This window comes from Lontra canadensis, unplaced genomic scaffold, assembly GCF_010015895.1.
Source record: "Lontra canadensis isolate GAN:19392208 unplaced genomic scaffold, GSC_riverotter_1.0 scaffold25, whole genome shotgun sequence".
NCBI classification, from domain to species: domain Eukaryota; kingdom Metazoa; phylum Chordata; class Mammalia; order Carnivora; family Mustelidae; genus Lontra; species Lontra canadensis.
Genome location: NW_022631019.1, coordinates 5,086,838 through 5,158,526, shown reverse-complemented (window position 1 = coordinate 5,158,526; position 71,689 = coordinate 5,086,838). Strand labels below are relative to the sequence as shown.

The window sequence follows — 71,689 nt, the reverse complement described above, 5'->3', positions numbered from 1 at the left end:
TGATTCTCGGATCGATGTATTTGTTTCCCTCGAGTATATGGAGACCTTGCAGAGGGATTTCGGGGTTTGCACAGTTTAAGGGATATTTAACTTTATGAGAAACTTACAAACTGTTTTCCAGGGAGGTTGTGCTGCTGTGCGTTCCCCCACGGGCTTGCTCCTTCACCGACGCTTGGGATCATTGGTCTTTCTGATCGCAGCCGCTGTACTGGGGTGGGTGTATGGTGGCCCCTCACTGTGATTTTAATTTGCATTTCTCTGATGAGAATGATGTGAAATATTTCTTCATGTCCTTATTAGAGACTTGTATACCTTCTCTTTTGGAGTATGTGTTCATTCCTTTCATGGGGTTTTGGCTTACTGAGTTATGGTTCTTTCTATGTACATATATTTTATATCTATGGAGAAGTCTTTCATCAGGCATATGTGCTGTGACTTTTCTCCCAGCAGTGGCTGGTCTTTCCATTTTCTTACCGGTATCTCTTAGCAGATGTTTCTAATTCTGGTGCAGTCGAATTGATCCATTTCTTGCTCATGTGGTTGATGTCTCAGCTAAGAAATGTCTGCCTGCCTCAAGGTTGGGAAGGGGCTCGTGATTTTTTTTTTTTTTCAAGTAATTCCACAGTTTTAACTTTTATTTCAGGTCCATACGGGATTCTGAGCAAGGACCTGACATGATCCGACTTGTGGGTCAGAGGCACCGCTGTGCTGTGTGGACGCTGGTGGGGTTGAGTTTAGACCCGAGGACCCCCACAGGGAGGCCATGTGACAGTCCAGGCTGGGGCCAGGCCAGCAGACTGCAAAGAAGAGAAGTCAGTCACAGGAAATATTCATCGGTGAGGTTTTCAGGTGTGTGTTTCATTCCTCCTTGATGAACAATATTGAAATTCAAGACTTGCTCTGAACCTGAAGGTTTGCTGTGCATTTTAACTTAGCTTCACTAAAGTAAAGAACTGGTTTTAAGTGTTAATCTGCACATTGTCATTCTTCAGGCATGGCAGTCCCCGATACAACAGGACAATTCATCTATCGCTCTTGATTAAGAAAAGGGAAACCAACACATTCCATGTCACGCCCTGTATCCCTCCTGCTAGGACTCATACACCCATTCCTTGCCTTGGCCACTTCAACTCATGCGTGACCCTTTCTTTGACTTATGATTTATTGCTGTCAGTCCTTTTGCCAGATTCATAAATGTAACTATTCTGTCTTTTTATATCTACTTTGTACATTAGGGATTGACAGCAAATTTATTGTCTGTGAGTTGTTACCTTAAAAAAATTACATCAATGCAAAGTGATTGCCTTTTAGCCTCCATAGCCAATAAATTTAATTTTTTGGAGGGGGTGAATGAGTCATAGGATCATATATATAACCACTGATCACAGAATAAGGAGCAAGCTGGAAGTTCTGAGCAACAGAAGCCAAGAAGGGAGACTCCTGTCTCTTGCCCAGCATGTATAAGCTGATCTCCTGGTGTTTGCTTTTCATGGGATGTTTACATCCTCTCCTCGCTCTGCCTGTCCCTGACTCCAGGGAAGAGACCCTGCGGCTCTCAGGTAAAATGAATTTGCTTCCCTTCTGTTAGTCTTGGAAGAGTCTTCAAGGGTCTTAAATGCAAAGTTAGAGATAAGAATGGGAATTCTTGTTTGCAGAAGTCTTGAAGTCCTAGCTATGGATAGAATCCTAGCCGACCCTTACAATCCATTTTAGGGTTTTGTTTTTTTTTTCCACTCTAAAATGGAAGAGAGAAAAAGGGTAGCTTTGCTTATTTCATGTTATTTCTGTAACCCAAACTTTTGTTTTGGTCAACTTTTTTTTTTTTTTCCAGTTTAAAAAATTGTATGACATTTTAAACATCAGTTCCTTTTGGTTTCTATTTTAAATGAACTGGTTGGATGTAGAATTTGGTTGTTCCAATTATAGATTAAAACTATTTTATACCATTTTCAGTTAAAAGTAATCATCTGATATGTGTTACATGAAACACAAATGTTCATTAAGGAATAAAAAAGGGAGTTTGGAGCTTGGGATGACATTGGTTTCCAAGTCAAGTATCTTGTCCTTTTTGATTTATATCTCATTCAGTTTAAGTCTAAGTTGAATTGAAAAAAAGAATCGGTCAGTACTTATTTGGCTATTTCCTCTTAATTTAGTTTAAGGAATAAAACAACTGATGCGTAAACATTTTAACTGGATTTTATCTTGTCTTTAATTTGGGGTACTTTTAGACTTTTTTTTTTAAAGGAAAAAACTCTTCTATGCCATTGATTTTATCACTCCTAGTCTCTAAAGTTTCTCCCGAGAGGCTTTTTGATGATGGCCAAGCACTGTTGGCTACTCACACGTGCCCCGTCCACGGTGGCAACCCCTGACCTCCCGTTGTGTTAGCGGCCAAAAACAGGCATTAACTTTATTGAATCTCTGCTACTTAAAAAGAACAGTGAGAGGCAAGCACAAGATGAAACCAAGACCGGCTCTATCACTGTCCTTTTAAAATATATACATATTAAGATTTTTTTAAAGCTCTGATGAGTGCAGCATCTTACTCAAACCCTAAACAGGTGACAGCTTCCCTTCAAGTTCTTGTCTCAGTTTTTCTAATTTAGTTGTTCCTACATAAATGAGCCTCAAGACACATGGCCGAATTTTACAGGTTTTTCATTAATATTCTTCAGAAATATTGCGAATGTGCTTGGATGCCTTTGTAATGCCTTCCAGCTGAGGTCGTAGCACCGCATCTGTAAGCTGAAAGCGAGCTGGCATTCTGGGGCTCCCAGAGCCTCTGATCTCAGCACGGCGGCAGCCGGCCAAGAGAGCTATCCTGGCGCCAGGTGTCCCCGCAGCATACCTTCCGCTTCCTCCCACGTCCCACACCTCGCGTGCATGACCCGTACGCATCCCAGGCACACTTGCCATACATCTTATATTCAGCTGACCAAGTCTCACATTAAAAATGTTACTACCAAAGTCTTTAAAGAGGATTTTAAAGGCTGACTCTTTTCTAATGATGATGGTCTTCAAGTCTTGAAGGCCAGAGAGACAAGGAGTACTGACATCTTATTTGGTTATCAGAAGAACATGGACAGTCTTGGCTCCCAGAAAACCAACCCTTCCCCCTTCCTCTGTATGCATTCACACAGATCTTCCACAAGTAAAAGGTAATGGGCAGCAGAAGAGAAATCCGAGCAAAAGAGAACCGCTTTTCCAGGGGAAACATTTTTCTATGGGCCCTGCGGCTCAGCCTCTGCTCTCCTATTTGGGGCGGCTGAGCAGCTGGGCAAGGGCGTAGAGTCGGAACTAGATGCCCTTCTCTTGATTTTCTGTGCTGCCGGCTCGCAAATCGCAAATCGGACCGTAGCCTCCCCACCTCTCTGTTGAGATACCAATGACAATTCACGAACACAGCACTGGAGTCTTCCCCAGTATTCCCTCCCTGCCCCAGAGCCCCCCTGAACACAACAGGGAACAGGTAATTGAAGGGTGAACAGCGTTACTAACCTCTATTTTATTCTACGTAGCACCTGATGGAGACATGAGATCAGCCTTGGATGAACTGGAAAGAGTGTCCCTCCTGCAAATGCTGCTGGAGATGTCAGGGGCAGAGAGGGGTGATGGTCTCAGGAAGGCAGGTAAAATAATTCTTGCACGGATCGGTGGTCTGATTTTATTGCGACTGAATTACTCTCTTCTCCTCCACTAGATGATGTAAAAACCTGTTTTGGAAGAGAAAGATGACCTATAAAACAGGCTAATAAATTGCCCGACACTCTCCCCTTCTGGTGTCAAGACTGCTCTGCAATCTTGTGTTTTCTCTTTCTCACCAACTCCTTGCAAGTATCGTGCTCTCCTTGCCATCCCAGCTTATATATATATATTTTTTTTTTCCTGTACTGATTTATATGGAGGGGAAGGAGGGTGTTATCCCAGTTTCCAGTAAGTGCAATTTGAAATCCTACTTTCTTCCCTCTTGCTAAAATCTTAAGCAAACTACTTAATCACCTGGTACCTCAGTTTCTTATCAGTAGGCGGGATTTGGACAAATACCACCTCAGAGGGCTGTTGTGAAGGCAATGAGACAGGCCAGGTAAACGGCTCCCCACAGTCTCACACAGCCACCAATAAACTGTCCGCTTTTACTGTTTTCTCTGACTGTACTCTATGCACAGACACAAATTCCCAGGATATTCTGGAAATGAAAGGAAGCCTTTTTTTTTCCTCCCTAGAGAAAGGGGTGGAGGCGGGGCAGAGGGAGAAGGACGATCTTCAGCAGGCTCCACGCTGAGCGCAGCAGAGCCTGACCCCACCATCAGGACCTGAGCCCAAATCAAGAGTCTGACACTTAACGGACTGAACCACCCTGGCACCCCCAAATGGAACCTTTTACTAGAAAGAAGTTCATTCATTTAAAATGTTTCCAATAAACTACTGAGCTGCTAACTTCCTGGGGAGAATGCAGCACCCTTTGTGGACTCCCGTCGGCAAGAAAGAACAGGGGCCCTGCCCAGTGGCCTTCAAGGAAACATCACTGTGGCGTGAAAACAGGAAGATCAGAAATTAGATGTGACTTAGTAATATTCTAAGAAAAACAAGCATAAACCGGAAATCACAGATCTGATGATGAATGGTTTCCAAATACTGTTTTCCAGGTCTCGGTACCGAAGCTGCTAATGCTAGAGGAAGTGTGAAAAAGGTAAGTGACTCTATTTATGACGGTTAGGTGAAGCATTTTATACCTTGACTTTAGAGGATCCTGAATTCTTGAACTGCGTCGTGTCCTGGGTGGAAATCATCCCTTCAAGTAACTGACCAATCGGTGTTATTTCAAAGCATTACTTTTCCTAAATTCTGATCCATATTAAATGTGACCACAAGCATTTGCCCAGAGCCTGTTTTGGGTAAAAATTACTGTAATAAGTTTAAAGGAATGAACAGCAGATAAGGTCCCTACTCTCCAGTCTGTCACCCCTGTGCGAGCTCTTTCATCATCCCCACACGTGGCCCAGGGCCAACAGCCCTGGTGTCACTGGGAAGCTGGTGAGAAATGCAGAATCTCATATGGAGTCAAAATCCCCGCCCCAGCAGGAACCCCGGGGTGACTCGTATGCGCATTCCAGCCGCTGGGTGCAGGGTCTAAGTGGAAGAGCGCTGTGCTCACTTACGCGGGTGGGCATGGGCGACAGAGGGCGGGGCCTGGGCTGTACTCTGGGTGTGGGGGAAAGAGTGGGATAGGGAACTGGTGAATGATAATAGTAGGTGGTTAGAAATGGCATAAATTCCCGGAGGGCCTCAGATGCTGAAAGGCAAGTCTGCTCTTGACCATCATCACCAACACCCCCAAACTCTACATGCTTCCCGAAGGGTTTGTGGGTACACCAGTCCCAGTAGCCAAGCGACCGTGCCCACTGTTCTAGCCTCGCCCACCTCGGTGATTCTGTGTTACGTCAGCACACCGAAACCTCCAGGAAATCCCGAGGTAAACTTGTTTAACTTTAATCAAGAACTTCCCAAACATTTTGGCCAGAGACATCTTTTTTGGTGTAGTACCCACTAGCATCCTTATAAAAATATACCGGACACACTGTATCCCAGAGACAGCAGACACGGCCTGCGGTCCCAACGGGGCGAAACCACCCAGCAGGGGTTGGTGTGGTGTCTGCAGGTGACGAAGTAAAAGTCATCATTCACGGGTTTATATTCTTCTGAGTAGAAGGATTACGGCTAAAGATTCTAAAATCATGAAGGTGATTAGTAGGATCTGCTCATGCCATTCTGCAGTAGCAACAAAACTCCGGGCCCACACTTCAAGAGAAGTTTATTTCAGGGGAAATACAAGATCTGTTTCACAAAGAAGATAATAAATGGACAGAACATGTTACTGACAGAGTATTTCAATAGAGATGGGTCAGTGAGGGCTTGGGGAACTTCATGGCCATCAGCGAGCTGGACCCCCTTCCAGAACCACCACACTCCAGGTTCCTAGTGCAATTACACACCACATGACAGAGCAGACACTTTCAGAGGTCCTAAGTCTTAACTATGGTTCCTCTTTCTTGTAGGGGTCTTAATTCACTGATAACCTGTTTTTTTGTTTGTTTGTGGGTTTAGTTTCAAGCCTTCTCTGGACAAGATCCTAACATTTTCCTGAGTCGTCTTTTGGCCAGATACAGGAAACAAGATAAGAAGCGTGGGTCTCCTGAATGCTTCTGGAAATACTGTGTCTGAGGTGAAATAAACATCTACTAGTCAACTAAAAAATAATCACCTTAGAAAGTTAAAAACAAAAATGCCTGATTTGAAAATTGTATAGGAAAAAAACTAACCCTGTTCATTATTATTTGGAAAATAAATCCTCTATGTTTTGCAAATATCATGAATGGTCATTTTACTTACAAATGTGTCCTGAAAATTTACTACTTTTCTTTCCATCAATTTATCCTTGAATTCTCTGAAAATTTAAAAAGTAAAGCTAGTAAGTGAACAGAAGCAAAAGTAAAATTTAGTTGAGTTACACTACAAATTGTTTAAACATTATCTTACCTCCATGTCCTCTCAACCTTAAAAATAACAACTAATGTTATTACTTAAAAAAAGTCAGTGGGGCGCCTGGGTGGCTCAGTCAGTTAAGTGGCTGCCTTCAGCTCAGTTCATGATCCCAGGGTCCCTGGATCAAGCTCTAGGTCCCCCAGGGCTCCCTGCTCACTGGGGAGTCTGCTTCTCCCTCTGCCCCTGCCCCACACCCTCCCCTTGCAGGAGCACGTGTGTGTGTGTGTGTGTGTGTGCGCGCGCGCACGCGCGCGCCCGCTCTCTCTCTGAAATAAATAAAATCTCAAAAAAAAACAAAAAAAAAAAAAGGAAAAGGTTCCACTTCCTGGATTTAAGACCTCAAGGACAAATCTGTAGGAAAGATGTCTCAAGCTCGAAGAACGGATGCGTCACCTCGGGGACCATGTGGACATTAAGTGGCCGTGGTAACACTGGTATCTCGCGCTGTAGAAACGAAGCTATGCTCCTTCTCCGACGCACAACGCTGGCACCACAAAACTGTTTCATATTTACGACACCAGAAAGAGCCTCAGAGGAATTCCAGGGCGGGGAAACCGGGAACCCTGGGCTGTGTTTCAGGGGTGGGGGCGACGACTCCCGCGGATGGGGCTCCGGGGTGGGATTGGAACGTTCGCACCCCTGCCCCCGCCGTGCAGGGCGAGTCGTCCACCAGGGGAGGGCTCCGTCCACCCCGCGGGCTGGGCTGCGAAATGAGGGTTCGAGGGAGGCTTCTCTTTCTCTCAGGGGCGGCGGCGAACATTAAAATTCACGGAAAGCGCCCCGAGCAGCTCCTGTTAGAGCCCCGCGCCCGGGATAAGCACTCGGCGGTCTCTTCTCCCCGGGATTACTGTTCTGCTGCAGGAAGGTGCCACGGACCTGAAGCCTCTAACATCTAGTCTGGGCTTCGGGATCTCCACCCGTGTTTTAACTCTGAGATTCTGTTGCTGCCACAAAGTGTCACACACACTTGGTGAAGCACAGGTGTGCTCTAGGGAACCGGACAGAACACGTCTGATGCTGAATTCGGAGTCAGGCGTTCCGACAGCGTTGACGAGGTGTACAGATGCTGAGGACCTGACGGGCGGTGTCACAGGGCTGCCGGAGGGCTGGGGGGGGGACCCGCCAGCGCAGCAGGAGCTCAGACACCTGACGGCACACACCGACCGACCTTGCTGCTGAGAAAACCAACATTCATCTGAGCATCTTGCAATGCCTCTTAGTAAACATTTCATGATGATAAAAAGTACATATTCAGGGCAAAGGTTTATTGACACAGCGCAAAAGTATGTCAGGTTCTACATGTACACAGTTTGTTTTTACTTGAAAAAGATACCTGATTGAAGTATTAATAACCATTAAAAACAAGTAAATTCATACAATTAATTATAAATTCTGCTGAAACAAAATTTCAATTTAGATTAAATTGACCTTGAGAATTATAATAAAGTTTTACTTAATTGCAAAACAACTCCGTTCACACAGCATTCTGTTTTTCATAAATCCTGACCTCCTACCCAAGAAAATGCAGCCTTTTGGGTAATATTTGTGTAAACATCAAAGCCTATAATACACATTTTTATTATCCATTCCTGTAGTTATTAATACAAAAAGTTAATAAACTTGCACGACGAAGTGTAAAAGTGGGTACAGCCCCCTTGGGGGGCAGCAGCGTCACTGCTGAACCTCCACCCCGCTCCAGCAGCACGAGCGTCACGGTCCAATCCCTACATACACCAACTAAGCTACTTGTCAACATAGGAAAGTTACACGCGGTATTACAGCTCTGCCTACAGCAAGCACCAGTTTCCTACCAAGTCCGGCATCAGGTGCACTCCATAAGATGTATGCTAAGGCAAAGAGATCAGCAAAGTGAGATAAAACCAGTACCAGAAAGACTGAAAAAGAGTTGCTTCCACGATTGAGAACATAAGGTACAAAACGTGCTGCACGAAGCTGCGTGACCTCTGACAGCCACGTGTCATTTCTGATTTATGCAGATTAAAATTTTTGTCCCTGCAGAAGGTCACGAAGAGTACACTGATGGACAACATCCGGGCTGGTTAGTTTTTTTTAAAATTTGATTTCTCACCAAGGGCAAAAATACCATACCACCTGACTGCCACGAAGAGGGCTCAGAAATCGCTCAGCCATCAGGACCGAGCAGAGCATGAGAGCTCCCTGTCCTAATGCCGCAACACTTGCATGGAACAGCTCAGCGTTTGAAAATGGCTTGGACGCACAGAACTGCCTTCCAGGAAAACCCATTTCAGAAAGCAAACCTGAGCTACGGGAATTGAGAATCAGGGCCCAGCAGTCATCATGCAATCACAGATAAAAAGGTCAAGTCTCCTAACCATTATCATGATACACTTTTATAAAAAGGTATAAAACTTCAAAGGAGGAAGAGTGTTTTCTTAAAAACAAAACAAGAAAACAAAATAAAACAAACAAAAAAAAGAAAGCTCAGTCTGTTAGATAAAAGATGAAAGGTTACTGCTGCTCCACTACTGGCTTCTGGTCCTCTTTCTGATCTGTGTGGGTCACACGTCATCCAGAGTCTGGGCAGGAACCACGGACTTCTCTGAAGAGCAGGGAGCGAACTTATCAAGTAAACAACCCACTCACTTCCTTGAAGACGCAATTATGGCCACGTAGGAAGCACTGATCTCTGACTGCTTCTGCACGCCTGCGAGGACGGCGGAGCTCCCACAGGCCACTGCTGTCCCCGTGGACAGCTGTTGTCCCCACGCAGCCCTTCATGGCACTTACAGATCTCCGGCAAAGCTGGCCGGACTTCTTGTGTGTAAATTGGTAGGAAAGAAAGAGTTAACTGTTGATTTTGGGCGAGACAACATTAAAACACTGAGGCATAAAAGAACAATAATTATTTTTTACATGACTTCTGAAACTTTTTGCAGTCATTATTTTAAAAAACAAAAACATCAGAAAGGGGAATACCACGGGTTGAGTGAGGAGCGCTCTCTGTTTGAACGTCACACACGCAAAAGCTAACTTCAGCTTCCGAGGAACAAGCTCGTGGTGAGTAGATTGACTGTGAGGGCAGGACTTTGGGAACTTCAGTGGAAGGCGGAGAATTAAAAGGAAACGTGTCTACAAGAACAAAGCTCAAAATCCACCCCCGACAAGCAGGTACTTCCGGTGTACCGATCAGTGGTATTTGCTGCTACTGGTAGATACGGAAGTGACCCGTGCTGTGGGCAAACGAGAACGTTTCACCTCAATTACGGAGGGAAAGGCCAAGCTGCATGAGGACCAGAGGAAACTTCATTTCTGGGAACCATTCTGAAAAGCAAACGGCCTGCAGGTGGGATGTCAAGTCCTCTCACAGGGAAAGTGATTTCTGTAACACCAGAAGGAAATGAAGGTGGCCAAGTTTTGGGGCTATTTCTGGCTCTAATTCGGGTGCCGCCTGAGCACACACCTCTCTAGAGGCCATCCGATCTCCTCAGAGGACGGCAGAACTAGAAAAAACACCTAACTGACAGCTTTAATGCCCCCGGAACGGGGACATAAAAGACTGGATACACAGCGTTTGCTTCAGAAAAACAAAGCCTATTAAAAAATCAAGAAAGGAAAACCGTAACATTCAGTGACAAGTTCATGGTCACTTAGAGTCTTTTTTTTTTTTTTTTTTTGGATGAGGAATGAGGAGACTTTATTTCTCACAACACCTCCCTCCCGTCCCACACGAGAAGTCTGGTTGTCCAGCGGGTCCCCGCGGGGCGCCTCCACGGCCACTCATCCGCTGTTTGCTGCCGGAGCTTGACCACAGGGTTCCACGGTGTCGCCCAGGGAGTCCTGGCTTTCGCAAGTGACGCAGCCCTCCGAGAAAGAACAAGAGTGGGCAGCATGACGTAATGTCATCTGGAAGGATTGAATCCGTAAAATGCCGGCCAGGTAGCTTACGTCTAGTCCCCAGTTTATTCACTGTGTGTCTGAGAGGAGCCCATGTGACAGTTCATTCCTGATTGTTGTGAGAAGGAACAGGACAATTGTTCACACAATTGTTGCTTAAATTACTTTGGGGCTCATTCATTCACTCTCCTATTCAAAAAGCATAAAACTAGTGTTTTAAGAACGAAGACACTTGAAATGAGGAGCAGGCTCAGCTCCTGCTTCTCGGGAAAGCCACATCCAACCAGACGCCGGCTGCGGGATGCGCTCTGTTCTCTAAGGATTGGGGAGGGGGATCCCAGCACCTGTCTACTTCAGCAGCCTTGACACCACACTGTTCTGAACACCCACCTTTCTTCTCTTGCTATAGTTTTTAACTCCTCACATTGTCACCTCCTATATCCACAGCTTGACACTTGAGGGAATAAAGTCCTCATTCCTGGTACAAGTGTCACAACGGTTCCACAGAGCCACCACAGGGGCCACGGGCAAACCAGAGCTCCACTGGCCAGGCCGCTCGCATGCGCTCTCACTGAGAAGATCTCGCTAACAGCCAAAGCCCCCGGGCCTCATGGAAAATCCTGCTAGCTATGAATACTCCCTCGAGTGTGAATGCCCCATCTTGAGTTTTAGCTCCGTTCAAACACACCTGCAGATCTGAAATGCACATCTCTTACTCCTCGCCTCCCGGTCAGCCACACTTCAAAGCAGGGGCCCTGCAGCATTCCAACCAGGAAGCACACTTGCACTCCAAGGACCGGCATTCAAAATCAGGGGGACTGTGCGACCATATATAAATTATTTAATATCTGTACACGATACTTTGCTGCTCATGGGTGAGGTAGAAGCATCTGTGAGGACTGTAATTTTCAGTGGGATGGTGCAATGCATATTAAGTGCCTCAGGCACTGCCTGGCACAGAGAGACATCACACAGGACAGCTGTTGTCACAGTGCTTACTTGGATGTCTATTCCTTGAGGGACAGTCTGGCTCTGAATCCAAGAGTGCACCTTGGCCAGCTCCTCCCTCTGGCTGCGTGAGAACCGGGGCTGCCGCCCCCGCAGGCCCGCCAGCTTCTCCAGGTCCTCTCTCAGTACAGCCTCTGTCACCCTGAGGACAAACGAGCAACCTTAGTCCTGAATAAGGCACAGTGTTCTTCCCTCATCCAAGAAAAGCACTTCTGGGCTTGCAATATATTTTCTAACTCTTGCTAATACATAATGTGCATATTAAAAAATAACCCAATCCACTCTTGGTCAATGGTGAAGCTAGAGCACTTTTTCTTGGTGGAAAGCATCTCACAGCACTCGAGAGGAAACAGATTTCCCTGAGCTCCTCTCTTGCAGAATGCGGAAAAATTCAGAGTCTAGAGAGAGAAGTTCTGGTACTTGTGCGCCCTCTTGGAAGCGCTGTCTGATGGCTTTCTGGTCTCATGATGCACATGTGGGTTCAGTGTGGACCCGAGCGTGTGTGGGGCACTGCTGCTGTGGCCACTGTCCTAGGCCACTCATCATCTGACTTCAAATGAGTGAATGTGAAAATCTGGTTCTCTAAGAGCACGTATAAAAACATAATTTGAAAATCATTTTGTATTAATGAACATACTTAAGAAATCATTAAATAAAACTCATAAAAGTGGGCCTCCTAAAGTGCATTCTTACCTCTCAGGTACCTGGTACGTCATGAGAACGCGCTCAGGAGTTTGCTTTATCATTCTCCACATGGCCTCTTCAGCTAAACCGGGAAATGTTTCCTCTTCCTGTGCGTCCTCAGACTGCTGCCCATTGGAGGTGGTTTCAGGACAACCAGTACTAGAGAAGTCCACACTGCTGTCCCTGCTTCCTGTCACAGATCAGCAACAGCTACAGGTTAGCAGATACCTCTTGGAGGCCGATTTGCCAAACTTCCTCCTCAAAGACTCTGGCCAGCAGCTGACAGTCTGTCCCCACACAGCCCAGCCACGGTCCTGGGTGACCTCACCTCCCAGCTCCTCTGCCTTCCCTAGATCCCCCTGTCACTCCTCCCGTGATGAGTGTGGTCAAGTCCATACCTCGCTCCTTTTCATCATTTGTAGCTGCTCTACATCAGCTCCACCTCCCAATCACTAACCCCCCACTCAGCTTTACTAGCTCGTCTGCTTGTTCGAGTGCACCACGTACAAATCTGAAACCGTGCCTCAGCCCTTCAGCTCAGAGCCCAGTGCCCATCATCCAGTAACGTGCTTTGCAAGATTTCTTCTTCCCTCTGACTTTTCACAACTACCCAAATGTCAATTATAAAGCCAACATGAATTCTATTCTTATGTCAACCCTAGTAGCCAAAGATATGGAGAAAAGTCATATATAATAGGGTATGTTGGTTCATCATCACCAAAAGGATCATCCAGATGCTGGGTAATTCTGCTACGGTCTCTGGCCAGTACGCCAGCCTGCCACAGGCCTCTGCTCCCTCACTCTCTCATCTGTTAGAAACAGGATTCATTATCCTGACACTATTTGTAAGCTTGCTCATATCTACACTCTTTCCTCACTTATTCCTGTTACAGCAGAGAAGCTATCCATCCATCCATCCATCCATAAAGGCCCATCCCTTGATGGCTGCTATGGAGCTTTTCTTTTCTTATCTTGCATCTGATCTTTCTAGATCCTTTTCACCAACTTTGAAATAATAAAACAAACAAAAAAATTCAAAAGTACTAAATTATATGGGTAGACATAAAAGATGTTTTTCCTCATTAAAAAAAAAAAAAAACTCCCTAAAAGATAATTGTTTAAAGCAACAACAGTAACAATTTTATTGTGGAGTTTATAATACATGTAGAAATAATATTTCTTTGTAAGCAAAAAATAGCACAGAACATGAAGGGGAAATGGAAGTACTCTTTTAAGGTTCTTAGACATAAAGTGATGTAATACATATAAGGTCTGAAGGTTAACTATGCTAGATAAAAAATGAACTTGTAAATCCTAGAGTAATGACTAAAAAAGAAAAGATGAGAGGCATAGCTGAGAAGCCAGCAACGGAGAGAAAAAAAAATTATTAAAAATACATAATTATCAAAAAGAAAGAGGGAGGAGGGGGAAAAAAGAGCAGAGGAGAAAAACATAAAATAAGCAGCAAGACGGAAGATTTGATTTACACTTGACCATATAAATAATCACATTAAATGTAAATGGTTTAAGTATTCTAATTAAAAGGCAGGGACCATAATATGAATTAAAAAAATCAACACCCAACCATATGCTGGTTATCAGAAAACAATTTTAAATATACAGATAAGAGAAAAAAAATGGAAAAAATATGCCAGGTAAACACTAACAAAATAAAGCTGGAGTGGATATACAGATATTTAAGTAGATATAAAGCAAAGTATATTCCATTATAAAGAGATCAATTAATCAAAAGGGCCTAACAATCTTGAATGTGTATGTCCCTCATAAAAGCATCAAAATACATGAAGCAAAAACTGAAACATAAGATATAGGCTAATTCAAAACTGTAGTTGGACATTTTAATAGCTCTGTCTAATTAACTGATAAAACAGAAAATCACTTAGAATGCAGAAGACTAGATCAACACTATTAGCTAACTTGATGTGACTTACATTTATAGAAGAGATTTCTTTTGTGAAAAGCACACATGCTTTTCAAGTGCACATGAAACTTTTACCAAAATAGACCAAATACTGGACCGTTAAATAAGTCTCAATGAATTTTTAAAAATATAGACTATGTTTTCTGACTGTAATTAAGTTAGAAACCAATAAAATACCTGGGGCAAGCCCCAAATATTACAAAATTAAAAACATTTTTATAACTCATGGCCAGAAAAAGAAAACATAGAAATTGTAAGATATTTTGGACTGAATGAAAATACATCAAAATTTGAGGAATGTACTCATGTTTAAATGGAAATTAAAAGCATCAATTGTATATATTTAGGAAGGAAAAAAAGAGTACCAAAGCAGTGCTCTAAGGTTAAGAAATCAGAAAAAGAACAAAAAAAACAAAATCCGAGTAAACAGAAGAAAATAATAAGATTAGAGCAGAAATTGGTAAGATACAGAATCAGAAAACAATAGGAAAATAAACCCCAGTAAAACCAAAATCGCTTCTTTGAAAAGTTAATAAAATTGGGAACCACAAGGCCAGAACAATCAGAAGAAAATTAACATTAATAATAAGACAGAAGACATTACTATATATTCTACAGACTTTAAAAGAATAAGGGAATATTATAAACAACTTTATGTCAATAAATTCAACAACTTAGATGAAATGGACAAACTCCTTGAAAGATACAAATCACAAACATCACTCAAAAAGACAGAGATGAACTGAGTAGCCCATATATATAAAAGAAATTAAATTTGTTCCCAAAAACCTTCTCCTAAGAAAACTTCAGGCCCAGACAGCAACACTGGTGACTTCTACCAAATATATAAGGAAGACATAATATCATTTCAATATAAACTCTTCCAGAAAAGAGAAGAGAGGGAACAGTTCTCAACTTATTTTTTAGGTCAGCATCACCCTGATACCAAAACCAGACAAAGATATTACAAGAAAAGAAGACAAAGGGCCAATATTTCCTGTAATAGTGTGATAATCCTTACCAAAATCTTAGAAAGAGAATCCAACAATATATAAAAAGGATAGGGGCGCCTGGGTGGCCCAGTGGGTTGAGCCTCTGCCTTTGGCTTGGGTCATGATCTCAGGGTCCTGGGATCAGCCCCGCATTGGGCTCTCTGCTCAGCAGGGAGCCTGCTTCCCCCCTTCTCTCTCTGCCTGCCTCTCTACCAACTTGTGATCTCCCTCTCTGTCAAATAAATAAATAAATAAATAAATAAAATCTAAAAAAAAAATATATATATATACATATATATATACACATATATATAATATATATCAAATAAATAAATGAAATCTAAAATGTGTGTGTATATATATATTATATCCATATATATAAAGGATAAAATAGCATGACCAAATATAAGGTTTAATATTTGAAAAATAGTATAATTCACTATCTTAACAGAATAAGGGAGAAGAAACATGTAATTACCTCAAAAGATGCAGAAAAATCATCTCAGCAAACTAGCAGTAGAAAAGAATTCCTCAGCTATACTAATAAAAGGCATTTAAGAAAAACCTACATTTAACATCATACTTAATGGTGAAATTCTCCCTGCTTTTCCCCTAAGACTGCTAATAAGATAAAAGTATCAGTCTCACCATTTCTTGTTCAATATTAGGGGTTCTAACAGTCCTAAATAAAGACATACAGATCAGAAAAGAAGAAGTAAGCTGTATTTGCAAACAACAAGACTGCCTGTATAGAAAAGTCCTACAGAATCTACAAAAGATCTACTAAAACTAATGAGTTTAGCAAGATAGCAAAATACAAGCTCAAAATAAAAATTCAATTAGATTTCTATAGGTCAAAAACAAATACTTGGAAATTGAAATTTTACAATGCCCTTACAATAGCATAAAAAAATGAAATCCTTAGGGATAAATTTAGCAAAGTATGTGTAAAACTTGTGCCCTGAAAACTACAAAATGCTGCTGAGAAAAATTAAAAACCTACATAAATAGGAAATACATTATGCTTGTGGATTAGAAGACTCAGTACTATTAGGGTGACAATTCTCTCCAAATTGGTCCACTGATTCAACATGATGTCAATAAATATCCCAGCAGGACTTTCTGTAGAAACTAAGGAACTGATTTTACAATTTATACGGACAAAGGACCTATACTATACAAAATTACTTTGAAAATAAGAATAAAGTTGGAAGAATTACTCAGATTTCAAAACTTATCTGAAAGCTCTATTACTCAAAAGAATATGGTATTATCATAAAGCTGGCCATAAAGATAAACAGAACAGAAAAGAGAGTCTACAAATGGACCCAACCTGTATGGCCAATTTATCTTCAATAAAGGTGCCAAAGTAATTCAACAAGGGAAAAGACTAATCTTTTCAACAAATGGGACAGGAACAACTGGAGCTCCAAATGCAAAGAAAGTATATCAACCCTTACCACATACCACATATAAAAATTGACTAAAAATGGATCACAGACCTAGCTACCAAAGATTATTTAAAAAGGGTGGCTCAGTTGGTTAAGCGTGGGACTCTTGATTTTGGCTCAGGTCACGATCTCAGGGTTGTGGAATCAAGCCTCACATTGGCTCCGTGTTTGGCACAGAGTCTGCTTGTCCCTCTCCCTCTGCTCCTCCCCCGGCTTGTGCTTTTTTAAATAAATAAATAAAATCTTAAAAAAAAAAAAAAAAGATTTTTAAAAAAGACACAACAGGGACCCCTGAATGTTTCAATCAGTTAAGTGTGTAACTTTTGACTTTGGCTCAGGGTTGTGAGATCGAGCCCCACACTTGGGATTCTCTCTCTCTCCCTCTCCTGGTGCCCCAGCCCCCACCCATTTGCAAATGTATGCTCTCCTCTCTCTCTCACTCAAAAAAAAAAAAAAAAGACAACAAGCTCCAAATGGAGTCACTTGTGCTTGACCCATGTCAACAAACCAAGACTTAATACTAACCTAACTGTAGTTTCATGTTCCTGGGAATGTAACTTTTAACTGATCCACAGGGAATTACCTGGTCAGGACTAATGAGATAAACCACCTGATAAACCCCTTCCATTTCCCTTAGAACTGTGACGTTGCCTGAAATGATGCATCCTTTACTAGTAGTAACTTCCTTTTCCTGTCCCCTTTCTGCCAAACAAAAAACAAAACGAAAACAAAAAAACCCCAAACTCAAAAAACAATAAAAATAAACAAACAAAAAAACCCCTTTCCATTTTGTACAGCTCTTCAGAACTCCTTTCTATTGCTAGATGGGATGCTGCTCAATTCATGAAACATTGAACAAAGCCAGTTTGATCTTCACATTAACTCAGTTAAATGTTTTTGTTTAACAAGATAAAACTATAAAACTTCAAAAAGAAATAGGAGACTATCAGTGACTTAGAGACAAAGAAGAGCATTACATAGTGATAAGGGGCTCGATACAACAAGAGGCTATAACACTTGTAAATACCTATGTACTCAACCTAGGAACACCTAAATACACAAAACAAATTTAATAGATATAAAGAGAAAAACTGACAATAGTAAAATAATATAATAATATTGGGAATATAATAATATTATATATTAATATATTATATATTATATTATATATTATAATTATATAATAATATATGTTAATATATTATATATAATATATAATATAATAATATTGGGAAACTTTAACACCCCACTTAAAGGACAAATCAGACAAAAGGAGACAATGGCTCTGAACAATATTAGACCACACAGGACTTAACAGATACATATGAACATTCCATCCAAAGACATCAAAATATACATTTTTTTCAAGTGCATATGGAATATTCTCCAGGCAAGATCACATGTTACGCCACAAAACATATCTCAATAAGTTTAGAAAGACTGAAATCATATCAAACATCTTTTCTGACAATGATATGAAACTTGAAATTAATTATCAGGAAAAAACTGGGAAAAAACACAAATACGTGGAGGGTAAATAACATACTACTAAAAAACCAATTTGTTAAATCAAAGAGGAAATAAAAAAACACATGGAGACAAATGAAAACATAAACACAATGAACCTATGGGAAGCAGCAAAAGCAGTTCTAAGAGGCAATTTTATAGCAATAAGGGCCTACCTCAAGAAACAAGAAAAATCTCAAAACAATATAGCCATAACACCTAAAGGAAACAAAGAGCAAACAAAGTTCGAAGTTAGTAGGGAGAAAAAATACAGATCAAAGTGGAAATACATGAAATGGAGACGAAGAAAACAGAGAAAAGGGACGCCTGTGTGGCTCAGTTGGTTAAGCAGCTGCCTTCAGCTCAGGTCATGATCCCAGCATCCTGGGATCGAGTCCCACATCGGTCTCCTTGCTCAGCGGGGAGCCTGCTTCTCCCTCTGCCTCTGCCTGCCACTCTGCCTGTGCTCACTCATGCTCGCTCGCTCTCTCTCTGACAAATTAAAAAAAAAAATCTAAAATAAAAAAAATTAAAAAAGAAAACAGAGAAAAGATTGATGAAACCATGAGGTGGTTCTTCAAAAAGAAAAAAACAAACTGCTAAAACTTTAGTCAGACTCACGAAGAAAAAAGAAAGAAGAATTAAATAAATAAAATCAGAAATGAAAGAGAAGTAACAACTGACACCACAAAAATAAAAAAGATTAAAAGCCACTACTACAAGAAATCATATGCAATAAGTTAGACAACCTGGAAGAAATGGATAAATTCCTAAAAACATACAAACTTCTAAAACAAAATCTGGAAGAAATAACAATCTGAACAGACTGATTCCTTGTAATGAAAATGAATCAGTAATCAAAACCCTTCCACCAACAAAAGTTCAGAACCAGATGGCTTCACAGGTGAATTCTACCAAACATTAATTTAAAAATTTTTTAAAAGTTCTATTTATTTAAGTAATCTCTATACCCAATGTGGGGTTTGAATTCATGACCCTAAGATCAAGAGTCGCATGTTCCACTGCCTGAGCCAACTAGGTACTCCTAATTCTACCAAACATTTAAAGAAGAGCTGATACCTTTTATTGTCAAACTATTCCAGAGAATCAAAGAGGAAGGAAAGCTTTCAAATTCATTCTATGAGGACAGCATTACCTTGATACCAAGTCCAGACAGAGACACTACAAAACAAGTAACTACAGATCCATACCCCTGATGAACACAGATGCAAAAATCCTCAACAAAATACTAGTAAACTGAATTAACAATATGTTAAAAGGATCATTCACCATGATGAAGTGAGATTTATTCCAGAAATGCAAGGATAGTTCAGTATCTGCAAATCGGTCAACATGATATATACCACACTAATAAAGGATAAAAACCACACGATCCTCTCAATAGAAAAATTTGTAGAAAAAGCATTTGACAAAATTCAGCCTCCATTCATGATAAAAACTCCCAACAAAGTGGGTTTAGAGAGAACATACCTCAACATAATAAAGGCCACAAACCCACAGCTAACATCATGCTCGATGGTGAAAAAACTGAAAGTTCTCAAACCAAGATCAAAAACAAGACAAAGATGCCCCAACTTTTTATTCAAGATCTCATTTATTTATTTGTCAGAGAGAGAGAGAGAGAGAGAGTACATGCACAAGAAGGGAGAGCAGTAAGTAGAGGGAGAAGCAGCCTCCCTGCTGAGCAGGGAGCCTGACGTGGGACTCAATCCCGGGACCCTGGGATCACGACCCAAGCTGAAGGCAGACACTCAACCAACTAAGCCGCCCAGGTGTCCCACCCCAGCTCTTATTCAACATGGTACTGGAAGTCCTAGCTTTAGCAATCAGACAAGAAAAGGAGATCAAAGGCATCCAAATTAGCAAGGAAGAAATAAAACATCATTATTTGCAGATGGCATGATACTATATATAGAAAACCCCCAAAGACTACAAAAAAAAAACCATTAGAAAAAATAAATTCAGTAAAGTTGTGAGACGCAAATTAATACAGGGAAATCTGTCACATTCTGTATACTAATAATGAAGAAGCCAAAAGAAAAATTAAGAAAACAATCCATTGGGGTGCTTGGGTGGCTCAGTCAGCTAAGCCTCTGCCTTCAGCTCAAGTTGTGATCCCAGGGGCCTGGGATCAGTCCTCATGTCAGGCTCCCTGCTCAGGAGGAGTCTGCTTCTCCCTCTGCCTCTGCTCCTGCTCTCTCTCTCCCTCTCAAATAAATGAATAAAATTTTAAAAAACCTCCACAAAAACACTAATTTGAAAATATATATCCACCTCCACGTTCACTGTATCATTATTTACAATAGCCAAGATACGGAAGTAACTTAAATGTCCATCAACAGATGAAAGGATAAAGAAGAGGCAGTGTATATATATACAATGGAATATTACTCAGCCATAAAAAAGAATGAAATCTTGCCATTTGTGACAACATGGATGGAGCCAGAGAGTAGAAAGCTAAACAAAATAAGTCAGAGAGAAACAAATATCATATTATTTCACTCATGTGGAATTTAAGAAACAAAAGAACCAAGGAGGAAAAAAAAGAGACAAACCAAGAAACAAACTCTTAACTACAGAGAACAAACTGATGGTCACCAAAGGGGAGATGAGTGGGGGATGGGGAGACATAGGGAATGGGGGTTAAGGAGTATACTTGCTGTGACAGGCACTGGGTATTATATGGAAGTGTTGAATCACTATTATTGTACATGTGAAACTAACCTAATACTGTACATTATTAATTACAGTATATAGTATGTACACTATATAGTATAGTATAGCATATGACAACAATTATGCTGGAATTAAAAACCTTAAAAAAAGAGATGTGATGAGCACACATGCACACACTCACATGCGCGCACACGTGTGTACGTGCATGTGAACACACATGCACTGGAATGTTACTCAGCCTTCAAAAAAGAATGAGATCCTGTCAGCTGCAACAACATGGATAACCTAGAGGGCATTATACTAAGTGAAGTCAGTCAGACAGAGGAAGACACAACTTGTATCACTTGTATATGGAATCTAAAAAACAAAAGAACCAACTAACCAACTAGAAACAGATCATACATATAAAGAACTAGTGGTTGCCAGAGGGCAGGGGCTTGGGGGAGAAGCAACATAGGTGAGAGGAGTAAGAGGTGAGAACTTCCAGTCGTAAACAAATAAGTCACGGAGATGAAAAGTGTCACACAAGGAACACAGTCAATAATACTGTAATAATGTTGTATGGGGACAGATGGTAACCACCCTTACCAAGGGGAGCACCGCATAACGGACAGAATTGTTGAATCACTATGTCATACACTGGAAACTAACAGAGCATTGCATGCAAACAAGACTTCAGAATAAAAATAAAATAAAGTTAACCATACACTTAACACACAGCCTAGCAATTTCATTCCTAGATATTCACCGAATAGAAATGGAAAACCTATGTCCACGAGAGGACGCAGACTCCAACGGTCCAGCAGCATGATTCATGACAGCCCCAAACCGGAAGCACCTGAATGACCACCACGCGGGAGACGGACTTCCGCACAATCTAATCCTGCTCCGTCCTAAGAAGGGACAAGCAACCGACACGCACCAGTCAGGACGGATCTCGGCAGCACCGTGTTAACTGGGAGACCCTGAATACGAAAGGCTGCAGCTGGACCCTTCGGCTGACATGACATTACAGAAAAACCAAAACTGTCGTGCTAGGAAGCGAACTGGCGGTTGCCAGGAGCTGGAGCATCAGGGCAGAAGCCAAGTCTAACGGGTCACACGAGAACGCCTCCAGGTGATGGAAACGTCCTACATGCTAACTGTGGTGCTCGTGACACTAATGTAGGTATTTGTCAGAATTCTTGTTTTGTATACCCAAATTTGGTGAGTTCTATTGTGTGTAAATGTACCCCAAAAAGTTTAAAAAAAAAGAAAAAATACTTTATTTCCACACCAGTGCCAAAGCCAGACGGCCCATCGCACAGGGATCTCCTGGCCACAGAGCTGGAAGAATTCACCATTTCAAGCCACTACCTGATGCCGCAAAACCCGTTCCAGATGGTGGCTCCTCGTGGAGCAGTGCCATGAACAGCTCACCAGCGGCAAAACCACTGTTCTTCCCACGACTGCCCGAGATGCGCTGCAAGAAGTAAGGACACAGAAAAGATTTTAACCTCTCAAGCATCCTATTACAAAATAATGGCAGATCTTCAACTTCACGTTAAACAAAATAAAGTGCAGACAGAAGGGACAGATCAAACAGGGCAGCCTGTCCCCAGGAATGTGGCTTTGACCTTTCGATGTACTATTCCCTTTCTATGTAATACTAAAGATACTGCTGGTTTTTGAGCGCCAGGCTCCATACAGTTGTATGTTTTTTTGTTTTGTCATTCCAAAAATATATACTGCACGTTTTGTAAGTTCTAAGCACTGTTCTCAAAACTTGGGACTAGAGTCATGAACAAAGCAGAAGTCCAGCTATCCTGAGCTTATGGTGCACGGGAAAAAGGATTATAGAAATATTACTTCGTTAAAGCCTCAGAATAAGGCAGCGAGAATTAATCTCTTCATTTTCCAAGTGAGGAACAAAGAAGGGAGGCTGGCAGACGTGGTTCGGCTAACACACCGAACCAGGGCCAGAGCACCTGCGTCCCTGTCTTGTTGCACAGGCCGGCTTCACTCACGGGCATACACCGCCTGCACATTTCTAAGGACACTAATATCAGGCTTTGAAATTTCAGTGTACTTTCTTGTTTCAGATCATCAGATTGTGACTATTTGTCACAAAAGGATATTATGCCCTGAAAAGAAGACTGAAGAAAAACTGTAAAAATTCACACTTGTCTTGAATCCTATACCCAAATATAGGAATAGCCTATTCCCAAGTTTAACCGGATACATACATCTGAGAATGATTTTTAGGTAAAAGAGATAAAAAGTTAAAGGAAAATGACCATTGTAATTTTTGGTTTTGAAAATGATGTGCATTCGTGTGGGGCTAGAAGTTGCCTACTTTACTGAGAAGTCAGGGGCAGAAAGGAACTCCTCCCGGCTCAGTCCATAGCTGGTGTCCCTCAGCCGCGCCTGCAGGAACACACTTACTCCCATCAGGTCTTGTTAAGTGTGGTTTACTCCGCCCACAACCCCAGTTGTAAGTAAAAAAACACGTTTTATGGGCAATGGGTATGTTAAGTTTAATAACTGGGTATCATTTTTCTTAAACATTTTATTTCTTTATTTTAGAGAGAGACAGAGCATGTGTGTGTGTGAGCAGGGGGAGGGGCAGAGGGAAACTTAAGCTGACTCTGTGCTCAGCACAGAGCCTGACGTGGGGCTCGATCTCATGACCCTGAGAGCATGACCTGAGCTGAAATCATGAGTTGGACGCTTAATCAACTGAGCCACCCAGGCATCCTGGGTATCAAATTTTAAAAGGCAGGGGGTGGAAACCCAGTTCACATAGAAAATGTGAAAGGCAGCACTTTGGGAACAAACCTCACAAAGTGTCCAAGAAACCAGGACACAGCAGATTCTTTAACTCCGGCTTTTGAAACGGAGCCAGGCAGATACAGTACGTATTTCTGGAACACAAAGCTGCATCAACCCCAGCCGTGCAGTCAACTATCCGCTAAGCCTTCAGTGTTGGGTCTCAGGGCAAGAACCTTAATTTTAACAAGGACCCACATTTATGTTCTCGCTCATGTGCTGGAGGTTAGTGTCACTTACATACTTTGCTTCCAGACAAATATCCCTTCTCGTCTGATCTGAAGATTCACAGAATCCGAGCATGTCTGCCTGCAGTAAGTTTAGCTGTAGTGGTGAGCTGCTCCTTGAGTTAACGCAGGGGTGCTCTCCACGCGGCATCTCCCATTTTCCCTCCACCCGCCTCCGGCTGGGGACAGAGGACAGTGGCTCCAGGTGTGGAGTGACTGCAGATAGTGAGGGCGGCGTTCCAGAAGAGCCCGCTGCTCCCAGGAAATCATATGGGCAGAAGGATGGTGACAGCAGGGGACAGCCAGGGGGATCAGGCAAGAAAATGGTCATCACAGTATCTAAAGAAGGAGAAGGGAGAGCAGGAAAAGTCTGCAAGTCATTCCATAAAGTGGCCTTAGGCAGCCGGTTGAGTGTGGTCAGGGACACTGCATGCTCTCTTCCCACAGAAGGCAGGGTTGGGACAAGGTAAGGACCCAGGTCGGGAGCCATCAGGGCAGCCAGGAAGGGAAGGCTGGAGGCCTGCGGAGCGGAGGCGAGGGAAGGGCCCCAGGGCTCCCTGTGCTGGCCGTCTCCTCCCAAGCAGAGACAGAAGGTGTCCGGGGCGTCCCTGCTGTCCCACCGCCCCGACGGCTTCTTCCGCCCGGGCTTCCCCTTCTTGCAGCCAGCTGACCCGGCCTGCTTGGAAGCCGAGTCTCCCGCAACCATAGAGAGGGAAGCATATTATCAAAAACTCAAACCAAAAAAGAAGACAGGAAGGCCACTGACAGGTAATTATAAGTAGATTAGGAAAGAAGAGACACTTGTCAACAGTAACTATGTCTTCTCCCACTACTCCTGAAAACATGAGCAAGATCCCAGATAAAAGCTGTTGTAAAATAGACTTATTTCAGTATCTCTCAATCACTTTCCTTAGAAAATCAGCTTCTCAGATCCAGGATCTAAGAAAGCTCTTCGATAACAAATTGCTAAGATGAATTTATTCCATCAACATCTTCCACTTTCTTAAAACTCCTATTCTTTACTCCACATCTCCCAGTACTTACACAAATTTATAAAATTGATAAATGAATATAGTTTTAAAAATACAACTACCTTGAACATACAAATGTTTAGCTTTGCTTCTGCTTTCGTTCTGAAGACAGGATCTGTACGGCGATGAGAGGATCTTTTCCCGGAATTTATCAACATAATTCTGTTCCTCCTTCTGGGTGTGCACTGACACAACAGCCTTCGTGAGCCCTATGTGCTTAAATTCTTCTGAGGGCAGTGGAGCTGGGGGGGTGTGTGCTGTCCAGGGCTCATAAGCAGGGGCGATATCCTCTACTGGAGTCACTTCTGCTGAGGTAAGACAGAGATGGTTTTTATTTTTTAGTTAACATATAATGTATTATTGGTTTCAGAGGTATAGGTCTGTGAGAATCAATCTTATATAATACCCAGTGCTCATTACATCACATGCCTTCCTGAATGCCCATCCCCCAGTTGCCCCATCCCTCCCTTTCCCTCCCCTGCAGCAACCCTCAGTTTGTTTCCTCTGATTAAGAGTCTCTTAGGGTTCGTCTCCCTCCCAGGTTTCACCTTGTTTTATTTTTTCCTTTCTTCCCCTATGAACCTCTGTTCTGTTTCTTAAATTCCACATATGAGTGAAAGCATGTGATAATTCTTTCTCAGATTGACTTATTTTGCTTAGCCTAATACCCTCTAGTTCCACCCATGTCATTGCAAATGGCAAGATTTCATTTTTGATGGCTGCATGATATTGCATTGTAGATACAGACCACATCTTCTTTATTCATTCGTGGACATCTGGGCTCTTTCCATATTTTGGCTATTGTGGACACTGCTTCTATAAACATTGGGGTGCAGGTCCCCTTTTGAGTCCCTACATCTATGTCTTTGGGGTAAGTACCCTGTAGTGCAATTGTTGAGTCGTAGGGTAGCTCTATTTTCAACTTTTTGAGAAACCGCCATACTGTTTTCCAGAGTGGCTGCGCCAGCTTGCATTCCTACCAACAGTGTGGCAGGGTTCCTCTTCCTCCACAACCTTGCCAACATCTGTCGTTTCCTGACTTGTTAATTTTAGCCATTCCGACTGGTGTGAGGTGGTGTCTCACTGTGGTTTTGATTTGTATTCCCCTAATGCAGAGCATTTCTTCATGTGTCTTTTGGCCATGTGGATGTCTTCTTTAGATAAAGGTCTGTTCCTATCTTCTGCCCATTTCTTGATTGGATTATTTGTTCTTTGGGTGTTGAGTTTGATAAGTTCTTTATATATAGATTTTGGATACCAGCCCTTTATCTGATATATCATTTGCAAATATCTTCTCCCATTCTGTCGGTTGTTTTTGAGTTTTGTCGACTGTTACCTTCACTGTGCAAAAGCTTTTTATCTTGAAGTCCCAATAGTTCATTTTTGCCTTTGTTTCTCTTACCTTTGGAGACCTGTCTAGCAAGAAATTGCTGTGGCCAAGGTCAGAGAGGCTGCTGTCTGTGTTCTCAAGGATTTTGATGGATTCCTGTCTCACACTTAGGTCTTTCATCCATTTTGAGTATTTTTTACGAATGGTGTAAGGAAATGGTCCATTTTCATTCTTCTGCATGTGGCTGTCCAATTTTCCCAACATCATTTGTTGAAGAGACTGTCTTTTTTCTATTGGACATTCTTTCCTGCTTTGTTGAAGATTAGTTGACCATAGAGTTGAGGGTCCATTTCTGGGTTCTCTATTCTGTTCCATTGATCTATGTGTCTGTTTTAGTACCAGTACCATACTGTCTCGATGATTACAGCTTTGTAATACAGCTTGAAGTCTGGAACTGTGATGTCACCAGGTTTGGTTTTTTTCAACATTCCTCTGGCTATTCGGGGTCTTTCTGGTTCTCATAAATTTTAGGATAATTTGTTCCATCTCTGTGAAAGAAGTTGATGGTATTTGAGAGGGATTGCACTGAATGTGTAGATTGCTCCAGGTAGCATAAAGATTTTAACAATAAGGATTCTTCCAATCCACGAGCATAGAACATTTTTCCATTTCTTTGTGTCTTCCTCAATTTCTTTCCTGAGTCTTCTATAGTTTTCTGAGTAGAAATCCTTTGCCTCTTTGGTGAGAGTTATTCCTAGGTTTCTAATGGTTTTGGGTACAATTGTAAATGGGAATGACTCCTTAATTTCTCTTTCTTCTGTCTCATTATTAGGGTATAGAAATGCATCTGATTTCTATGCATTCATTTTATATCCTGCCACTCTGCTAGTTCCTGTATGAGTTCTAGCAATTTGGGGTGGAGTCTTTTGGGTTTTCCACAGAGTACCATGTCATCGAAGAAGAGTGAGAGTTGACTTCTTCCTTGACAATTTGGATGCCTTTTCTTTTCTTTTGTTGTCTGATTGTTGTGACTAGGACTTCTAGTACTAGTGGTGATAGCAGCATCCCTGTGTTGTTCCTGACCTTAGGGGGAAATGAGAGCTTTTCTCCATTGAGAATGATATTCATCGTGGGCTTTTCATATATGGCTTTTATGATATTGAGGTATGCTCCCTCTATCCCTACACTGTGAAAAGTTTTAATCAAGAAAGGATGCTATAGTTTGTCAAACACCTTTTCTGCATCTATTGAGAGGATCATATGGTTCTTGTCCTTTCAGTTATTGATATAGTATATCATATTGACTGATTTGTGGTTGCTGAACTACCCTTGCAGCCCAGGAATAAATCCCACTTGGTCGTGGTGAATTATCCTTTTAATGTATTGTTGGAGCCAACTGGCAGTATCTTGGTGAGAATTTTTACATCCGTGCTCATCAAGGATATTGGTCTGTAATTCTCCTTTTTGATGGGGTTTTTGTCTGGTTTTGGGTTCAAGGTAATGCTGGCCTCATCAAATGAGTTTGGAAGTTTTCCTTCCATTTCTAATTTTTGAAACAGCTTCAGAAGAATAGGTATTAATTCGTTAAATGTTTGATAGAATTCCCCTGAGAAGCCATCTGGCCCTGGGCCCTTGTCTGTTGGGAGATTTTTGATGACTGCTTCAATTTCTTTGCTGGTTATGGGTCTGTTCAGGTTTTCAATTTTTCTTGTTTTAGTTTTGGTAGTTTATACATCTCTAGGAATGCATCCATTTCTTACAGAGTGCCTAATTTGTTGGCATATAGTTGCTCATAATATGTTCTTAAAATTGTTTGTATTTCTTTGATGTTGGTTGTGATCACTCCTCTTTCATTCGTGATCTTATTTATTTGGGTCCTTTCTCTTTTCTTTTTGATAAGCCTGACTGGAGGTTTATCGATCTTATTCTTTCAAAGAATCAGCTCCTACTTTCCTTGACCTGTTCTACTGTTCTCTTGGTTTCTCTTTCACTGATTTCTGCTCTAATCTTTATTATTTCTCTTCTGCTGAGTTTAGGCTTTATTTGCTGTCCTTTCTCCAGCAACTTTAGGTGTAGAGTTAGGTTGTGTATTTGAGGTATTTGAGGTATCTTGTTTCTTAAGAAAGGCTTGTAATGGCATACACTTCCCTCTTAGGACCACCTTTGTTGCATCCGAAAGATTTTGAACAGTTGTGTCTTCATTTTCATTTGTTTCCATGAATTTTTAAAAATTCTTCTTTAATTTCCTGGTTGACACATTCATTCTTTAGTAGGATGCTCTTTAGCCTCCATGTATTTGAGTTCTTTCCAAATTTCCTCTTGTAATTGAGTTCCAGTTTCAGCACTGTGGTCCAAAAATATGCAGGAAATGATCCCAATCTTTTGGTACCAGTTGAAGACCTGATTTGTGACCAAGTGCGTGATCTATTCTGGAATGTTCCATGTGCACTCGAGAAGAACGTATATTCTGTTGCTTTAGGATAGAATGTTCTGAATGTATCTGTGGAGTCCATCTGGTCCAGTGTGGCATTCAAAGCCCTTATTTCCTTGTTGATCTTTGACAGATTTCATTTTAATTGTTACCAATTATTTGCATTTATTTATTTTCACTAAATTTAACTTACTTTCAATAAATTCTTACAACCATTATTACAACAGCAGGCATATAAAAACTTCATCCTAGCAAATAAGTTGGTTTCCTTTTTCTGCTTTTCTTTATACTCTTTGTACACTTGTATATACATTTTACAGTTGTAATACTCAATATGTATATACATATTTATTAAAATCTTACTGTAAATATTTTAGCTTTGTAGATTTTTCCAAAATGTTTTTATCTTTGAATTAATTTTACAAATCTGTAATATATTCATGGGGTTCAAAAATCAACAAGCTTAGAAAAAGCAGTCATTAACTCCTCCCCACTCCTGCCTACTATATGCCTAGTTCTTTATTTTCCCCACAGAAAACCATTTCTTTTATATCTTTATCGGTCCACTTTCTTATGTACCTATAAAGAAGAATATAGATTTTTTACCCCAAAGGCATGTAATATGTACACTATCTATAGCGGTATCTTTTTTCACTTAATGCTATCCCTTCTGCCAGTTCAATGACAGCTATCTTACACTTTTTCTGCATCATAGTCTTCCATTTCTTGTGTATACCACAATTTATTAAAGTAAACACCTGTAGACAGACTTTGAGTTGCTTCTAGATATTACTTCTCCCAAGTACGAGAGACTTCATGGTGGACACAGTAGGCTTCCCCACAACATCCCTTCCACCTCTCCCCTCTGTGCAGAATCCAGGCAGCATGGATGTGCCTGGCCCCACTCCACTTCCAGAAGTGCACTCTGATTCATTTAAATCAACACAGCACAGCCAAGATGGAGTAACAGGGACTGGATTTACCCTCCTGCCTGAACCAACTAAGAAAATGGACAAAACATGTGAACCAGTAAGTTCCAAGACACTGAACATCAGTGCATGAAGGAGAGTGACCCCTGAGGGAGGGAAAAAAAAGTGTTGAGCCCTGGGGCTGCCCCAGCCTACTGCCTTGAGAGTTTCTGAGATACAGGGTGGGGAAACCAGGTGAAGCCTGTGAACCCCCTTAGTTGACGAGACAAAGCCAAGAGTCCGGTTGGTGGCTAGAGTTTGCAGGGAAGAGTACTGGGGAGGAGAATTGCAGACAGCGGGCTCCACATAGCCAGACAGAACCCCCTGGTGTATTCACCAGTGTACTCATGGGAGAAGGAACAATCACCGAAGCTCACACTATATGGAGAATAGCATGGGCTCCCCTCAGCCAGACTGAAAATCTCCTAACTCATGGGGCACTAAGTATAGTACTCCAAAGGACCTTGCCTCGGTAGCAGACAATAATTAGCCACAGACTACACACTGCTCTAACAAATCTGAAAAGCAAAACCTGAAAGGAATGATTTGTTTCTAAGTAACTTAGCTGGGTCCCAGAATAAAGCTCATCCATATTTATGGGAACGGATACTCATCAGCACCCATTCACAATATCTGGCATCCAATCCAAAACTGCCAGCCATGCAAATAAGCAAGGCAAATACAACCCATAAGACAGAGAAAAGTCGTCAACCCCTTGGGACTAGCAGAGATGTCAGAATCAGAGACACGGACATTAGGAGTTACTATACTGCACTCCACACTGCTAGAGAGAAGATCAAACGTGTCAGAGACATGGAAGATGTAACAAAAGAAAAGGCCCGAACAGAACTTCTCAAAGTGAAAACTACAATACCTGAGATGAGAAATACACTGAATGGAAATACAAGTGACAGATACCGCATTAGAAAAGATTCACGAACCTGAAGACCCAGCAGGAGCCTATCCAAAACCAAATTTAGAGGGGGAGAAAAAAGACTGGAAAACTGAACCCAGTGTCAGTGGACTGTGGAACAACCCCAGGCTGCCTATATGCATGTAACTGAAGTCGCAGGAAAAGAGGAGAGAGAAGCAGTACTGGAAAAAATTGGGAGGGAAGACTTTCAATTTGCTGGAAATTGTAAACCTACAAATCCAAGAAGCCCAATGAACCAGAAGGACAGGGTATCTTGGCATATCATACTCAAACCGTGCAAATCAGTGATAAAGAGAACATCTGGATGGCTCAGTGGTTAAGTGTCTGCCTTCAGCTTAGGTCATGATCCCAGGGTCCTGGAACTGAGTCACATGTTGGGCTCCCTGCTCAGCGGGGTGCTTGCTGCTCCCCGTTTGTATGCTTGCTCTCGAGCACTTGCTTTCTCTCTCTCTCTGGCAGGTAAAATCTTAACAAAAAAAGGAGAGAACCTCTTACAAGTAGCCAGAAAGAAGCCGTGCTGCAAGCAAACCACGGATAGCAGATTTCATTGAAAACAGGGCATTGGGAAGCAGCAGAGCAACATCTTTAAAGTACTGAAAGGTGAAATTGCCAACTAGAATTCTATGCTCTGCCAGCAAACCTTTACACCACGAAGGGACAGCAAAGACATTCTCAGACACACGAAAACAGAAAGGCTTCACTACCACTAGACCCATGGGACAAGAGGTAGTCAAGAAACTCAGGCAGAGAGAAGGAGAATGATCCCAGGTGAGTCTACAAAACAGAATGAAACCACTGGAAGAGGTAACTACATGGGTGAACAGTTGCAGAAATAACCACTACCTACACAAGAATGGCAGCAGTGTAGGGTGGGACTTACAACATATGTAGAAGGGAAACATAAGCCAACAAACAAATGCCAGAAGGGGGAAGCAGAAGTACCCTACTGTTGGGTTTTTATACTATACGTGAAGTGATATAATATTTCCAGAAGGTGGGCTGTGAACAATCGAATGTGTACACCAGGAGCCCCAAAGCAACCACTAAAACAAAGCCCACTCTAAATATTAACATACCCAGGTCAAAAGTAAAAAGGTGGAAAAGATGTAACATGCTGGCACTAATTAAAAAAAAAAATGCTAGAGTGAATACATTAATACAAGACAAAGTGTATTTTATTGTTTTATTTTTTAAAAAGATTTTATTTATTCACTGAGGGGAGAAGCAGAGGGAGAGGAAGAAGCAGGTTCCCCATGGAGCAGGGACCCTGATGCAGGGCTCGATCCCAGGACCCTGAGATCATGACCTGAGTCAAAGGTAGATGCTTAAACTATTGAGCCCTGCAGGCACCCAGACAAAGTATATTTTAGAGCAGAGAATGTACAAGGGATAAAGAAGGTCATTTCACAAGAAAAAAAAGGCCAATTCATCAAGAAGACATGACACTTCTAAACATCTGTGCACAAAATAAGAGTGCTTTCAAAATGCACGAAACAAAACCAGCAGTACCACAGACAAATCCACAGTTAAGGTCAGAGATTTCTGTTCTTCTGAAGCAGAACAAGTACTGAGAAAACTAGTAAGGACAGACAGGACCTGAACAACAGTATCAACTGCCCTGACTTAGTTTACACAGAGAACATTCAACCCAACAGCAGCAGAATAAACGTTCTTCCCAGTGTGCACAGAACAGTCATCCAGAGAAACCATATCACAGACCATAAAACAAGTCTTGACAAATAATAGAAAAATTCGGATTCTGCATTTTCTCTGACCACAATGGGATTAAATTAGCAATCAGTAACAGAGCCGTGGAAAACCCCCAAATCTGTGGTGCTGAAGTAATGTATGATAAAAAACAAACACAGAGACACGTGATGATGAGTGATTTCAAAGGAGACAGCTGGGGGTAGTAGACAGTATCAGAACACGATGAAAATGACACAATCCATCAAAATGTATGGGATGCAGATTTTAATTTGTATTAAATTCCAGTAGGGAAAAAAATGTCTGAAATCTGATTATTCCAGTTGAAAAACTGGAAAAAGAAGAGGAAGATAAAAGCAAAGTAAGCAGAAGAAAGGAAATAAAGACCAGAGCAGACGTCAGTGACGTAGCAAACAGGAAAACAATGAACAAAGCCAGTGCAATCGTAAGCCTGTGCTTTGAGAAGTCCAATCAAATCAATCAGACTCCAGCCAGACAGATCAGGGGAAAGAGAAAGACAGAAGGTGCCAACCTCAGAAATGACAGAGGAGCATCATTAGAGATCTAACAGGTGTCAAAAGAAGAATAAGGGAACATCATGAACACTTTTATTCCAATAAACCTAACAACGTAGACAAAATACACCAATTCTTTGAAAGACACGAACTAAGTTCACTCAACAAACAGAAACCCTGAACAGCCCTGTGTCTATGGCAGAAACTCAATCTGCAGTTCAACACTTGGCCAGGAAAACTCTAACCCCACATGGCTTCGCTGATCCCTAGTCATTTTAAATTTGAGACCTATGACAGCCCAACATATTCTATATCTCAGCGAACATATCGTGAGCGCTTGAGAAGAATGAGTATTGTGCAGGTATCGGGTACTGTGTTCTCTCAGGTCAACTAGTCAATGTCGTTGACAGCATCACTCAGATCATCTACTTTACTCATTTTCTGTCCAGATTTTTTAAAATTTTACTTAACCGTCTAGATGTTTTATCAACTGTGCAGAAGGGGTGTTACATTTCTCAACTATGGTTATGGAAAGTCTATTTCTCTCTTTAACTCTATTTTTACCTCCTATCTTGGAAGCTTCGTTATTAGCAAATATGTATAATATATTCGGATCGCCGTGTCTCCCCGGTGAACAGTTTGCCACCACAAAGGGTCTTTGGGAAGACCCTGTCTTAAAGTCTGAATCATACGGGCTCGCCAGCCTTCTTAAGCTTCTCATTTGTGTTGTGCTTCTTTCCCCTTTCATTCTCAACCCATTTGTGGATTTTTATTTAAGCTGTAATTCCCCACAGTATACGGCTGGGTCTTTTCTTTTCTTTTTTTTTAATCTGTTCTGACAATTTCTGCCTTTTAATGGGAGTAGACATAGTCAGGTTTAGAGTGATTATTATTCGTTTGACATACGCCTCTGGTGGTGATGGCTATTCTCTCTTCCTCCTTTTCTGCCCTTCTTTTGGATGATTTGTGTGTTTATCATTTTTTCTTAGGGCGAGCACGCATGTGAGTGGGGCGACAGAGGGGGCAGAGAGAGGAGGGAGAGAGAACCTCAAGCAGGCTCCACACCCAGGGCGGAGCTTGATCCCATGACCCTGAGATCACGACCTGAACTGAAACCAAGAGTTGGATGCTTAATTGACTGAGCTACCTAGGTTTGTGTGTTTCTTAAAATCACACATTATCTCCTGGCTTTATTTCACACTCCAACTTGACCCTACTACAGATTCAAAAATATGTGTTAATGGAATGGTTTCTGGAGGCTACTTATTAATGTCTGATTCCCTACTCTGCCACTCATCTGCTGTGTGACTTTGGGCAAGTTAAGGGACTTAATCTGTTTGTGCCCTAACTGCTCTGTATATGTGATGGAGATCATAACTGGCAGGGAAATGTATATGTGCTCAAAGTCCTCAGACCCCATTTGTAAGTAGAGTCACGGGATAAGCTTCAGGAATATAAGCTTTCCAGAAAGCAGAAGTCATATGGATACTCTACAGATCTCCTGATTCTGTTTCCTGTCCTTGGAATAAAGAGGTGGCGCCACCGATGCTGTGACTGGTTTAGATCAGGAGAAACAATTATCAGTAAATATTCCCTGAAGTGAAAGCTTAGAGACTTCAGTATGAGTTCTTTCAAAATGGTAATATATACCACAGTACAAAAAGTTTAAAGGCATAATCAAAAAAATCTTTCCCCGCTGGATGAGACCCACCTTGTACGGACTATCACTGGCAGCTGTATGTCCACATGGGAGTTGAAAGTATTAAGAAAGGGACACTAAAAAATGTGCATCTTCCCCTTCCTGAGGGACAAGCTCAGCTCCGGTAGAACGATTTTCAGTTTATTAGAAACATAATCTAATCTCCCCACAGCTGTGCCTCTGGCGTCTTCCCACCGACCCCCAGCCCACCCGTCAATACTATACTCTCCATCTTCGAGGGTCAGTGTGAGGATTAAGGGAGTTAATTCCTATGAAGGACGTGGGATAGATGGCAGCACAGAGTAATAGCTCCGCGTGTGCTGAGGATCTGCCACTGAAGACTAGCAAAGGAACTGAAAAACCTGATTTAACACTTTTGTCACCAGTTCTTGTCCACCAAATTGTTATAATGACAAAGTCAAAGGATGGGAGGCAGTAAAAAGGAACAAAAAGAAGACATCAGAGTAATTTGCCAAGTCATTATGTTATTAAAAGAGATTTTAAACACACCCTCCTCATTATCATCAGGCCAATAGGAAAATGTGGATGTCAATCCAGTCACAACCACAGAGTCTGACAAGGACACCTTCTTTCAAGTGCAGCAACAAAGTGACCTAATGCAGCCCCACAGGAAACTTCATTAGTGATGGTTAACACTAACTGAGGACTTACTACTATGTCATCAGGTACTGTTTCTAAGTGCTTCCCACACATCAGCTGATGTGACAACAAATGACAATGACTTAGAAATACAGTCCCAACTATGTAACCAATATAAACATGACGGTATTTCCAAAAGTTCTTTAACTGAGTAAAAGAAAGGAAAACATAATTATAATTTAGAAGTCATTCCTAAATAACTGATGTTAAGGGCTTTTGTTTTCTCACAGTAGTATAATTCCCGCCGAGTGTACTTGAGAGCAGAAGGTGAAGCGGCACCTGTCTCTGGTGGTGGGGCAGGAATGAGCGGGCTGCGGTAGCTGCACTGGTTCAGGCCAGAGCCCAGGCTCAGGGCCGTGGGGGCCAGGGTCCTCGGAGTGCCTCCTGCAGCGTGTGCGGGCCGCCCGGTGGTCGGCATCTCCAGGTTGGCTATGGCTGGGATCTGAGACACCACTGGGGGCACAAGAGAAAGTCACAATGAAAAGAAAAATCCCCACAAGAAATTTACAATGAAGACTCAGTTGGCAGATGTTTGCTACGGACGAGCTAAAACTTCTTGGCCATAAAAGAGCCACAGGAAACAGGCTCATTTATGATTAACGAAATAAGATAAAAATTGAGAAACAGAAAGGGATGGCTTTGTAATCATCCTGTCCATCGAGGAGGGCACTCGTGTTACCGTGCAAGGCTTCAGCATCATTTGCCTTGTGGTTGTGTCTGTCTTCTTCGGAGGATGAAGAGGTTGTATTGGTACAGGATACACACTTTCTTTTCAAAGCTGGAATGTTGTAGCTCTTCAGGTATCTGCAACAACAGAATTAGGTCACGCATGCCTGCCTGTCCCCTAACTCTGCCACTTCCCACATTTCTGCTTTTCTCACAGCACTTCTGTGTGGGTACTTTGTACTCTCGTGTTTAATGAGGTCTTCCCTGACCATCCCAGCCTCATTCACTGGCCTGTCGTATCTCTTTTACTGTGACCTTGTATTGATCTCCAAATCTTGCTTCATTTATTTTTATGATCAAGGTCTTGTCTTCTCAACCATGCCACTGCTCCTTCAAAGAAGGGATCCATCTTCTAATGTATTGCAGCCCTTGAAATGCTCAATTTATTATAAATTATATGTAAGTAGGCTCTCCGTAAATGTCTAGTGACTTAGGAGTGAAAAATCAAGACAATCAGTAATAAAAGGGATGTAAGGTGTGTGCTACAATGGCGGTGTGCACTTTCAGAAAACGGACATGTTCTCACACTCGTGTCTCACACCTGATAACACTGTCAATGCAGTTTATTTGCTGGTACGATGGGTTATGCTGGTCTTTTCTCCAATCTTCATAAGACTCCGTGGGCACACTGTTGTTTTTTAATGTCTGGAAGGTAGATGAGGCCTTCTGCTCATCTGAAACAGAACAAAAGGATGTGTAATTAAAAACATTATATACCTGGGGCGCTCAGGTGGCTCAGTTGTTAAGCGTCTGCCTTCGGCTCAGGTCAAGATCCCAGGGTCCTGGGACTGAGTCTGGAATTGGGTTCCGTGCTCAGCAGGAAGCCTGCGTCTCCCTCTCCCACTCCCCCTGCTCGTGTTCCCTCTCTCACTGTGTCTCTCTCTGTCAAATAAGTAAATAAAATCTCCAAAAAATCTATTACATATCTAAGAACTTACCCAACAAAGCTAGATCAGGTCCTTTAGCATTATACATTCAAGAGAATAATATGGAGCTATTAAAGACGAACTCAGCTTTAAAAAAATGCACCGATACAGAAAGATATCCATATGGAATGATTAAATGAATACTTTTTTTTTTTTTTTACAAAAAAGGAGTGAAACAGATGTGTCAGGCAAAGATTAATAGTAAAACTATCAGGTGGAAGGCTAATGAGGACTTCATGATACTGAGCTGACACTACCTGCCAAGTGACCGATGGTGGCCTTACCGGGGTTGGGATGACCAGACAGAGTGAAGTGCAAGGCAGTGCCCTCCAGACCTGTGTCCAACAGGACTTTCTGCAGTGACAGAAATGCCCTGCATCTGTACTGCCCCGCACCGCGGCCACCAACACCACAGGTGACCATTAAGCACTTGCAATGTGGCTACAGCAACTGAGCAACTAAATTTTAAGATTTATTTATCTGTAACTATTTTGAATTTAGAGTGTGGAAAGTAGCTACCATACTGGACAGAGGGGGTACAGAGAGAAGACACAAGGCCTCAGGTTGGAACCGTGACAAACTTAAATCTTGTGTGGAGAACGACAAGCCAAGAATAGAGGCTGAAAAAGCACATGGAGAAAGGTAAGAGAGAGCCCGCCAACATGGCGTCATGGAAATCAAGACAGGGAAACTGGGTCAAGGAATGAGGAACCACAGTTACATCAAACACTGCTGAGAAGCTGACTTAGCTACCGTTGTTGCTGTTAGTGAAGGTCATCTTAGCTGCCTGGCAGATGCTGCTTCATTTCCAGAGGGGATTACAGAAAAAGGCCTGTTTAACTGTCACTTGTTAACTTTTTTTTTAAGATTTTATTTATTTGACACATACACCCACACAGGCAGAGAAAGAGGGAGAAGCAGGCTCCCCGCTGAGCAGAGAGCCCGATGTGGGGCTAGATCCCAGGACTCTGGGATCATGACCCGAGCTGAAGGCAGTCGCTTAACCAATAGAGCCACCCAGGCGCCCCAAACTTCTATACTTAAAAAGATTATCTTTAAGATAATAAAAATAGGGGTCTTGACTTTATGACCCTGAGATCAAGAGTCACACACTCCACCAACTGAGCCAGCCAGGAGCTCCTATACTTTTAATTTCTACATAATTTTAACCTTGAAGAGGGTTACAGAAAGAGTAGAGTTCCCGTATACCCTCCACCCTGCTTCTACGGATGTAACACCTTACAGAACTATTAACAGAACAAAGAAAACTAGAAATGCACAGGGGAAACTAGCTTCTCTGTGAAATTTTCTGCTCCAGGGTCCAACCCAGGGTCTCACAGTGATTTTAGTTGTCAGTGTGTCTTTCCTGACCTCAACTCTTGTCAAGAGTACAGGACAGGAATTCTGTGGAAATGCCCCTCAACCTGAGTTGCCCTGATGTTCTATCATGATGAACCTGAGGCTATGCCTCTTGGGGAAGATTCCCACAGAGGTGCTGTGCCCTTCTCAGTACCTCACAACAAGGGGATATGACCTTGACATGTTCACTGCTGGTGTGTCAGCCTTGATCACTGGTTAAGGTCTGTCTGCCAGGTTTCTTCCACATAAAGTTACTATTTTACATGTAATACATGATGTAAACAATAAATGTTTCAAAGTCGCACTTTGAGGCCATGCAGGCTTTCTCTTACACTTTCACCTACTGGTGAATGGATTTAATGCCACCAAACTGTACACTTAAAAATGGTTAAAAATCGGTTACACACATCCATTCACTGTTGAATGACATCTAGGTTGTTTCCAATTTGGGATGAGTGCGAACGACTGTGATAAACATACACAGACAAGTTCATGTGTGAATGTGAGTTTTTCTTTTACCTGAGTAAATAAGAATGGAATTGCGGAGTCATACGGTAAGAGTATGTTTAATTTATAAGAAACTGCCAAACTTTTTTTTTTTTTTTAAGATTTTACTTATTTACTTGTCAGAGAAAGAGTGTGTGCACAAGCAGTCAGAGTGGCAGACAGAGGAAGAGAGAGAAGCAGGCTCCCCGCTGAGCAAGGAGCCCGATGCGGGACTTGATCCCAGGACCCTAGGATCATGACCTGAGCCGAAGGCAGACGCTTAACCAACTGAGCCACCCAGGAGTCCCAAAAACTGCCAAACTTTTTAAAGAGGCTGTATAATTCCACACGGCCTTCAGCACTGCCTGGGGGCTCTGGTTCTTCCGCATTCTTGCCAGAACTTGGCATTCCCAGTATTTTTTTTTTACTTTTAGCCATTCTAATGGGTGTGTGAAGGTATCTCATGCGTTTTTTTTTTTTTTAAGATTTTATTATTTGAGAGAGAGCATTAAAGGAGAGAGGTCAGCGGGAGAAGCAGACTCCCCACTGAGCAGGGAGCCCAACTCAGGACTCAGTCTCAGGACTCCAGGATCATGACCTGAGCAGAAGGCAGTTACTCAACCAGCTGAGCCACCCAGGTGCCCCTCTCATGTGGTTTTAACTTCATAACATCTGAAATTGAGTGTTGTTTCCCATGCTCTTTGCCACCTGTATGTACTTCACTGGAAAAGTGTCAGGTATCTTGACCATTTTTTGAATGGATTATGTTCTCATTGTTAAATTTTGACAGTTTTTTTAAGTATTCAGGATATGAATTTTATCCATAACTTGTAAATATTGTCTTTTCATTGTCTTACCAACATCTTTCAAGACATCTTTAATTTTATCTATAACTTGTATATACTGTCTTAGCAATGTCTTTCAAGAAGTTTTTAATTTTTATAAAGTCCACTTCAACAATTTTTTTTATGGATCACACTTTTGATGTCGGATCTAAAACCTTTTTGCCAAACCCAAGATCACAAAGGTTTTCTCCTAGGTTTTCTTCTAAAAGTTTGTAGTTTTAAGTTTTTTTTTTTTTTTTAAAGATTTTATTTATTTATTTGACAGACAGAGATCACAAGTAGGCAGAGAGGCAGGCAGAGAGAGAGAGAGGAGGAAGCAGGCTCCCTGCCGAGCAGAGAGCCCGATGCGGGACTCGATCCCAGGACCCTGAGATCATGACCTGAGCCGAAGGCAGAGGCTTAACCCACTGAGCCACCCAGGCGCCCCTGTAGTTTTAAGTTTTATATTTAGGTCTATGACCAATTTTGAGTTAACTTTTGTAGAACATGTGAGCAGTATGCCGAGGTTCATTTTTTACATATGTGGATGTCTCATTGTGTAGTACCTTTTTTTTTTTTTTTTGGAAAAGCTACCTTTTGTCCATTGATTTGATCTTGCACCTCAAAAACTGACTGTATTTGTGCAGGTCTGTCTTGGAGCTCTCTCATCTGTCCACTGATCTTTTCACCAGCGTCACACTGTCTTAACTACAGTGGCTTCACAGTTAAGTCCTAAAATCAGAGAGAGTGAGTCCTCTAACACTGTTACTCTTTTTCAAAATGGTTTTGGCTGTTTTAGTTTCTTTTTTTCCCCCACAGAAGTCTGGGGATCCATCTAATGATACCTATTCAGAAACAAAATCCTGTTGAGAGTTTACTTAGAATGACATTAAATGTACAGATCAAACTGGGGAGAACTGATAATATTGTATATTCCAAACCATGAACAGGATATATCTTTTCATTTACTTAGTACTTCTAAAAGTTTTTTCATCAGTGTCTTAAAGTTCTCTGCATATGGATTGTTCCACATATTCTGTTGGATTTTTTATATAAGTATTTTATATAGTTTAATTAAAAATTTACATATAAGCTTAATTAAAAAAAAATTCTGTTCCAACTGTTCCTTGTTAGTACATAGAACTTTAACTGGTCTTATATGTTGACCATGTATTTATAACCTTGCTAAAGTCAGTAGAAGCTTTTTTATAGATTCTTTGGAATTTTTCTGTTAGACAATCCTGTCACCTGCAAATAGAGTTTTATTTCTTCCTTTCCAATCTGTTATGTCTTTTATTTCTCTTGCCTATTGCACTGCAGGACTTTCAGTTTGATGTTAAGATGTGGTTAGTGGATACCCTTCACCTATTCTCCAGGTTAGGGTGGAAGCATTCTCTCACCATCAAGCATAATAGATTCCTTTTTTGTTAGGTTAATGAAATCCCTTTTCCACTTCTAATTTTTGAGCATTTATCACGTGTGGGTGTTCGATTTGTCACATGCTTTTTCTCCATCTATTAAAATAACCTGTTGGGTTTGTCTTTTTTATTCTGTTAATATGGTGAATAAATGTGGCTGACTTTCACATATTGAACCAGCCTTGCATTCCTAGAATAACTCATACTTGGTTGTGATATATTTGTCCTTTTTATACGTTACTGGTTTTGATTTGGTGATATATACTGGGGATTTTACAAATATGTTGGCAATGGATCCTGGTCTGTAGTTTTCTTGAATTGTATTTATCTTGTTTCAGTATTAAGGTAATAATGGGCTCATAAAAGGAGTCTGGGAGTTTCCTTTTCAAAACTGCTTTCATTTTCTTCTGTCTTCTATTTTCTGAAAAAGATTATGTAAAAACCGGCATTATTTCTTCCTTGAATGTTTGATAGAATACTCCAGTGAAACCAACTGGGCCTAGAGTTTTCTTTTTGGAAGGTGTTTAACTCCAAATTCCATATCTGTAATAGATATGTCTATTCTAGTGGTTTCTTTTTCACTGAGTTCTGATAGGTTCTTTAAATTATTAATAGACCAAAGTGATAGGAATAGTCTGATAGGTTCTTTAAATTATTAATAGACCAAAGTGATAGGAATAGAGTTGTTTGTAGTCCCTTTAATATCTATGGGGTCCTTCATTCCCAATAGTGGGGATTTCTGTCTTCTTTTCTTATTCAGTATGGCTAAAGTTTTGTTAATTTTATCAGCTCTCGATTTCATTAATTTTCTCTTACTGATTTCTGCTCTCAATTCCATTGATATTTGGTTTTTATTATTTCTTTCCTTCTACTCTCCTTGGATTTAAGTTGCTCTTCTTGCTCTTGTTTCTTAAGGAGGAAGCTTAGATTATTGATTTGAAACCTTTCTTCTTTTTCCCATATAGCCACTTAATGCTACATAAATCTCCCTTTAAGCATTGTTTTAGCTGCATTCCACAAATTTGCTGTTGTTGTTGTTTTTCAATTCATTCATTTCAAAATGTTTTTACTTCCCTTAAGGCCTTGACCTGTGCGTCATTCAGAGGTATGTTCTTTAATTTCCAAACATTTGGCATTTTCTAGATAAACCTTCCTGTTACTGATTTCTAGTTTAATCCATTAGGTCAGAGAATATATTTGGTCTGATTTATATTTTTTAAAAATTGCTAAGGCTTGTATGATGGCCCAGAATAAGGACTATTTTGATAATGGTCCATCTGCCCTTGGAAAAAATAAGCATCACTTTGTCAGTTGAGGTGTTCCATAAAGGTCCATTACTCCAATCTTGTTGACAGCAGTGTTCAGGTCTTCTGCATCTTTACTGATCTTCTGTCCACTTGTTTTATCAATTACAGAGAGAGGTGAATTACAGTCTCTAATACCACTACAGATTTATTTTTCAAAGTCTTTATCAGTGTTTACAACTCATATATTTTGAAGCTCTGATGTTCAGTGCATAAACTTTTAGAACTATTACATGCTCTTAGATAATGAACCCCTCTGTTGTCATGCAATATCCCTGAAACCCTGATAATGTTGCTTGTCCTAAAGTCTACACTACCTAATATTAATACAGCTTTCCAGCTTTCTTTGGATTCCTGTTAGCATGCATATCTTTTCTAAGCTTTTGCTTTTACCCTATGTTTTTATTTGCAAAATGGGTTCTTGCAGATACTATGCAGCTGCCTCTTATTTTTTTTTCATCCAATTGACAATTTCAGTCTCCCAGCTGGTACACTGAGAACATTCACATTTAATGTGATTACTGAAACAGCGGAATTAAAATATGCCACTTTGCTAGCAGTTTTCCATTTATTTCATCTGGGTGTTTATTTTCTGCCTCATTTTGTATTGAATGTTTTAAATTCCACTTTATCTCCTCTGCTGACATTATTTATACTTCTTTAGAAATCAGTTCTAATGACTGTTCTAAAGTTCACAACATATACATTTAAGGAATCTTAATTCAACATTTCACTTCTGGTGTAAGGACTCCACAGCAGCACATTCCCAGTGCCTCTCCTGATCCTTTGCAATATTTTTACATATGTCACAAATGCAGAAAAGTAATTTCTACTTTAGTCAGTTACCTTCTAGGGCAACTAAAAATAAGTAAGAAATAAAATAACTTCATTAATTCCGTTCCCAGTGCTTTACATTCCCCCCTCCCCACTTTTGAGAAATTTTTATCTCCTTCATTTCTGAAAGATACTTTCCACTAGATAGAGAATTCTGAGCTAGCAGTTTTATTTTTCTTCTGAAGACATTTAGTGTTCTAGTATACATGGTGTCTAAAGAAATGTCTTCTGTAATTCTTATCTTTCTCTGTATGTAGTCTGCCTTTGTTGCTCTGGTTGGCTTCTAGATATCCTCTTTGCTTTTGTTTTCAACAGTTTGAATATATTTCCAAGTATGTGGTGGTTTTTTTCTTTTTTCAAGTATGTAGTATTTTTATTTTGTGATTGGTTTTTCTTTCTTATTTTTGTATTCACACTATTTGATGTTCTTCATATCTGTGGGAAATTCTTGACCATTATTTCAAGTATTTCTTTTGGGATTTCAATCACTTTTATGTTAGATCACTTGATTGTGTCTCCAAATTCTGAGAGGCTCTATTCTGTATGTTTCTTTCTGTGTTTCAGTTTGTATAATTTCTTTTTTTTTTTAATCTAACAATTCTTTTTTTTTTTTTTAAGATTTGTATTTATTTATTTGACAGACATAGATCACAAGTAGGAAGAGAGGCAGGCACAGAGAGAGGAGGAAGCAGGCTCCCTGCTGAGCAGAGAGCCCAATGCGGGGCTCAATCCCAGAACCCTGAGATCATGGCCTGAGCCAAAGGCAGAGACTTTAACTCACTGAGCCACCCAGGTGCCCCAAGTCTGTGTAATTTCTATGTAATCTATCTTCAAGTTTACCGATTCTTTTCTTGGTTGTATTGAGTCCCCATCAAAGGTATATGTGCATCTCTAATGTCTCCATTTGATCCTTTCCATCTCTATGCTACGATTACCTATGTGGTTTTGCATGTTGCTTACTGTCCATTAGAGCCTTTAATGTATTATTTGTAGTTATTTTAAATTCTCTGTCAGATCTTTTCCAACAGCTGTGTCATGTCTGACTCTTGTTCTGATGACTGCTTTGTCTTTTGGGAGTTTTTTCCTTTGCCCTTACATATGTTTCATAATTTGTTGAAAACTAACCATCTTGATAAGACAGCAGAGACTGCGCATCCTTTCCTTCTGCTGGGACTATGTTCAAGTTAACCTAATTTGTTGGCCAGGACTGAGATTTGTTGTTGCTATGGTTTCACTCCATATATCACAGCTTTCAAATTCCTCTAGTGACACTTTGTGCTTACACGGTGGCTAGTGTGCTACAGAGCTTTGGGTTTTTGCCAGTAGTTGCTCCACTTGCAGCCTTTGATCTTCCCTTTGCATTCACTGTGCCTCTCGTGAGTTACTGATTCCATCAGCCAATGCACCAGTATCCAAGACCTGATGTCACATCTCCCTAAATGCATGTGTCCCCCTTAGATTTTAGGCCTGTTGGCTGCCCTGGAGCCTCAGCACACGGACAGGTTCAAGAAAGCTCATGAACTTACTGCCATATGGCTTTTTTCCTTGTCCATTTGGAATGATGCGCTTTCCAGCTCTCCTTGACCACAAACCAAAGCATACTCACCCTGAATGAGTTCAGTTCATGGATCAGTGTTTTTCTCTCAGGCACGGACACTCTAGAAGTGGAATAGTCCATTTTCCCCAGGTTCCCCAACTGCTTCTGGCAGCTGGCATCAGGATCTGTAGCTGATGAAGGGGCTTTTTATCTTCATTACTCCTTGCCTTTCCATATTAACTTCTAAAATTTCCCTTCTCATTCTATTTCAAAACCAAACCTGCCCTCATAAGAAAAGTAAAAATATAAATTTAAAAACTTATGTTCTTGTTGGCTCTGACACCCTGTATATAGAACATGTATACAATGATTATTCAGTATTTTCCTCATGATTGGTGCTATTTCTAATATTTAAATTACAACATTTTATCTTTCAGTTATATACTTGTTTCTCTTGAGTAAGAAGTAATAAAAATTTTTTTTACTAGCTCTTTAAACTTGTAGGTCTTAAAATATTAATAAAATCAACATGCGCAAGTAACAATAGCTCCCCCCAAACAGTATCAAATGGCAGATTTTCCCTTTTCCCCAAAAGTCATATGCTATGTGTTAGAGTCAAATAACTAAGTAGGTATTACTCTCCTATATTATTCTCCTAAGTAGGTATTATTCTCTACAACAGCATCATAAATACACAGAATTAATTACAGCTTGAATTTTAGAAAATGGCGAATGGGAATATTGATGTCTGCTTAAAAACATGGCCTTCACACCATGGTACTGATAGCATTTCCAGACTAATGGTAGATGATAAGAAATGGAACAAAGCAGAAGGTGAGAAACAGTTTGTACTCTGACAAGAAATACAGAAGTCGGGACATAAAATCGTGGACCTCACATGAGGTCTTAGGCCCAAGCAGCAGTGAGCAGCACAAAGTGGACCAGACAATAAAACATTTAGAAATTTTAGCCTTCAAATACCCCTAAAGAAGTTCCAGTGCTAGGACATGGGTTAATAATAAACAGCAAAGAAGATACTCAAATTCTTTTGCAGAGAGGGAATTGGATAGTTTCAAGGGACCAAAAAAAAAGGTATTGTTTCTATCTCATGCCCTTATGTCCATGGCAAAAAAGACAAGCAGAATGTTAAACCCCCTATCAAGGAGACAAAAAACCCTCAAAGACTGGACATGGTCTATCCAGAGGGCTGCCTAGGAGCTCCTCATGATATCACCTGTAGCAACAGGTGGACGTTTTTGTTTTGTAAATCATGATAAGACTTAAAAAATATAGCTACTGTTTTAAAAAAAATTTTATTGACCTTAAGAGAATTTCTTAATACCCCTACTGTGTAAAATACCCCCATCTGACAATGATAGAGACCATTAATAACATTCGGGGGACAAACCTATAAAGGCTTCCAAAGACAAATGAAGGGAAAGACAGATAAACTAAAAAATTAATGTAATTTGATCTCTACATTATAGATCTTTCCTCTGCTATATAAGGCCAGCAGGCTGACTTTTCTAAAAAAGTCAATTATCATGAGTGATCCAATTCCTCTGGAATGCTCCTTACTTCATATGTGAGAAAAGTAAACATGCATCCAAAAAAAAGGAGTCCCTTTTAGTCCCAATTTAGATCATAAATATTCATTTGTTGTTAAGGACAGGAAGGATTACTAGAGCACACTGTAAAATTAATCCTTTCGGTTGACAGATGCCTCATGGTCAGGGCGGGGGGGCGGGGGGGCGGGGGGGCGGGGGGCTGGGGGTCTATGAATCTGTATTATCAAAAACATGAGTTCTTCAGTGGAAATACGCAGAAATCACGCTCTATGCCGTTTGGCTTTCAGAGCAGTATTTGCGGCTACCACTAGCATCATTACCACCATCACCCGGCAAGTCAATGTAAAGTCAATGTAAAGGGCCGCAGCACCGGGTGGTGGCTTTGTGCTCGCACAAGCCACGCCCACGCAGAAGCGCGCGGACCCGCGGGCAGAGGTTGGAGGCTGCCCTGCTGACTCACCGCCAAGCCGTCCGGGACGCGTCCCTGTCACCCGCGTATCTGGGGGCTTGGCCGTTGAGTCCACGTAGAACGGCTGTCCCAGAGTCGTAGTTTTGTTTCCACTGACGTACACCTGCTGCGAAGGCAACTTCGAGAAAAAGAATGACAGAATATGTTTCATACATTAAAAATCAAAAGAGAAACAATAAGCACAGTAAAAGATAGAACACGTGTCCCTTCCGGCTCTCCACCGCCATGACGCGAGGCGCGGTAACCGCGTTCACTCGCTTTCCTGCTGTGCCGCGACACTCTCCACACACCCGTTCCCAGCGCGGTAGCTGCGAGAAGGCCCGCGAGGACCCCGAGCAGCCCCTCCAGAAGGTGCTATTTTCTTTCTACGGGCAGTTTGCAAACCAAAAGGGATGAGGACGTCTGTTCCTCAAACACGGTCCCAGCGGGCCAGGAACAGACAGCAGGAAGTCCCCGCGCTAAGGGGCAGACGCGGTCCCATCTCCTTTCACAGCACATGGTAGGAGACGGGCAGGACGCCAGGTGCGCGCACGCACGCACACACGCACACGCACGCACGAAGTCGCTCACGTACCGGTTCCTGGCGCGCGGCCTCGACGCGGGGCCTGCTGGACTCACTGGACGCCGCGAGGCTGACGCAGGGCCCCCGGGAGTCGCTGCCGCCCAGGCTTCCGAAGCCGCTGGAGGCGCCTCCGTGAACCGGCTGAAGGAAGAAGGAGCCGCGCTCGAGTTCTGGCGACGCCGCCGCGGGGCTGAGAGCTGCAGCCGCCCCCTCAGAGCTTACACTGCGGCGGCCTCCCTGATACCCTGCGCCCGGGCGGAGACGGACGCCCCTAACTGGGCTGCTGACAGAGCAGATCCTCGCCTTCCGGCGCTTCTCAGGGCAGGGCCACGTTTTCTAGTCTACGCGGGCGCTTCCAGAACAGCGAGTCCTTAGAAAGCCGCAGAGAACAGACGTGACAAACTACGAAATAAACTCTGTCTGTGCCAAGCTGAGAACGGACGGGAGAAATGCAACAGACCCCAAGCTTTGCTCCGCGAACGTCACTTCCTGAACCCCCGTTTGGAAACGAGCGGGCTCGCGGCTACTGGTTTATTAACAGAACCTCCAGTAGGAATCGTTGTTGGCATTTGTTTTCAACAGGTGGTTTTCTCCGCGCCCGCCTTGTAACAGCCAGACGCGGAGACCTGCCATCCCTGGGTCCCCACCTTTAAAATCGGAATCATTTTTTAAAAAATACTGCAGCCCAGCCCCGCAGCTCCGCGCACCGGTACAGGTCGGGAAACAAGGAGGCGGCTCTGGTTTAGGAACCGCTTCCCTGTCTTCCCTGCCGGCTTGGTTTGCTCTGTTAGAGTGCGATCCTACAAGAATGTGCTGTGCATTTACTCCTCTCAGTAAAAGGAAAACAAGATGAATAAGAAGCTAAAGACAAAACCAGGAAGACAAAAATTCCCAGAACGCAGGGCGTGAAGATTTCTCCCCACCCCCCTCGCGGTGTATTTTTTTGTGAGGTCACTTCGCTAAGATCCACTGTTACAACACGATCATGGAAATTCTGTGTTTGCTTTTTTAAAATCTCACTTTACCTGTAAGAGAAGTTTGTGAATTTGTTCTTGTAGTTTTGTTATGTCTTTGTCATGACTGTTCATCTTCCTTTTTCTGGTAGCAAAAACATCCTCATTCAGGGGATTCCTGCGAAATGCCAAGCAGAAGATGGTGTCAGGCAATTCAAAATTAATTTACAATGAAGTCTAAAGTGATTTTTAAATAGAATGCTCAAATAACAAATCTATACTTGTACAAAGCAACTCTTTGACTTCAAATAGAAAATATAAAGCTAAATCCCATCCGTGGAGGCAAAAAAAAAAAATACTAAGACGTTATGAGGCTTCTTTGGATCGCCTAGAGCACTAATCTTTCGACATCTACGTCAGCATTGTTTTGCAGAAATCTAAACTCAGTGAGGAGTAACCTCTTTAGATACCAAAATATCTGCAACAACTACTGGTCTCAAAATTTAACATTAACTGAGTAACCTATTGTACAAATTTTAAGACCCTAGGTCCGCCAAACAACATTTGATATTTAACATACCTAATCACTTCAGCAACCCAACTCTTGGTGCAACCGTGGCTGTCAAAACCTGCAGTCTTGTTTACACTAGAGCATTTCAAAACCATGACCTGAACACAGCAAGAGGAAGATGTGCCAGCAGAAAACATCACAGAGAAGAAAATGACGTTCATTAAGGACCTATGTGACAGGAACCATGCCACTTTTATACAGCAAGAATAACATTTTCTAAACCCTTACAATGTGCCAGGCACCATTCCAAGTGCTCTAGCAAGTATTACCTCCTTCACTGGAGCTGAAAACTTCTCAAAGTCACCTAGCTGGTAAAGTCTAAACAGGTATTCATCAAGGGACCAGAGTCTAGGCTTTGGAGTACACTTTTGCCACCACAGTGTATCACCTCTCAGTACCTCAGTAGCTCAAGTACTATTAACATGATGCACTGAGTCAGACATGTCATCTCCTGAGTCCTCACAACTCTATGAAGCAAGAATCATCGTGATGCCAGAGAGGTTGGGTCACTTGCTGACACTCATACCTGAAAAGCAGCAGTCAGGGTTTGAATCTACATGCCTGACTCCAAAACCAGTGCCTTCCCTTTTCTATTCTGCCACCCTGCTGTTTCTCACAACTTTTAACACACAACCCAATTCCCTAAGAACTGAGATACTTTCCCAAAGACTGAAATAATTCTTAATTAGCAGTGTGATAAAAGTAGTCAGGTAGAGCTCTGCCTTTGGAGACTATGTCCCTCTCTGTCCAGAGCCCCATGGCAATGTCTTCTTTGGCGTGCAGACCATGGGTGGTGCCCACCAGTAGTTACCAACACAGCATGATGTATGTGGAACATACATGGCAAACTGTGCTTGAATGCACCACCTGACACACTGTACCCAGCACCCCTTTGGCCCGTCTGCTACCCGTTCTCCCCAGCTTCCCATTGGCATGTGAACTCTGTGGGGTCAGTCTCTCTGGCCTGCTGTGTTCACCTCTCTGGTTCCTCCAACTGTGCCAGGCACATACAAGAATGAATCCATCAGTGAAGGCGCAGTCTTGGCCGGGAGTGGGGGGTAAGGTTACATCTGACCCATGATAAATATGGCTATGCACTATGAGCTTGATACATTCCAGAAACATTTGGTTTGTTTGTCAAATGAAATTCTGGAACAGACATAGAACCAACTGCTTTGTGTTGTGAGATCTATTCCTGTCTGTGAAGCTTTCTACAAAACCAGGTTGTACCTTTAGTCAGTAATCACATAACTCAAGATAATAAATGTGCGGGCTGTGGAGATGCAGCCTTGACCCTAAAGTGGCAAATGCCATGCAGTGCTAGGCCACTGGCTATGGAAGGACACTGCTTGAGGAGTCAGGGAGAAAACCTGGTTCTTCTCTCCACTTCCCAACCTCCTCCTCAAATGACCTCTACAAAAGTTACTCTGTCGCCGAGTATATGGATATTATCTGGAGGATGAGAGGTAATAGCACATCACTGCTTTCCCACAGAGAGGTGGCTAGGTTCCCCGCTGAACACCCTCACTGTACCCCCTCATTGTTCCCATTTCAACCTCACACTTGCCAAAACTCCATTCACACATGCCATTTCTAGGTCCGGGCTCTCCCACTGCACTGTGGGCCCCAGGTCAAGGGAGATGATATCTATATGGTCTACCATCTTAGTCTCAGGGTCTAGCACAATGCCCGGGATAGCAGGTGACCCATAAGTACTTGTAAAAACAGTTGTATAAATATAATGGATGATTATAAAAAGAGTGATAAACATTTACTAGACTCTAAATTTTTCCCTCACATCATCCTGGAAATTGAGATGCAAATGTTGATATAATTTTTTTTTAAATTGCAAACACTGTGAGTACTTATCAGTTAATTTCATACATCATGTAATCACACTGAAAGGACAATTGGGACATCTAGGACATGGCTCTGGCATTGACGGGGAGGGCATAAAGACCAATGGCACCCAGGGGACACCTCATGAGAGCAATCATACTTGCTCTAGGGTTTCCTATAGTCCTACTAAGCAACCACCTGATTTTATTTTCCTTTCCCTACAGATTTCCCTACCTGGAAAAAAAAAGTCCTTTGTGGCCAACATGAGTAACACTGACTTGGCAGTCATATTTCTGATCCTAGTTACTACATTAGTTTTCTAGCAGAAGTTGGTCTCTTGAGTTAGGGCAGCAAGGAGCCCTTTTCTCCCATTAGGGTTCTAGACCTGCTCTACTGAGAAGCCAAACCCAAAGCACAAAGACATAGGAGGACCTTGGGACCATTTCTCACCATGGCTAGGTATCTTGTATTATGTATTATTAAGACACGACAAAATAAGTCTTACTGGTACACCTACGTTCTCAGTTTTATGCTTATGTGCACAAAGCTGTATGACAAAACACAAAAGACACGATTTCTCAACCTTAGCATGATTCTAAAGAGTTAAGTACAATTTCCATGCTAAAAAAAAAACAAACCCCAAAAGATACCACAGGGGAACCTATGGCCCAGCTGAGAAATTTACAGGTCAATTTTAATTTTAAGCCAAAAAGTCAAGGGACTGGGACGATTTTAGGCTCCAAGAGTGGTGGGCCAAGTAGCTGTGATCAAAGAGGCTAGAGTCAGCCATGTTGTCAGGAAAAGAAAAACTAAAGCATCTAATTTTTAAAAATAAAGATCTGATAAAATGGACACAAATAAGTGGAATTTGACAGCAGAAGCTGATATAAAATGGTTTACATGGTCACTAAAGAGAACTTTAAAATTCAGAAAAGAAAAAAAAAAAAAACCACACACACACAAAAAACACCTCACTCCATTACCCTACACAGAGTCAAAATTTGTATTTTATTTCCTTTCTTCTTCTTCCTACTTCACAGTGTTTATGTGTCATTTGAACACATTTATATTCATACATTATAAACAATTTTGTATGCTGCCTTTTAAATCTGATATATATTTCTCATGTTACATAATCTTTGGAAAAATTTCCTTTGACCAATAATACAACATGTCAAACAAATAGTCTAGAGCTTAATGACTGACATATAAGCTACTCTAAGTCTGCCATTATGATTGAACATGGTGCAAAATATATCTTTTCTTTATAAAGCTCTTCTATATTTAGGCCTGTTTCCTTAGACTGTTTCCATATGGGAATCATGAGGGCAAAGGGGTAGAAATCTTTCAAGGTCCTTGGCAGACCAAAAAAAAAAAAAAAATCTGTGCCTTATTTAGTTATGTGTCAACGAGTCAAAGGGAGTCATGGGTGGAAGAATACGATTTGGTAAGAACGGTCTTCCAGAACCATGAACACTGACTGACTTACGTTTGAACTTTATGCCGACCAATGATGAAAGACACCTTCCGGCTCCATGGGTTCACAAAGCTGGACCAGCTGGAGTCCAAAATGACGTAATCTCCATTTTGGGTACAAAATCGGATGGGTGAGTGTTCAAAGGGAGGGTGGCCTGCATACTTCAAGACTGTAGAAGATAATACCATGAGATTAGAATTTAATGAATGCATATTTAGGGCAAATATTTTTTCTAGGCATTTATTTGTAAGTTCTTCAGATGTCAATACAGAAAAAAAATAGTTTTAGCAGCTTCAACACAGTGCCCACTTGTTAAAGGTTGAGCTCTAGTGATAAAGAGCTTATGAGAAGCTCTAACACGAAATGAAATGAAAAATTAGAGCAGAGGAGTGGTAACAGAAAAACTTCCTCCTATAAAGAAGCAGGTCCTTACCTTTTTGGTGTATTGCGAGCATGAGAGAACGATCTTCTGGGTGCAGATAAGCTAAGACGGATGTTCCCATCAGATCCTGAGGTAGATAACCCAGCAAAGGCACTGCTCTGGGATAGAGACAGAGCACAGACAGCGTGTTACATGCAGCAAGTAATTTTCAGACTTTATACACTTTCAACAATACTTTTTAACTTAATTCTACCTATGAAAAAGAAAAGGCATGCAGAAGATATCATTCCAGCATTTATAAAAGGGGTCATGGGGAAATGGCTCTACAATCTAAGAGATGCTGGGCACTGGACATGTGTCGAAGTCACCTATGGAACTTTCTAGAAAATGATTCACAGGCTCACCACAGGTTAACTAAATCAGTTTCTGGGGTAAGACCAGGAATCTGTATCTTTAGCAAGTTCCACAGGGGTCTCGGACACCCCTCCCAATTTACAAAGTTTACAAAGGTCACATTGTAATGCAGAAGAATGCTGATGGTGTTAAGTGAATAAAGCAGGGTGCACATTTATCCAGCACGATTAAAACTGTGCGGAAACAGTATCTCCCAGAAGGTGGAAACAGACAGACGCCAGGAACACAAAGACATGTGCAGGATGGAGTTTCACGGGAGGGCAGTGAATGCACAGCTCTCATGGTCACGTAGAAAGAATGGACTCCATGAGTGTTTTCTGTGTGTCCAAATTCACAACCATTTTCTAATGCAATAAATTTAAGCCATTACCAGGGTATCTGCAGCGAAATATTCTTACTCTCTACAGATTCCACGATACAAAGTATTTCATCAATTACTGTTTAGTTTCAGGGTACCTATTATTAAATAAACCTATTTTCAGATGTTAAGATTTTTTAAAAATCAAAATGAAAAGCTATCCTAACTGTGCCAACCGTTTTGACTTTGTTGGTTTCCACTTCCGTGTGCCATGGTGCACTGAGTGCCTGATTTTCCGATTTCACGAATAAGTAAATTCAAAAATAAACGTGGGAAGAAACAGAGGGTACTCACCAGGGGATAACAGTGTTTATTTTTTCCAAATAAAAGTATTAAAAAACAACAATAAGCAATGACTACTATCTGCTATCATGATTCTTTAAGAGCACTTTAATATCAAAAAAAGGTAGAAAAGACATCAGTTCAAAATGACTGATGATGCTTTAAATTAAGTAAACTTAGCTTTACCAAAAAAAAAAAAAAAACACTTCTTATTTCTCCTTTTGTTTCTCCCTTCACTTCAGACTGAGAAACATTTCATCCAAAGGTATTTTAGAAAAGCACTTGTCTGATGGAAATCATGTTGGTACAGGAGCTAGAGGCCAGAGTTAGAGTTTTGGTCTCCTTTGAGGACAATCACGTACCATGTCCAGGTTCACTGTCCTCCTGTGTAACATGGAGCAACAATTCCTGACGTACCTAAAGCAGACTACTGTCAAATCAAATACAACTTGCAAACTGTATAAGTAGAATATGCAAGATCTTTACATTGAAACATAAACTTCAAGCTAACAAATCAAACTTGCAAATGGTTGGACATATGTTTCATAATGTGGACGTATGTAAACATAATGTAAATATTCTCATATTTCTATTTTCAGAAACAAATTTTTTTCAGGCTTAAAGAAGCACTTACCTTTCATCTATTTCAAGAAAGACACATCCTGGGGTGTGTGTTGTGGTAAAAATTCTTTTATCCACTGGGATTCGAGGAGCTACGAAAAACAGAAAGACTCACCTAAAGGCAAATATTTAATTAGTCATGCCCTTAACTGACCACTTACATTAGAGAGGGAACAGTATCTCATATGAAACAGTAGAAATCTCACTCGGGGGCCTGGCCTTCAAGAAACAAGGCTACGGTTATGTTATATAATACTTGTCGTTACTAACTACATTTTGATTAGCTCAAAATGCAATGGCTACTGAAGTCCATTGTAAGTCGAGTTTGTGTGCACGGAATCACTCATCACAATCCAGCAGGCCGAGCTGGCAGAAATGAAAGGTCAGGCCTGGTGGGTCTGGTGGTATTTGGTGGTGCTGTGTGACTAAGTACAATGAATTTGGTGTCAGTATTTTAAATTTGGGTCAGAAAACTCATACGGTCAGTATTAATGCATGAATTTGGAAATATAGTCTACCATCAGAGAACAGAACTACAGCTTCCACTCAAGGCCTTTCAGAATACTTAAAAAATACAAATTCATTTTTGTGACCTCATAAGAAACTGTGCAAGTTTTCATGCTTTTTTTTTTTTTAAAGATTTATTTATTTACTTGAGAGAGAGAGTGGCTGTGTGTGAGTGTGGGGGAGAAGCAGAGGGAGGGAATCTCAAACAGACTCCCCACTGGGCATGGAGTCCGTCTCCATGCCGGGACTGGTAAGATTGTGACCTGAACTGAAAACAAGGGTCAGGCATGTAACTGACTGAGCCACCTAGGTGCCCCCAAGTTCCATGCTCTCGTTTCACACAGGGCAGAAGCCAGAGGCCACCAGTCACCAGTACAGAATGGATCAGACCAGGTATCAGTGGCCAAGTCTGTGCTTAGATCTTAGGCCACACTGACCTTGAAGGAGACAACTATGGAGAAGTCAGGGTCAGGAAACGGAGACACCAGGGCAGATCAGCTCTAAATGCCCAAGAGTTCAGGGCCAACATGAAGCCTCGAGCACTCTTTTCTGGTGCTGCAGCTGCAGTCAACAGGCTTCCACATGCTCCTACCTGCACGGCTGTCAGGTTACGTTTGATCCAGAAACAGACCCTCCTGCCTTACCTTCATAACCAGAGTGAATCTTCTCCACCAGGGTGAGACAGCAGGGCTCAGATTCCAGCTGGGCAGAGCTACGTACATGCAGCAGATAAGGGATAATCCGGACTGGGCAGTAATGTTTCTCTTGCTCTGTGTCCTGGCCTCCCCTGAAAAGCACAGAGACGGTGAGTGACCTCTCCTGATGCATTCAGGGAGCCCAGCATGAAACAAGGCCTTGAGAGATGCCTTCTTGGTGATTTCTGAAAGAGACCTACCCAAATCTAAAATGTTTAAATGTGTTTATTTTAAAAAGAAATGTTAGTTTACATTTTCAATGCCCAAGGATAATTATACTCATTCTTTATCCAATGAAAAAGAGGAGTTATGGAGAACCAGCTTAGTGGGTTAAAAGTGGAACCAGCCATTCCATGACTTTTCTTCTGACCCAAATCATGTGACCTCCTGGTCTTACCTCACGTGCCTCAACCAAGTACCACATGACAGCAATCAGGTTTCCCTGTGATCATGCCCCCCAAAGCCAGCTCTCCACCACCCCTACCTACACTCTCTCAAGGGGCTGACTTCGTCCCATAGTTTCACGACTACCTGGATGGGCACAGGGCCCTGTGCGGGGGGGAAGCAGGCATCAGGAAAGCAGGGCTAGAACGTGCTGGCCGAGCCCTGGCCCAGCTGGGCAGGGGCGGCTCGACTCCCGGCCTTTCACCCGGTTTTATAGCTCCAGCTGCCCAGAGGATATTTCTCCTTGGATACACTGTGGTCCCCTTAGTAGCGACGTGCCCACAACCGAATCCATCCCCCCCACCCCCCGTTTCTATGGGTCACACCTCGCCTCTCCCACCACTGGCCGAAGTCACATCAGGTGGTCTTCAGCTGCTAGAAGCTCCACCTCCGTGTGCCCTGTACTCCCCCCACCCCCACCTCGCTTCCTTGCCTCTCCACAGACCCTGGTGCCTCTGCTCCCAATCGTGTCCCTGCTTCCGTTTGAGAAAAGAGCAGCCTGACCCTGACCCTGACCCACCAGCTGTCCTGTGTCTCCCACCTGTTCCTGGGCCTGCATCTCCCAGGCTCATCCCATCCTGGCTTCTGCACGCTCTGTGTGCGCTGACGAACCGAGTACCTGTCTCCAGCCCGGACTTCTCCCTGAACGCCACACCCACCTACCGATGCTCCTCCGTCAACACCACAGAGTTCAAGTTCCACCAGACAAGGCCAATCAACTTGTCTAAAACCAGGCGCCGGACTCTTCCCCTCCTCGCTCCAGGAAGCGGCTCTTTCCTTTCACACCCAAAACTGGTCCATTAATGAACTCCAACAGCTCTCCCGAACAAAGATATCTGGAATCCCCAAGGTATGTCTGTGTCTTCCTGCTGCCACTGCCCAGTGACAGCCCTTCTCTCCCCGGCCCTCCCTCCTGCCCCTCATCCCTGCCCCTTCTCCAGAGCAGCGCCCGACGAGGCCCTCTTAGGCCAGGTCGCATCCCTCTAAAAAATGCAACTGGCCTGTCTCTGTCCACTGAGGATTCCCAGAAACTGTGTGAAGCCTGGTTGGTCTCCAGACGGTAATGCCATCTCCCACCTCAAGGAAGGAGGGATCGTGGGAGAAATGACGGACTCCACATGTGCGGTAGGACACATCTAGGTGGCACCTGGGCCACTGTGCCTGGAGCAAAGGCAGCTGTCAGCGCCCCTGGGGGTACCCTCACATGGCACTGGAGCGAACCTGAAAGGGTTCATGCTGGCCACAAGCGAGACCATTTGAGCATCACAGAGATGAACGAGCATCTTCTGTTTTTGCTCACATTCTGAAATGCTGATGGAGGAAATGATCCACGGTCTGAGAACTGCTTCAGCGTCAGGGGGAGGGTGGGCTGAGGAGCTGGCGGTGGCAGATACGACAGAAGACTGGCTGTGGATTAAAGTCAGTGAAGCTGAATGGTGAGTCTGTACCAGTGCACTGTACTGTCTCCCCTACTTCCATGTTATTTTGCAAATTCCAAAAGTAAAGTTTTCAAAAAAATGATTAACCTGAACAAAACATGCCCTTCGGAAGTCAAAGCTCCCTATGGTCCGGTCCCTGTTTCTTCATCTCCTTCCACTCTTCTCCAGCCATATTAGTTTCCTTGTTACTCCCCCCACAGGCCAAGCATGCTCTGCCCCAGGGCCTTCGCACTTGTCTGGAATACTCTTCCCTCAGGTAGAGGTATGGCTTGCTCCCTCACTACCTTCAGGCTCTGGCTCCAATCAGGCTTCTTATTAGAGAACATTCCTTAACCACCCTGAACACACTAGTAATCTCTCTCCTGCCCAGAATTCCCACTCCTTCCCTCTCCTTCACTATTTCACATGGAACTTACCGCCAGCGGACACACACACAGGTACCTGTTTGTTAACTGTCTCCCTTCCACACACAGAATGGAAGGTCCACAAGGGCAAGAACTTTGCACCTGTGATCTTGCCTGGCTCAGAGAAGGCAAAGAAATATATTTACTAGCAAATAAACACAAACAGCACTTAGTCTGTGGTGAGCACTGTTCTAAGGTCTTCGTTAACAGTTCCTCTGTGAAGGACTGAACGGGCCAACACAGCCCTCCCTCCTGCGGCCCTCTCCCCGGCGTAGCCTTCCCCAAGCACTGGAACGCTGTGAGCTCAACGGCTCCAACCCTGCGGAGTGCTGACTGGTCCATTACAAGGACTGTTCTCTTTAGTTTTCCACATCTGGACCCTTTAGTAACTTCAGTACTCACGCTGGCAATCGTGATGTCACTGAACCACACTTCCTTATTGCAAAAGTAACATGAACACAGCACAGCAAATTCAGAAGAAAAAAAAAATCACTAACAAATCCTATCAGAAACCAACTACGATTAAAATTTGGGTCAGTTTTCTTCCAGTTCATTACATCTGGACCTTTTAAATCCTTCCCTTAGACACAGGTATTTTACTTTCTTTAGTTATTTAAAATTTAGGAAGTTAGGGGCGTCCGGCTGGCTCAGTCGGTAGAGTGTGTGTCTCTTGATCTCACCAGGTCACAAGTTCAAGCCCCATTGCTTAAAAAAAATTTTTTTTTAATCAAGTAAAATTTCAAAAATTAATTTTAAGTGTGACCAAGAGTGAAAAAGCAAACAAAAACCAACAGATCCCCAAACAATGGGCATTTGAAAGTGTACTTAACATCATCCAGCGATTCCTAGTGAGAAAGAGAGACAGAGAACATGAGAGAGAGCACGAGAGCGCGCGAGCACCCCCGGCTAAGAATGATCTCTCTGTTCTTCGTCCGGACTGTGTTATTACCTCGTCATTTGGAGTGTACGCTGCTTCTCCTCAATCAAAACACAAACTTCTGTGGCAAGAACCCAGTGCTAGCTGAATACAAAAGAATCTAAAAAGGGCCCCCCAAAATCAGAGTGTAACCCATTGTTCCTGCCCCTCACATGCCCCCAGACTTACCGGATCCTGCAGAAAAAGGACTTCACCGGAGTGGAGTCGTACTGAGATGCTGCAGGAAACAGAGACAAAGCATTAATCACCCCCTCCCAGAGCAACAGGCCAGAGCAGCTCACTGTCCATGAGACAAACTCCAATTATCCCCAAACAAATGAGAAACTGCTCTTTTAAAGGAGATACCCTTGATTCAAACAGGGCTTCTGCCCTCTCTCTGAGATGGAGTCACATCCAGTATTTTCCAGGGGGATTTGGTACTCTTGCTGTGACCCTCAGGGAGACAGCAAGCATATGTATGTAGGACTGAGGGCTTTCCCTCATCAAACTGCTGAAACTGCCCATGCTCCTCCTTCCGAGCTCAAGGTAATGATCTGGGGACACAATTACTTTGGTAGTCATGTTCTATTTCACAGTTATAGTCCGCACAGGTCTCAAAAACTGCTGATTTGGACCACTTACAGTGTTTAGGTACAGGATACAGAAATGTCTGTTTTCTGTCCTTGGACAAAATCCCCGAAGTTGGGGCCCAGAAATGACACAATCGTCTTAGGCCTCTCACCATGGAGTGCCTCCCTGGTCTACAGAAGATCGTACCAACTACCAGGGTCTCTAAGGACACGTTCTCACCAGCCTCACACCAACGTTTGTGCTGGTTTATGGATTTCGGTGTTAATTTCATTGATTTGACAAGTGGTAATTCCGAAATGTTTAATTTACCTTGATCGAGGGGCTGAACCTTTTCCCAAGTGTTTATCGACTATTTAGCTCTCCTCTGCTTAGAGCGCCTTGAATTGATCTTTGGGACACTTGCCCACTGCGTGAAAAAGCCTCAGTTACAGGAACCAAGGAAATGCTTAAAACCAAGGCGATATTTTATAAGCATATACCAAAGGAGCAGAAACAACGAGAACTCTGGAGAACCAAGGCAGGGCACGTGGTCCAGGTCTTTGCACTTCTGAGGAGAAGATCACAGAAGAGTCAGAAAATGGACTTTTGAATGACCAGGTTAAATGTACCTGATTAAAAAAGCAAACAAACAAAAAAACCCCCGAAAAACCAAATCGCAAAAACTCCCAGTTTCAAAGGCACCAATGATCCAACTCTCAGAATTCAGAACACTATGGAAGTCACAGTCCTGGAATTCTGAAACCAGAAGACTGTTCTTACGGCTCGTCTGTGAGGAGGAACCGAGCTGACAAGGTCAGCTCACCGAACTCATGGCTCCGAGCCACCCAACGGGCGCTAACATCGAAACCACCCCAGGAAAGGCTCAGAGAAGCTTGCGGAGGGCTGATGGCAAGATAAGGATGTCTCAAAAATATTAACTTTTTGAGATGATTTTTATAAACAGGACCCATTCCTTGGTGTCGTTTTCAAATGCCCACCTTCGTGTGGCCGCAGATGTCCTGTTTGATGGTTCCCACCGCAGGGACTGACGTGGTCCGGAGGGGCAGCGGATCCCAGCAAGGGCCCTGACTCACACTGGCAGGGTGAAATCCCGCTCCGCACCTGCCGGTAGCGCGACCTCGGAGGAGTCCCTTAGCTCTGTGCCTCAGGATCAGAGAGACGGAGAAAGGGCGTGGCTCCCGGCTTCAGGGGACATCACTGACCGCAGGCCACAGCTGCTATCTCAGGGCCCCACATTTGGTGGCTGTTCTCACCCAGGGCCCACACACGGAGCGGTACTGAGACAGGACCATTCCATGGAGATTCTGGGCTCCTCTGGTGTGTGACCGTGGCTGGGACTTCCCTTTGACTGCCTGGCGAAGTAGTCCTGTGAGCCGTGTGGCAGGCCAAGCCGCCTCCTCCCCGGTCCCCCGGTTCCCGCTCCTTCCACCAGTGTCAGGCATGCACCATGGGCTCCCCTCCATCACCCACCCCCTGCAGCATGTCACTTACACAGCTAAACCCATCTTGGCGTCTGCTGCTCAGGAGACCCAAACTAACACAGTTACCTTATCCGTCAACTGGGGACAGTGATGGGGTCTATTGCTCCTAAGGTTTTTGTGAAGATTGAATTAGTCAATCCAGTGAAACATGAAGAAAGGCCCTGGCAAACAGTAACCATTCTACAGAATGGCAGCAATGAAGAGGAGCCCTTGTGTTGCAGAACATTCCAGATACCTCAAGTGCTCCAACTGCCAGCGTGCTTTCTTCTCTCAGTGACTGTGTGTTAGCGGGCTGGTGGGACACGACGATTTTATAGTGAGAAGCTACATGGCCTCCTTGGTTCCAGAAGGGACAAAACTCAATTTAAAACTCAGGTCTTCCGATTTCCTTGCTTAAAATTCTTTGCACATAGGAAATACAGCTAGCTACTCTACCAGAAGGGAGACTTGAGTGTACTCTGTGTAAGGACAGCAGGCACTGCAGTCTCTAGGAGTTGTGCAGGACCGAGAGCCAGACTATGGGATCTCAAACAGTGGATGCGAGTCCCTTCTCAGTTCCACACCTCGGCTGCGGGGGCGAATCCTTATTTTCAGACGTGCGCTCTACAGAATAGCGGTCAGAGCTTTCCGGGAGGTCTGTACGAGCCAAAGTCGAAACATCCTCTGACACCAGGCCAAAGGCTGACATCTGCTGAGTTCCCAGCTTCCTATGTCCCCTTCACGCTCCAGGAGCTCAGAGGAAGTGCAGAAGGAGGCAGCAGGGGCCCAGCCCAGAAACGGCTCAAGAAGAGCCGGAATCACGGAGGTGTGCGAGGCCAAGCCCAGTGCAGGGGGTCGCCAGGAGCACCACCAGCTCTTTAAGGAGAAAGCCAAAATTCAGGTTCCCAAAACAGCAACTTCAGAATATGTTACCTTTTTACGTGTTGGGGAGATATCACGGCAATAACTTGCAAAGATAACACGGCTGAAAGGAGCAGACAGAGACCCCAGGGGGCACTGACGGTGGAGGGAAGGTGGGGGGCGGGGCGCCTGGGGCCGTCTTGGCACCTGAACAGCTCCCGGCCCCCAGCGCCGGCAGGATAAATGGCGGTGGAGGGGAGGAAGGATGGATAAAAGCAGACAAACAAAAATGGACAATTAGAAGTTGAAAATACATGCTCAAGAAAGAGGAAGAGAAATGAAATCAACCTTGTCTTAGGGGAACAGGAAAGAGTTGGAAACAAGCAAGGAAGACAGGTGTGCATTTTGAAATGACCATGAGCTACGCCCAAAAGACGGGGCCAAAGTTCTGCCACGGAGAAAGGAGCGTCTGTTCCCACGGGACACGGCCTGCACTAGAAAGCTGGAATGGGCATGGGGCCCTAGATTGCAAAATGAGAACGTTCTGGAGAGGTGTTTCACATCCGTGCCAATGTCTAACACTACTGAACCGTATACTTAAAAATGGTTAAGATGGTACATTTTGGATATATACTTTTTTTTTTTTACTATAATAAACAAATTTAAATTTTAAAAAAGCTAAAGAAAAGGGCTTGGAATCAAAAGAAAAAGGTTGATCTAATATTCTAATTACTAATATACTAATATCACAAAGAATATGAAATAATAAAGGGTGACTTTAAAAAGAAATAATTATTTACAGAATCACACAGGACTGCAAGTCACAAAGCAAACCAGGACTAGGCATTCCCAGTTCAGGGAAATAACTATTTCAGAAGAAAAAGTAATGAGATTCATGAACTTTTGGGGAGAAGCAAAACTGGAAGGGGAGCTAATCATGAGAAGTTTCTCTCCAAAGCCAAGCAAAGAAATAATGAAGTCAATGTGAGAAGGAAAACGTTTAATTTTATTAACTTAGAGAAAACAGAATCCTTCTAACAGTGAGACTGCTATATGGGATGCAGGCAGTCAAACCATATTAAAAAAAAAAAACGTATTTATGATATGGAACCTATAAAATTAACTTCACGAAGTCAAAGTGTATTAATTGGAATTTTGTTATTAGAGGATTTAAAATGTTGTTTCTAACAGTCTGACTTTTTATTTATTCATTTACGCGCCTTTGTTTTTTTAAAAAATTTTATTTTAGTAGTCCACCCAATGTGGGGCTCGAACTCATGACCTCAAGGTCAAGAGTTGCACATTCCACCAACTGAGCCAGGCAGGAGCCCCACATTTCAATTTTTTACATAAAGAAATAAAAACCATATAGTGTGCAGGTCTAAAACAATATGTTAATTTTGGTTGTCTCTCTGAAAGAATGAAACTGATCGTGCTGAGGCAAGGTAAACATCTGAGCCTGGGTCCCATTACCTCTTTGGGTCCAGCTGTTCCAGAGGGGGAGGTGAGCGTGGGCAGTGTGTGCACAGAAAACCCTCACATCTTGGGGAGCGAGCAGTTCCACGAAGTGAGATGACTCCAAGAAATCTTTCTTACAATTCAGGATTGAAGCAGCTTGTTCAGAAATGTGCACTAACCTTCCAGACAGAAAGGAAAAAACTGCCACAAAGGTACCCTAGGAAAAACATTTAAAATAAACGCAAATATTGAGACACATGTGAACAATATTCCCTGAAAGGTCAATTTCTTCTAGACTCCTAATGTCATCAACACAGGCACATATCCTGAAAAGCCAGCGCGATTCTCCAATATATGCCTTAATGGTCTTCGAAAAACCCACATTTGATCTTCTGAAGGTCTGATTTCTATACCAGACAATGTACCAGTTCATCCTACATCGACTAAATGTGCATACGGCTTAACCACTTCTGATGCCTCCTCATTTTCACACTGACGGGACTGTCTTCTCTTGACCAATGCGTAATTCTAGGCTTCAAGACCACGCTCAAGAGCCACCTCCTTCAAGACACTGTCTTGGACACGCCTCGCTACGTAAGAATCATGTCTCCCATTTGTTCCATGAGACCGCAGTGACATTTACAAATTGACCACTGTTCCTGTCCCCTACCATTGGCACATCCTTCTAAGTTTTATCTTAAAGACCTTAAGGGAAAATGTTTTCTTAAACTTTTCCTTGTTTCTTCCAACTCCACCACACCCACCAGAGTCCCATAAACACCGCAGTCAGTGAAACAAACACTACTGTGATCTCAGGGAGCGCTCTCGTTCTGACATTACAAGATCTCTACGTCTGAGGTCTAAACATGAAACCAAGCCATGCCCATCCCAACAACGAGGCATGAGGCTGAATGATTCTGCCAACATGATTCAAAAAAGATACACGACATGTCTCTTGCCCAATTTTACAGAAAAATGACAGCATCTCAACTCAGCTGGTTCTATAAAATCCAGCTGTTACAACTTGAAGGAGTAGGTATTGGAACTAAGAATGATATAAATACAAATTAACAATTCAGAAATTAGAATAAAATGAGAGCGGTTACGCTGCAGTTTATTTTTTATTTTTTTATTTTTGGTCGAGAGATCGCAGAGGTGCTCAGGAGGCAGGGGCGGCTGGTGAGGGGAGCCCAGCAGACCACCACCCCCGGGCCGCCGCCTGAGTTTACATCTGCGCTCTCACGAGGGCAGCAGAAACTGAGTACAGGACGCCTCCTGGGCAGTCTCTGTTGTTTGCCTCACATCACGGTTACTGAAGCTCCAACATATTAGGTTTCAAGATCTACGTCTAGATAAAGTTAGGAAAAACCACACAGGCTGATATGGCAAAATGTGCGGATTCTTACTGTGTTTTTGGAAGGGTACCCCGAGGCAGCCGTGCCCAGCTCCTCAAGACTGTAGGTGGTCGCAGCTGCTTGAGGTGCTCCACTCTGACTGAGGGTCTGGAAAAACCCACTGTTTGCTAAGAAACACAGGAAAATAAATAGGTAGTCCAGTGACGGCGATAGCTTAAGGAGATCATTTTTACCACCCTTGAAGTCGGGTTGTTTTTTAGGATGAGGACACCTCGGCGTATCTGCCTCAAAACCACATCATCATCTTTCACCTAAAACACTGACAGTTGTACCAACGTCGAGCCTCTGGAGTTTAGGACTTTCTGATGTTCTGTGTCACAAGGAGCAAGCTCCATATAAGGTATGAAAACCCCAAATTCCAAATACATGCACGTGGCGTGTTTATGGCAGAAATACTACTTTTGTATTCAGGACCTGTGTGTCATACATGACGTCACAGAGGTGAGCTAGCTAAAGAAAATGTGTGCCTTGTTAAATCCCTGAAAAAGAAAGGTCAGAGATAGTAAGGGAAAGGTGCTCGCAGCGGTTCATTTTTAATTTGGCAAATTCCCTGGCGAGGATGCGGAGAAAGGGGAACCCTCCTACACTGTCAGTAGGAATGCAAGCTGGTGCAGCCACTCTGGAAAACAGCATGGAGGGTCCTCAAAAAGTTGGAAATAGGGGTATCCTACGACCCAGCAATCCAGCAATCGCATTACTGGGTATTTACCCTAAAGATACAAATGTAGCGATCCGAAGGGGCACGTGCACCCCAGTGTTTATAGCAGCAATGTCCACAATAGCCAAACTATGGAAGGAACCTAGGTGTTCATCAACGGATGAATGGATAAAAAAGATGTGGTATATAAATACAATGGAATACTATGCAGCCATCAAAAGAAATGCAATGACGTGGATAGAACTAGAGGGTATTACGCTGAGCAAAATAAGTCAATCAGAGAAAGACAATTATCATATGATCTCCCTGATATGAGGAAGTAGAGAGGAAACGTGGGGGGCTTGGGGGGTAGGGAAGGAAAAAAACAAAACAAGATAGGATCGGGAGGGAGACAAACCATAAGAGACCCTTAATCTCACAAAACAAACTGAGGGTTGCCGGGGGGCAGGTAGGCAGAGGGTGGTTGGGTGATGGACATGGGGGAGGGTATATGATATGGTGAGTGAAGTGTGTAAACCTGGCAATTCACAGACCTGTACCCCTGAGGCTAATAATACATTACATGTTAATAAAAAAAAATTAATTTGGCAAATTCCTGACATACCATGAATGCGTTGTAACAGTATGTGGATGACACGGAAAGGCAAGCTGTATTTCCCAAATGTGTTTTTTCCCCAATACTCTGAGAAAACCATGATCCTTTAAAAAGCAAGCTTTAAAATGTGCTAAACTCTACTCTCCTAAAGCAAATAATCAAAACATGGCAGAGTCGCTCAACAACAGTTCCTAAACTATGACACAAAAAAGGTTCTCCTGATGTTCCTAATTTGCCAAACCAAGACATGAACACAATCTATGTGGATTTGCTCATCTCACATCAAGCACCTCAAACGCTCAAAACATTTCAGGGATCAGAACCAAACTGACAGCTCTTCCGGCTTGGCCCACGTTTACGAACAAAATGATGTACTCCCAGGACTGTACTTTTTCTCCCACTCATTTACCTTGTACTCTGTGCACGCAGCGAAGGGCATAGTTGAGGGCATCGACAGTGCTTGGCTTACTGTGTCTCCCTGATGGGAAGTATTTTTTCATTTCTTGCACAACCATTACAAGTTCTTCAGAAACTCTATTTCGATCTTGCTGTTCACTGTAAGACAAAACAAAAAAAGAACCACCCTATCAATTCACATTCAATTAAAATTAAAATTCAAAAAAAGAGCAGCCCGCGTTTATCAAACGTGCCAAGCAACTTTCTAAGTGCTCCCCACAAGTCATCTCATTTTGTTCCCAGGTTTATTTTCCCCTTTGGAAGGTGGGGGATCCTGGCCAAAGAAACTGGTAAACATCAAACATCTTCCTTTTTTCCCATTTTTTCTCATCCCTCCTCCAGCTCCCCCGCTCAGATAAATCCTTAACCACTGTTTCCAAACTTCCGGCACTCTTTGGTACTTCCTCACAGTTTCCCAGAGCTTTTCATTCCATTGTCTGAGGATCCCCCTGAACTTTCTCCTGGGCTTACAAACAAAAAGATAGATCGATTTAAGCCCCCCTGTTCCTGTACTGCCCTGGAAGAACAACAAACAGATAGACCGTGTCACCTGTTGCTGCTCTCCACCTGTGGGCTCTGCAGTTGGAACTTCTGGCTCCACATCTCCTCCTGTCCTCTCCCCAAGGCCTCCGAGGCCCGGGCCTGCGCTCTTTCAAGTTCCAGAGGCTCAGTCCCCCTGGAGTCCAGACATTTAAGGCTGGACCTTTCCAGGTCTTCACAGGGGTCCATCTTCTGCTCAGCAGCCCTCGGTCTGTCGCCTGCTTCCTTTTCACCTTGCAGTCAGCGATAGGAATTTATTTCTCATTTTGGACCACGCCATTGCCTTAGTGAAAATGACTGGTCATCAGGAGCCGGCGGATACGGGTCCCTGGTCACCTGGCCGGTTTCCTATGCAGGATCTCCATGCAGTCTCGGATGGCTCTGCTCACGGGGGCAGCCTGGGGGCGCGGGCGGGGGGGACGTGACTGAGGGGTCAGGTGTCCAGTGACACGGGCGATATGCTGCGGACGCCGGGCTGTGACAACCCCGCCCCCCGCCAGACTCCCGCATTCGCCGGCCTGCCCACCCGCAGCTCCCCACCCGCGACGTGCGTCCAAAAACGACCCGGGAGTGCGGAACTTCCAGCGCCAAGTTCAGGAGCCCCAGGTTCCCCCGGCCCCAGAACGGAGGGCGGACTCGGGGAGATCTCCCCGCCCCAGCAGAGTACTCACCAGCTGCCGCCGCCTCCGCTCACCCCACCGGGCACCGCCGGGCAGCGAGCACTCCCGAGGCCCGCCGCGTGCGGGCGGCCGCCGGCGCCGCGCCCCCCGTGCGCCACGTGACGCGGCCCCGCCCCGAGCCGCGCGATTGGCTGCCGCGGCCGGCTCTGCGCGCCCCTATTGGTTCGAGGGCGGAGCCCGCGCCGGGCGCCCCGGTTACATAACCCGAGGCGAGTGGGCGGGGAGAAGGCCGGGAAACGAGTTACATAACGCCGGGGGTCGGACGAAGGGCGGTGCTCGGCCAATCCCGGCAGGCGGGGACGTAGGCGGGGGGCGGAGGGGCCCAGAGGGGGCTGGAGCTCAGGCCGCGCTAGTCGAGTGCTCCGCCCCATTCGGGAGGGAACGGGACCACCAGGAGGCCGGAGCCAACGCGGCAGGGATAGGGCGCTCGCGCCGCCAATCACGAGGGGGCGGGACCCGAGCGGGGTTGGCCGGCCCCCACGTGAGGGGCCGGAGATCAGGCGGCCGGGCGCTCTGGTGGCCGGGTTGGCGGGGTTGGCCGGGTTAGGGGGGGACGGCCTGGGGCGCGGTCGCGCCAGGCCCGGCCGCGGGAAGAAGGGCTGGATGTCCGAGCGCCTGGTCTGCACCTTCTCGGGCTCCCTTTTTGCATCTTGCTCTCAACCTTGGTGCTTCGCGCCCGCCAGCTCCGGGGGCTCTGAGGTGTCGACCCCGGAGAAGTCCCGGGAAGATCAAAGCCCTGTTTCAGAAACGGAATTTTGACGGCGGACTCCGAACATTTCCCTGGTCCCTGAAGTTACAGGTTGATTTGGCAGCTGGGGGAAGACGAGTGTATGTTAAGAGACGCCGTCTCAGAAAAGGAAGGTGTAGCCAAGCCCTTTGTAAAAATATCAAGTCTGAAAGTTTTTTAGATTGTGTGTCGACTCCTCCGAAGTGCGGAGCTCCGCCCCTTTCCAGTGTCGGGTACATGAAAAATGTTCAGTAGTTTTTGGAAAAATGAAAGGAATTGTATAGAAAAGGGGTAAGTGAAGTGTGCCAGTTGTTCATGTCATGTATTGGATAAACCACCTCCTTTTTCCAAATGACGCAGATGTCCCTCTCCTCTCGTTTTGTCGCACTGCGTTCTGCGTTCGTTCAACAGACACTTACTGAGCAGATGATCTGGGCCGGGATGACTGTGGTCCCCGAGAAAGAGTGGTGGCGAAGGTCCCTGCCATTCAGGAAGTCTACCTTTTATGAAGACGGAAGACACAAGCAAGTGGATAGGCTGGGTGGAATGTGAAACGAAGACGAAATGCAGCTGGGAGAGGGTGGAGGGTGAAGGACGCAACAGACACGTTAACTTGGTGATCGGGGAAGCCTCTGGGACTGGGCGAACTGAAACCTGAGTGTGTGTGTGGTGGGGGTGCGGGTGGCCCAAAGGGAGGGGGTAGAAGACACCTGCAGAGGCTCTGGCAGAGCAGGTGTGTTGTTCAGGAACAGAAAGAACATCTACTTTGGAGAATTCCCAGAGGGAGGAGGAATGGTGTGAGAGGCAATCAGGAAGTCAGGAAGGGCCAGATTATAATTAGGGAACGCGATTTGGGTTTTCTTCTAAAGGTAGTGGAAAGAGGATTTGAAGCAAGAGAGCGATCTGTATTGGCCAGATTTCTACACAGGGAGTGGTTAACAGGTGGCTGTTAGTTACAAGAAGAGGGCTGAGGACTGGTTGGACTAGGGTGGTTCCAGGAATGACCACGAGAGGAGACTAGACGTGGGAGGCATCTGGGGCACAGAAACTTGCGGATGAGTTGAGTGTGTGTGTGAGAGAGAAAGTGATCAAGGGACTCCTGGGTCTTTGGTGTAAGCAGAGCTGCGTGTCATGGGTCATCAGCATAGATGGACAGGTCTGGGGAGAGTAAGTTTTGATGAGGGGAGAATGGAGACTTGTTTCCCACACGTTATGTTTGAGCACGCAGGTGGGACTGTCAGGTGGGTGACTGGATGTCCCAGCCCGGGATGCAGGGAAGAGGCCAGGGATGGCGAGATGGCTGACGTTTGGAAGAGGCCAAAGTCCCTACAACGTTTACAGTCACAGGTGAAATTCTCAACAGGAAAATGCAGATAGAGGAAGGCCAAAGGCCAAGACTGGGGGAGGGGAGAGGCGTGGAGATTTAGAGGCCTAGCAGAGAAGGTGAAGAATAAGGTGAAGAATGAGGAGCCATAGAGGGGGTTGAAAGAAAAGCAGAAGAACGTTGGGTCATGGGAGCTAGAGAAATATTTCAAGGAGAGAGCTATTCACCGTATCAAATGCTGGTGATGCACAGAGTATGAAAAGGGCAGAGAAAATTTCTGTGGTGCTTCACTGAGACAGTGACCTTGGTTAAGGATGTCCCAGTGGTGTTGGCTGAAGAAAAGTGCAATGGGGGGCAGTAACCACGGCAAGCTGTGGGGAGGGCTTTCGCTGTGTGGGGCTGCAGACAAGTGTTTGTTTGCCCAAGGGAGGGACATAGGGATCACATTAGGGTCTGATGGGGTGAAGCAGGAGGAGGAGCCGCAGACAAAGGGAATTGCTGGAGGGAAGGCTTCCACTAGGCTGGGATCCAGAACCTGGACTAAAGACAGGCACTTGTGTTAACAGGGGATTGCCCATGGTTCCTGACAGTATAAAGACAAGTAGAAGATTTTGAAATGCACTTAGCTTGCTACTTAGAGGATGAAGGGAAAAAAAATCAATGGTTTTCTAATAATTATGCCATAATTGACTTATTTAGTAAATTGTGGTTTCATAGATTGAATTTTCTGCTAGTGTAAAAAGCAGCTCAGTTATATAAGGATGCTATTTTTTTTTAAGATTTTATTTTTAAGTAATTTCTATACCCAATGTAGGGCTCACACTCACCACCCTGAGATCAAGAGTCTCACACTCCACCGACTGAGCCAGCCAGGCGCCCCCAAGGATGCTATTTTTAAATGCACTGAGCAGTCCAGTCAATTTTAAACAAATAATCCTCACTCAAAACTAATAAAAAAAATCACCATACTTTTAAAAAACATTCTTTTAGTGATGCAAATATGGAATTATCACGTAGGATGCACAACTCATTCAAAAATATGTATGAGTCAAGGGGAATTTGCCACATCCTTTGACTTAAATTGTCATCAGGAAGGCAACTGTTCACAAACATCACATTTCTCCTTCAGGTGACATGTGGTCCCTGCCACCTATGAGGTTAGGCGGGGTCGTGTGACTTGTTTTGGCCAGTAGTGTAAGCAGAACTAAGAACCCCGCTTGCAGACAGAAGCTTTGAGAGCCAGCGCACAGTTCCTGATGTTCTCCTCCTGCCACAGTGATAACCTGAAACAAATGTTTACAGGAAGTCCCTCGCCGAGGGATTGAGGGTAGAACCTTCCTGTTGGCTGGCTTTGGACATGAGGCATGAGTGAGGAAATAACTTTAATCTGTTGAGATTTGGCAAACGTTTATTACGTAGCACTCCAGCACCTTCTGAGTGATCTGTATGGTCATGACAAGTATCAGCAAGTACAGTGGACTGGTCTGGCGTGGACACTGGATGGATGGTGGTGCCATTTTCTGGAACCGACACTGTTAATGGTAGGAAGAGGAGCGTGCTGCAGGGGAATGCCTAATTCTGTTCGGTCCACTAGGCCAGGAATCCTCAGTACATTCAAGATTAGAGATGTGGGAAGAGATAAGATTGCCCCTGGGAGACTGAGTAGAATAGAAAGAAGTTGGCTGAGGACCCAGTTGGCCGAGGAATCCTGACATTTACAGGAGAGGCAGAAAAGAGCCCATTTATGGTAGATTTTCCTTCAAAATCTTGAGAAAGGAACCAAAATTTATATAGATCTCATTATACTAAGGTCCCAAACTATACGATTCTGCTGTAGGTGCTTTACCAGGACACGATAGCATGGCAGACAAGAAAAGTGGCGACCATCTATCCAAGGTCAAGGAAATGGAAGAAGTCAACCATTTCTCTCTCAGGTTTATATAGGAAACTGGCATTTCACTGTAACCATAAGCAAAGGCTACTTCTACCCATATTGTATTGTTCCCTGGAGGTGGTAGATTAAGAGTGGAAGTGTATTCAAGGGGAAGGGTGTGCAGAATCAAAAGGAGAGCTGTTTGAAGGTTCCCACCCGTCCACCTTCCCTTCCCCGAGGGCCACAGAGGCAGCTCGCTATTCCACTAAAGAGGGCCAGCTCTGTGGTCTTTGAAGAAGTGTATTTAAGAAACTCAAAAGCCAGCTCCTCAGCATTCTGACAATTCTAAGAAAGCCAGCGCCCCCCACCCCTCATCTCCTATACTTCTCACGAGAGGAAGGGTTTGCTTGGGTTCACTAGGGTAGGGGAAAATGCTGGGGACTGGGGAGAAGAAGAGAAAGTGCATTTTGGGGTTTCTAAGTGAGAGGGGAGGGCAGCAACAAGGAATGCGTTTTGTGACTTGGACCGCGCACAGCGATTCTTCTACAAACAACACAAGATACCAGAATCACGCTTATAAACAGTTTATTAAGTTCATTAGAGTGGGTAAGTTCCCAACTAAATGCACAGATACAAGCGAGGTGCCCCCGGGTCAGTGCAGGAGCTGGCGGGTTACAGGGACCGGGCACGAGGCAAGGAGAGAGCACCAAGCTTTCCGAGTCAG

The 71,689-nt window shown here is 43.3% G+C and overlaps 2 protein-coding genes across 4 annotated transcripts; one reads left to right on the top strand and one right to left on the bottom strand.

Moving 5' to 3' along the window:
* Positions 1–1,403: 1,403 nt before the first annotated feature.
* On the top strand, positions 1,404–6,225 carry UTS2 (urotensin 2). The gene is made up of 4 exons (XM_032864026.1): positions 1,404–1,559; positions 3,522–3,683; positions 4,650–4,693; positions 6,109–6,225. Exons 1-4 carry the CDS (start codon positions 1,457–1,459, stop codon positions 6,223–6,225), a joined length of 426 nt encoding a protein of 141 aa, XP_032719917.1. The 5' UTR covers positions 1,404–1,456.
* A 5,019-nt stretch (positions 6,226–11,244) lies between these two features.
* On the bottom strand, positions 11,245–67,079 carry PER3 (period circadian regulator 3). 3 transcript variants are annotated; one of them, XM_032863308.1, is made up of 20 exons: positions 67,033–67,079; positions 66,372–66,759; positions 65,775–65,920; positions 64,104–64,219; positions 62,713–62,914; positions 58,517–58,565; positions 55,074–55,216; positions 53,936–54,014; positions 52,299–52,405; positions 51,878–52,034; positions 48,051–48,156; positions 46,455–46,581; positions 36,280–36,412; positions 35,692–35,816; positions 35,292–35,465; positions 24,831–25,076; positions 23,751–24,433; positions 22,059–22,164; positions 12,124–12,304; positions 11,245–11,572 (listed from the first exon to the last, which is right to left on the bottom strand). In XM_032863308.1, exons 2-20 carry the CDS (start codon positions 66,548–66,550, stop codon positions 11,260–11,262), a joined length of 3,372 nt encoding a protein of 1,123 aa, XP_032719199.1. In that variant the 5' UTR covers positions 66,551–66,759; positions 67,033–67,079; the 3' UTR covers positions 11,245–11,259. The 3 variants fall into 3 exon arrangements, with proteins under 3 accessions (XP_032719199.1, XP_032719200.1, XP_032719202.1); XM_032863309.1 differs by lacking the exons at positions 24,831–25,076; positions 67,033–67,079 and having other exon boundaries at positions 66,372–66,870; XM_032863311.1 differs by lacking the exons at positions 24,831–25,076; positions 35,292–35,465; positions 67,033–67,079 and having other exon boundaries at positions 23,751–24,435; positions 35,694–35,816; positions 66,372–66,871.
* Positions 67,080–71,689: the final 4,610 nt, after the last annotated feature.

Coding starts and splice junctions, on each gene's coding strand:
- PER3 (XM_032863308.1), bottom strand. CDS start 66,550: ATGGACCCCTGTGAAGACCTGGAAAGGTCCAGCCTTAAATGTCTGGAC. Junction 35,817..36,279: donor TGCATTGACAGTGTTATCAG/GTGTGAGACACG, acceptor CTGTTGTTGCAG/ATACCTGAAGAGCTACAACA. Junction 22,165..23,750: donor TTTGTCTGGAAGCAAAGTAT/GTAAGTGACACT, acceptor TACTTCTTGCAG/CGCATCTCGGGCAGTCGTGG.
- UTS2 (XM_032864026.1), top strand. CDS start 1,457: ATGTATAAGCTGATCTCCTGGTGTTTGCTTTTCATGGGATGTTTACAT. Junction 3,684..4,649: donor GATTTTATTGCGACTGAATT/ACTCTCTTCTCC, acceptor ACTGTTTTCCAG/GTCTCGGTACCGAAGCTGCT. Junction 4,694..6,108: donor CTAGAGGAAGTGTGAAAAAG/GTAAGTGACTCT, acceptor TTGTGGGTTTAG/TTTCAAGCCTTCTCTGGACA.